Source organism: Muscardinus avellanarius, assembly GCF_963383645.1.
Source record: "Muscardinus avellanarius genome assembly, chromosome: 3".
NCBI lineage: Eukaryota > Metazoa > Chordata > Mammalia > Rodentia > Gliridae > Muscardinus > Muscardinus avellanarius.
This window is the reverse complement of record NC_137788.1, coordinates 90,186,509-90,258,597: the sequence shown is the minus strand read 5'-3', so window position 1 is coordinate 90,258,597 and position 72,089 is coordinate 90,186,509. Positions and strand designations below refer to the sequence as shown.

The 72,089-nt window shown below is 42.8% G+C and overlaps 1 protein-coding gene across 3 annotated transcripts; it reads right to left on the bottom strand.

Moving 5' to 3' along the window:
- Positions 1 to 21,503: 21,503 nt before the first annotated feature.
- On the bottom strand, positions 21,504 to 51,852 carry VCAM1 (vascular cell adhesion molecule 1; the record flags this gene model as incomplete). Of its 3 annotated transcripts, none has more annotated exons than XM_080690630.1 (9): positions 21,504 to 21,664; positions 25,836 to 26,102; positions 28,176 to 28,442; positions 29,186 to 29,506; positions 31,719 to 31,994; positions 45,834 to 46,100; positions 47,774 to 48,094; positions 50,954 to 51,229; positions 51,789 to 51,852. In XM_080690630.1, 9 exons carry the CDS (start codon positions 51,850 to 51,852, stop codon positions 21,504 to 21,506), a joined length of 2,220 nt encoding a protein of 739 aa, XP_080546756.1. The 3 variants fall into 3 exon arrangements, with proteins under 3 accessions (XP_080546756.1, XP_080546757.1, XP_080546758.1); XM_080690631.1 differs by having other exon boundaries at positions 51,140 to 51,229; XM_080690632.1 differs by lacking the exon at positions 31,719 to 31,994.
- Between the last annotated feature and the right edge of the window lie 20,237 nt (positions 51,853 to 72,089).

The window sequence follows — 72,089 nt, the reverse complement described above, 5'->3', positions numbered from 1 at the left end:
GATGGTAGGATGGAGTACCAACCATCGTAAAATGGAAGCTCAGTTTATTTTCCCTGGCATATCCCTTATCAAACACTTGAGTGCATGGACATATTTAAATCCTCAGTGCAGAAGTTCAAAGTAATGGAATATTCCTGGCATGCTTTGAAGGTTATATACAGAGACAGACACTTGTGTACACTTAGATTCTAGACAGACCACTAGACACACAGGCACAGAGCATGTATGACCAAATGCAAAAGACCAGAGTTCTTTCTTGGCAATACTGTGAGGTAGGAAAAGCTTGTGTTCAGCCCTAATTTCTCTTCTTCAGTATACTCATCACCCTGCAGACCCCAACCTGAGGTGGCCAGGGCCCCCCACCCCGCTGCCACAGATCGGTCTATACTCTGACATTTTATCTGGGGATTTATTCATTGGACAGCATGTAGACTTCAGAGATTTCTTATCTTCTTTTCTAAACATATTTATTCTGATCACCAACTCCATGAGCCTTGTTTTTCAAAAGGCAACAACCAGCTAACACACACAATCCACCTCTATTGTTTTGTTCATGCTGTGATTCCAAAGTATTATGCAAGTGCTGTTTTATTTATTGGTTTGATCCTTTATAGCCTTTCTTTTCCATAAAATATTTGAAGCAACTTTTAGAAATATGTGTAATATAAGCATAAGGAAAGACCCACTTGATCCAGAAAAAAAAAAATTCAGGCATGTATGAAGATGGAACCAAGGAGTAAATAGTACTAAAACAAAATAAGCCATGAAATACCACACAGATGCTAGAGCTAAGCAGAAAATCTGGCTAACAACCTTCTGTTGATCGGTGCAATTCAGAAGGGAGTAGTATGTTTACAAAGAACTGGAAGAAAAAACAGCTGTCAACTTAGAATTTTATGCCAATAAAAGTATCTTTCAAAATTAGACACACAAAAAGACTTTTTCAGACATAAAAACTGAAAGAAGCCAGACGCAGTGGTACATGGCATGCCTGCAATCCTGATACTTTGGAGGCTAAGACAGGAGGATCACAGGTTTGAGGCCAGCCCTGGCAACACAGTGAGACCCTGATTCAAAATAAAAAATAAAAAGGGCTGGGAATGTAGCTCAGAGGTAGAAGGCCCTGGATTCAGTCCCCAGTAGCGCATGTGTAACACACACACACACACACACACACACACACACACACCCCTAATGACAAGTAAATATGTACTATGAGAAATAATAAACGATCTTTAAAAGCAAAAGAATCTAAATCTACAGAAAATCTAAATGCTGAATCTATAGATACATGCTAAGATGGTAAATTTTTTGCTAAATATAAATTGTTTCCTTTTTTTTTTTCTGTACTGGGGTTGGAACCCAGGGGCATTCTACCTCCAAGCTACACCCCCAGCCCTTTTTTTTTTTTTTTTTTTTAGTCTTTTTATTTTTTGAAACAAGGTCTCACTGAGCTGTGAAGGGTCTTGCTAAGTAGCTGAGGCTGTCCAAGAACCGCAATCCTCCAGTCTCAGCCTCCCAAATGCTGGAATTACAAGCGTGCGCCACCATGCTTGGTCATAAATTGTTTCTTTATTTTAAAATATCTCAAGAAATAATTGATTGTAGCCAAAAGTGGTAGTGCATGCTTGTAATTCCAGTACTTGGGCAGCTGAGACAGGATGACTGCAAGTTCGAGATCAGCCCTGGCAACTTAGTGAGACCCTGTTTCAACATAAAAAAAAATAATGATGATGATAAAATTAGACTGAGGGTATATCTCAGAGTTAGAATATCCCTGGATTCAATCCCCGGCACCACATACACAAAAAAGAAAAGATACAATTGACCATTTAAAGTAAAAATAATGACAAAATGAACGTAGTATATTTTTAGAATCAAAATATTCTATTCCACAAAGATCAAAAGGAGCAAAGGAAAATATCTGTTGTAAAGTTCTTCTGTTAAGTGGTACACTGTTACTTGAGAGTACACTGTGATAAATAAATACGTATGCTGTAAATGCTAAGGCAATTATCTAAAACAGAAATACAGAACAACTATGAAGAAAAACAAGAAGATAAGATGAAAATATAAAGAATATTGAGTCTGTCCAAAAGAAGGCATAGAAAGAAAATATGGAGTAAATAACAGATGGAGCTTATTATCCACGTTATACACAAAAGTCAACTGAAGATGGATTAAAAACTTACATGTAAGACTTGAAGCTGTGAAACTCCAGTGACAAATTATACGATACGTGTCCTTCAGTCAGCTAAAGCACCAGCCTGCTCTCATCAGAAAAGCACACTGTGAGAACCAATGGGAAGAAGCCGGAGCTGCTGGAACCTGTTCCCTATGAACTCATGGCATAACAGGCATTGAAAAGAAGATAAAGACCCCTGGGCTGTAAAAGAAAAGTATGTATATTTAAAATATACCCCGGAGTCGGGTGTGGTGGCACACACCTGTAATCCCAGTACTTGAGAGGCTGAGAAACGAGGATCACAGATCCAATTCCAGTCTCAGCAATGTAGTGAGGCTCTCAGTAACTTAGTGTGATCTGTTTCCAAATAAAAGTTAAAAAAATAGGGCTGGAGTATAACTTGGAGGTAGAATGCCCCTGGATTTCATCCCCAGCAAAACACACACACACACACACACACACACACACACACACACACAGAAGGGGGGGAGAAAGATAGCTGGAGTGGCTATTTTCATATAAGGTAAATTAAATTTCAGAACTACAGTAATATATGCATACCCATGTTCATAGCAGCACAATTCACAATAGCAAAACTATGGAACCAAACCGGGTGTTCATAAACAGATGAATGGATTCCAAAATCATGGGAAATATACACAATGGAATTCTACTCAGCAATAAAGAACAAAATCATGTCATTTGTAAGAAGATGGAAAGACCTGGAGAACATTATGTTAAGTGAGATTAGCCAAGCACAGAAAGAGAAGGGACATGTGCTTTCTCTAATATGCTCGAGCTAGGGAGTATTTGGGATTCCAGAAGGACTCCAGATAATAGAGGAGATCTTGGGGATCTGGGCGGGGGTCGCGGGCTGGGCACGCCAGATGGGGTCCGGGTCGCGGGACTCTGGGCCCCAGGCCGAACTGCGAGTAGCACGCCAGACCCCTGGAGAAACCAGTCCCAGTAAGACGCTGGGTTCTGGGCGGGGGCCGGAGCACAGGGCACGCCAGCAGGGGCCCGGGTCGCGGGACTCTGGGTCCCGGCCGAACTGCGCGTAGCACGCCAGACCCCTGGAGAAACCGGACCCAGTAAGACGCTGGGATCTGGGCGGGGGTCGCGGGCTGGGCACGCCAGATGGGGTCCGGGTCACGGGACTCTGGGCCCCAGGCCGAACTGCGAGTAGCACGCCAGACCCCTGGAGAAACCGGGCCCAGAACAGAAAAAGATAAAGAAAAATGTCGGAGAGGTGGTAAGAAAGCCGTTATGGATGCCAGGACACTGGAGATGCAGACAAAACTTATCTAAATGCACTGGAACTTATGGAAAAATTCGCCGTGAAAGAGGACTGCTATTTCTCTATATTGGTAAGAATCTCAGACATCACATATAAGGAGAGAGTTTAGCGGAGACCAAGGAGAAATGCGGTGTTGAAAGAGTTCTCTGCGATGGTGGTGGAGACTTGTATTCAGGAGAAGCAGAAACCGGATCTTACCAACTTTATTTTTTTGGAGAAATTACACCAAATGTCGAATGCTACCATCACGCATGCTTAGGAACACTGGACAACATTCAGAGTGGAAAAAGAGCCTGGGAAGGATTTGAAACGGTGGAGGCAGTGGCAATGCCAGTGGTCAATATTCGGGGGAGGCAGAGATCTGATACATTACAACTGGAACCTTTGAAATAATAACCACAGAGACAGTGATCGGAACCTGCTGAGGGGTCAGGCGGGCGCCGGGGCCAGTGGCCGACATCGGAGCTTGCTGTGAGGCAAGGCCACTACTGAGGCCTCCGTGGCCAGGATTGGAACCTGCAGAGGGGTTAGACCGATGCTGGGGCCAGCGAGGCCGGCATTGGAGCCTGCCATAATACAAGGCTTGTGCTAGGGCCTCCGAGGTCGGGTCCGGAACTTGCTGAGGGGTTAGGCCGGTGCTGGGGTCAGCGAGGCTGGCATCGGAGCCTGCCGTGAGGCAAGGCCAGTGTTGGGGCCCCCGAGGACGGGACCGGAGCCTGCTGAGGGGTTAGGCCGGTGCTGGGGCCAGCGAGGCCGGCATCAGAGCCTGCCATGAGGCAAGGCCGGTACTTGGGCCTCCGAGGCCAGGATAAGAGCCTGCCGAGGGGTTAGGCCGGTGCTGGGGCTGGTGAGGCCGGCATCGGAGCCTGCCTTGAGTCATGACCAGTGCTGGGGCCTCCGAGGCCGGGATCGGAGCCTGCCGAGGGCTTAGGCTAGTGCTGGGGCCAGTGAGGCCGGCATCGGAGCCTGCTGTGAGGCAAGGCCGGTACTGGGGCCTCCGAGGCCAGGATAAGAGCCTGCCGAGGGGTTAGGCCGGTGCTGGGGCCAGCGAGGCCGGCATCGGAGCCTGCCTTGAGGCATGACCAGTGCTGGGGCCTCGGAGGCCGGGATCGGAGCCTGCCGAGGGGTTAGGCCTGTGCTGGGGCCAGTGAGGCCGGCATCGGAGCCTGCCGTGAGGCAAGGCCGGTACTGGGGCCTCCGAGGCCAGAATAAGAGCCTGCCGAGGGGTTAGGCCGGTGCTGGGGCCAGCGAGGCCGGCATCGGAGCCTGCCGTGAGGCAAGGCCGGTACTGGGGCCTCCGAGGCCAGGATAAGAGCCTGCCGAGGGGTTAGGCCGGTGCTGGGGCCAACGAGGCCGGCATCGGAGCCTGCCTTGAGGCATGACCAGTGCTGGGGCCTCCGAGTCCGGAATTGGAGCCTGCCGAGGGGTTAGGCCGGTGCTGGGGCCAGCGAGGCCGGCATCGGAGCCTGCCGTGAGGCAAGGCCGGTATTGGGGCCTCTGAGGCCAGGACAAGAGCCTGCCGAGGGGTTAGGCCGGTGCTGGGGCCAGCGAGGCCGGCATCGGAGCCTGCCGTGAGGCAAGGCCGGTACTGGGGCCTCCGAGGCCAGGACAAGAGCCTGCCGAGGGGTTAGGCCGGTGCTGGGGCCAGCGAGGCCGGCATCGGAGCCTGCTGTGAGGCAAGGCCGGTACTGGGGCCTCCGAGGCCAGGATAAGAGCCTGCCGAGGGGTTAGGCCGCTGCTGGGGCCAGCGAGGCCTGCATCGGAGCCTGCCTTGAGGCAAGGCCGGTACTGGGGCCTCGAGGCCAGGATAAGAGCCTGCCGAGGGGTTAGGCCGGTGCTGGGGCCAGCAAGGCCGGCATCGGAGCCTGCCGTGAGACATGACCAGTGCTGAGGCCTCCAAGGCCAGGATCGGAGCCTGCCGAGGGCTTAGGCCGGTGCTGGGGCCAGCGAGGCCGGCATCGGAGCCTGCCGTGAGGCAAGGCCGGTACTGGGGCCTCCGAGGCCAGGATAACAGCCTGCTGAGGGGTTAGGCCGGTGCTGGGGCCAGCGAGGCCGGCATCGGAGCCTGCCTTGAGGCAAGGCTGGTACTGAGGCCTCTGAGGCCGGGATCGGAGCCTGCTGAGGGGTTAGGCCGCTGCTGGGGCCAGTGAGGCCGGCATCGGAGCCTGCCATGAGGCAAGGCCGGTACTGGGGCCTCTGAGGCCAGGATAAGAGCCTGCCGAGGGGTTAGGCCGGTGCTGGGGCCAGCGAGGCCGGCATCGGAGCCTGCCGTGAGGCATGACCAGTGCTGGGGCCTCCGAGGCCAGGATCGGAGCCTGCCGAGGGCTTAGGCCGGTGCTGGGGCCAGCGAGGCCGGCATCGGAGCCTGCCTTGAGGCAAGGCCGGTACTGGGGCCTCCGAGGCCAGGACAAGAGCCTGCCGAGGGGTTAGGCCGGTGCTGGGGCCAGCGAGGCTGGCATCGGAGCCTGCCTGAGGCAAGGCCGGTACTGGGGCCTCCGAGGCCAGGATAAGAGCCTGCTGAGGGGTTAGGCCGGTGCTGGGGCCAGCGAGGCCGGCATCGGAGCCTGCCTTGATGCATGACCAGTGCTGGGGCCTCCAAATCCGGGATCGGAGCCTGTCAAGGGGTTAGGCCGGTGCTGGGGCCAGTGAGGCTGGCATCGGAGCCTGCCTTGAGGCAAGGCCGGTACTGGGGCCTCTGAGGCCGGGATCGGAGCCTGCTGAGGGGTTAGGCCGCTGCTGGGGCCAGTGAGGCCGGCATCGGAGCCAGCCGTGAGGCAAGGCCAGTACTGGGGCCTCCGAGGCCAGGATAAGAGCCTGCCGAGGGGTTAGGCCGGGGCTGGGGCCAGCGAGGCCGGCATCGGAGCCTGCCATGAGGCAAGGCCGGTACTGGGGCCTCGAGGCCAGGATAAGAGCCTGCCGAGGGGTTAGGCCGGTGCTGGGGCCAGCGAGGCCAGCATCGGAGCCTGCCGTGAGGCAAGGCCGGTACTGGGGCCTCCGAGGCCAGGATAAGAGCCTGCCGAGGGGTTAGGCCGGTGCTGGGGCCAGCGAGGCCGGCATCGGAGCCTGCCTTGAGGCATGACCAGTGCTGGGGCCTCCGAGGCCGGGATCGGAGCATGCCGAGGGGTTAGGCTGGTGCTGGGGCCAGTTAGGCCGGCATCGGAGCCTGCCTTGAGGCAAGGCCGGTACTGGGGCCTCCAAATCCGTGATCGGAGCCTGCCAAGGGGTTAGGCCGGTGCTGGGGCCAGCGAGGCCGGCATCGGAGCCTGCCTTGAGGCATGACCAGTGCTGGGGCCTCTGAGGCCGGGATTGGAGCCTGCCGAGGGGTTAGGCTGGTGCTGGGGCCAACGAGGCCGGCATTGGAGCCTGCCATGAGGCTAGGCCGTTGCTGGGGCCTCCGAGGCCGGGATTGGAATCCTGCCAAGGGGTTAGACCGGTGCAGGGGCCAATGGCCAGCATCGGAGTCTGGCGTGAGGCAAGTTCACTCCTGCGGCCTCCAAGGTCGGGACCAAAGCCAGCTTAGGGGTTAGACCGGTTCAGGGGCCAGCGAGACCAGAACTGGGGCCTCCCATGAGGCAAGGCCACTGCTTGAGCCAGCGAGATCTGGATCAGTCCACTGAGTAGCCAGGCCACTACTGGGACCATCAAGAGTGGGATTGGTACTTGCAACGCAGCATGCACAGAGAAATATCGCAGAAAATATAAATCAGACTCTTCTCTTAATCAGCAATAACTAGGAGGAAAAGGGCAACAGGAAGAGGTTGAGCTATAGAAAGGGCCCTATAGTGAAGCAACTAATGTGACCAATCAGAGGGTATGTAATACTGGAGGACGGAGCCTCTTTAAAACGCAGGAGGTACATAAACAAATGTATCAAAGTAAATCACCAAAGAAGTGTGGGATGGAGGGAGGGGGAGGGAATGGGATGGGGGCTGGAGGAGGGCTAATTGGATGATGTGTGCTTGTATATCCTCTCAAGTCTTGTACTCCAATGTGATTGATATATGACTACAATGCACCAATTTAAAAAATAAATTAATTAAAAAAAAAAAGAATCAAAGACAACACATAGGCCAAACATGAGAAAGAAGGAGGGGAGAGGGCATGGGGTGTGAATTGGGGAAGGGCTAAATGAATGATGTGTGTATGTATGCCTCTCCATTTTGTATTCCATTAAGATGTATGATTAAAATGCACCAACAAAAATAAATAAATTAAAATAAAAAAAATAAAAAAAAATAGAGGAGATCTTTAGTGGAGGCAAGGAGAAAGGGTATGAGAGGAAGAAAGCTGGGGTTCATTAATGGAAATGTTACCTGTGACTATGTATATATATGTGAATATAACACTATTAACCTGGACACTTGGTATTGGGAGGGAGAAAAATGGGGAGGTGGGTGGCATTAAGTATTGTGTGAATGTACACCATTGTCAGCATGATCTACATTATGATGTGAGACTACAATGCAGTAAAAACAATACTTCTAAAATTATGAAAATATTGCCTTGGGATGCTCTTTATTGGCTATATATGCAGATTCACTCTCTTTTTCATGAGGAATTAATTTGTGCTTGGAATATTTTATGCCTTAGATGACTGGATTGTGAGCAAAGTTAATAGGACATAGATTTTTTTTGCTTAAGTAAAATTTATTAGAAAGGATTTATCTGACATCATTCAGATTCTATTTAAAGCTTGGAATAATTCATTTTGATATATCTTGCTTCATTAATAATAAAAATAAGAGTATACAACCGATTTAAAAATAAATTACAAGCAGAGCTATAGATATGATTCTAAAACTCATTCAAGTGTCAAGTCAAATTGATTTCAAATAACTTGATAAATAATCATACCTTAAACATATACTGTATGTATCAAAAAATTAAATTTTAGCTGGGCGTGGTGGCGCACGCTTGTAATCCCTGCACTTGGGAGGCGGAGACAGTAGGATAGCGCAGGTTCGAAGCCGGCCGTGCTGGCTTAAAAGACCCTGTTTCCAAATAAAAAATAGGTCTGGGAGTGTAGCCCGGAGGTAGAAGGGCTTCCAGGAACCCCAGTACCACCCCCCCAAAAAAAAAGAAAAAAAAGAAAAAAAAGAAATTAAATTTTAGAGCAAAATTTATTACCAGGAATAAAGGATTTTTTCTATAATGATTAAAAGGTCAACTTACCAAGAGGACATAATAATTCTAAACAGTCATGTACCTATTAAGAGAGCTTAAAAGTGCATAAGGCAAAACTGATAAAACTGTGAGGAGACAAATCTAAAATTATAGTTGGAGATTTCAATATTCTTCTCTCAATAATGGATATGAAAATGAGACAGATATATGAAGATCTGAACATCTGAACCACCAACTTCAAATGGAGTCGGCCAATGGCGGCAGCAGGAGTCCTGTGGTTCCCCAAGCCGTGGGCTAGTCCATTCTGGCCCCGCGGAGACCCTCATTCTGCTTCATTTGGTCTATGTAACTGATCTTGTCTAGTCTTTTTAGGCATCATGTTATTAGCTGCCAAGAACTGCAGACGCTGCCATTTTGTGGGGTCCTTAGGTCCTACACTTGTGGTCTCCTAATTTGAGGTCCAGGTACTGGCCCGCCCCTTTGCTCAGTCCGGTTTTGCTGGTGTTCTATTCTTTTCACACTGTCTCAAAAGACACTTGGCCCAAGTGTTCTCTGGGAAGCTCTCGCTGGTGGGGAAGGGGGATACCAGCCCTTATGCTTCTCTAGTTCTCCCAAACATATTTGAACGATTTTGCAGTCTTTCCCTCTCATAGGATACTTGACCCCAATGCAGAGAGTGGCAAGGATATTTGGGTTTAATGTCTACTACTCCTTCCCCCTCTGTGGCTCCTCTTTCCAGGGCTAGAATAGCTCTCTCCTCCTCTATGTGTTGGGGCCTTTTCTTAAGCCATTCATCTTCTCTGAACTTGAATTTCTTGTCTTAGATTTCTAAGCTTTTGTCATGTTAAGGAAAATTTTTGGAATGTAGAAAAGTGTTTTGTCTACGTAGTTGGCCTTCTAAAACCATTCTCCTTTTATGAATTCAGAAAGTCCAGCTTGAAATTTAAAGCTGAGTATTGGTTCTTTCTCACCTGGATTCTTTCTGTCTCTAAGAAACAAGGATGAGGGAATGGAGAAATTGTGGGGGAAACTGAAGATATGACTGGAAATAGAGATGACCAGAAATGAAAATATACTCATTTCATATTTCAAACTTATCCTCATTATGTCAGAGTATTATTGACTTTGGTAGAAATAGATTCAGAAACCAGGTATGTGTTTGTTGCATCATTGAGAGTTATCTACATGGCTATCCTTCTAGAGTTTTGCTGTGAAAAAAGAAAAGTAGGATAGGGTCATGACTAGAAGGGGATATGGGCTTGAGAATTTCGTGGTCTTTTACACACACACACACACACACACACATACATACACATGCCCACACATTCTCACATACATCTAATAAATATACTTAAATATAAAGCTAAATAATAGCTATTACATAAATTACATATATAGTACTAGAGAAGAGACTGGAGCCTTGAAAGTTCTGGTAGCCGGGCGTGGTGGCGCACGCTTGTAATCCCCGCGCTTGGGAGGCAGAGACAGGAGGATCGCGCAGGTTCGAAGCCAGCCGTGCTGGCGTAAGAGACCCTGTTTCAAAAATATAAAATAGGTCTGGGAGTGTAGCCCGGAGGAAGAAGGGCTTCCAGGAACCCCAGTACCACCAAAAAAAAAAAAAAAAGAAAGTTCTGGTAGTGATTGAAAGTTGAAGGCAGGAAAAAGTGAATGAGAAACCAAGTTTTCACAAAAGGATGTGGAGGGAAATACCAAAGAGCTGTGTGCATGTATGCTTTATCACATGAAACCTCACCGTGGTATATAATTGCAATGTACAAAAAAATATAAAAAGTCTAATTTAAAGAAAAGAAAAAATAGTTGAATAGATGAGAACTTTACAAAACTCATGGCATCTGAGGATAAACACATATTGAATAGTTACATACTTAGTTGTATTTGAACAATGTTTCCCAAATAAGTCATAAAGATCACCATGGATATTTATCAGAAATTTAGAATGCCAGGCCCACCTAAGAGATTGTACTGCTGTAGGCTTGGGATAGGACTCAGCACTGTATTGTGTGTGTGTGTGTGTGTGTGTGTGTGTGTGTGTGTGTGTGTGTTGCTGGGGATGGAACCCAGAGGCTTTCTACCTTTGGGCTACACTCCCAACCCTATTTTCTATTTTATTTGGAAACAGGGTCTCACTAAGTTGCTGAGAGCCTCACTAAGTAGCTGAGGCTGGCTTCGAACCTGGGCGATCCTCCTGTCTCAGCCTCCCAAGCGCAGGGATTACAAGCATGCACCATCATGCCCGGCTCAGCACTGTATTTTTAATGAGTACCCTGTGAAACTCTCACAATGCAGAGAGCTGGGGAACACTGCCAGCTCACTGCTCAATGACTACAGAATATGCAAGCATGTAAGATTAAGAGTCAGCTGGAAAATGATTAGACCACTCAAATAAGAGGAACCCAAATAAGGAGAAGCAGAGCCTTATGAGATTGTCACGAGGCAAAACGAACTCATTTGCTCATTTTCCTGCCCGGCAGTGCGAAGTTATTTTCACAGTGATGTAGAAGTTCCCACAAACCTTCCTTGGCAAGATAACAACAGAAACTCCAATGAAAAGCATCTCCTGGAGTCTGCTTTTTTTTTTTTTTTAAGGGGCCTTCACATGAATTCAGTCGTGCACCGCATGGTGATGTTCAGTCAGTGATGAAACACATAGAGGACGGTGGTCCCAGGAGAAAACAAAGACGCTGAAAAGAACTGTCATCGCTGTTGTAAGTGGGCGCACAGAGCATTACCCACGTGTTGGTGGTGGTGACGCTGGTATAAACAAACCTACTGTGCTGCCCGTTCTATAAAGTAATAATATGTAAACCATGTACATAATTCTTGATAATGATTATAAATGACTCTGTTACTAGTTTACATACTTATGGTACTACCTTTTAACCTTATTTATTTTAGAGTATATATAAAATTTTTGTTTGTTTGTTTGTTTTGCTTTTTTAGCTGTAATACAGCTTCAGGCAGGCCCTTCAGGATAGATTCCGGGACAAGGCATGATTATCCAAGGAGATGACAGCTCTACCCCTGCATTGCCCCAAGGACCTCTGGGAGACATGATGCAGAGTCAAGGACAGTGATATTGGTGATCCTGACTTCGTGGAGGCCGAGGCTAGTGTGTGCATTTGTTTCTTAGGTTTTGTTTTGTTTTGTGTTTTTGTTTGTTTTTGTTTTTGGTGGTACTGGAGTTCCTGGAAGCCCTTTTACCTCCGGGCTACACTCCCAGACCCATTTTATATATTTTTTTTATTTGGAAACAGGGTCTCTTAAGCCAGCGTGGCTGGCTCCGAACCAGTGCAATCCTCCTGTCTCTGCTTCCCAAGCATGGGGATTACAAGCGTGCGCCACCACGCCTGGCTTGTTTCTTAGTTTTTAACAAAAACAGTTTAAAAAGTTTTTTAAAATTTATGTAGAAAAAAGCTTATAAATAATGACACAAACATATTTTTGTATGTCTGTGCAATGTATTTAAGAGTTATTAGAGGGTCAGAATGTACCTCAGTGGTAAAGCACCTGCTTTGCAGATGTGGCGCTCTGGGTTCGATACCCCCAAAAAAAGAGTTATTACAAAAAAGTTCAAAAAATAAAAAGTGAGCCAGGCATGGTGGCGCACGCTTGTAATCCCCGCACTTGGGAGGCTGAGAATGGAGGATCACACAGGTTCGAAGCCAGCCTCAGCTACTTAGTGAGGCTCTCAGCAACTTAGTGAGACCCTGTTCCAAAATAAAATATAAAATAGGTCTGGGAGTATAGCCCGGAGGTAGAAAAGCCCCTGGGTTCCACCCCAGTACCACACACACACACAAAAAAATGAATAAAGTAAGTAGGAATAGTATGCTAGATTAGCTTATTATTAAAGAAAGAAAAAGCGGTATGACTTTAGTGTGGCCTATGTGTAGAGGAGGGTGCAGCACTGGCCGAGGCCTTCCTATTCACCCATGATCACAGATACACCAGACCAACTTCCCGTCCTGCAAGCTCCATGCACAGGAAGTGCCCCACCCAGATATGCCATTTTTTATTTTATACCATATTTTTATGTATCTTTTTTGTTTTTAGATACATTTAGATGCACAGATACCACCCACAGTACAATGTGTAATCATATATACAATCAATATACAATATACAATATACACAGATACAATCACCCACAGTACAGTGTTGAGAACTAACATACTATACAGGGTTATAGCCAAGAACAACGGGCTATGCAACACTTCCTCCGTAGGCAATAGGCTATCTTATCTAGACTTGTACACTCTACAACATCTACATAATGATAAAATCATCTTGTGATGCATTTATTAAAACCACAAACCCTATTATCATTATCTTTAATTATTTTGGTAAAGGGATCCCAGGGGCATTCTACCTCTGAGCTATACCCTCAGTCCTTTTTATTTTAAAACAGAGTCTCACTGAGTTGCCAAGCCCGGACCATGTGCACCATGGCACAGCTCTATAACCCTATTTTTAAGCAGTGCATGACTATATTCCTAAATTTCTAAGTACCAAATATGACCTCAAGCCAAAGTAATAACGTTCATTTTTATCATGAATTCCAAGTTCTATATTTAATAGCACCTCTTGGATTCATAGCATTCAATGTCCTGGTAACTGAGTGATTTTTAATCGCATACAAGTTGGATTGAAGAAAAGTAGTCATACCAATCATCATTACAAATTCCTATTTAGAAAAATCATCAGGCACAGCCTGAAACTTTCCTTTGAGAAAGTTAGTTGAAGTTGTCCCCAATACAATTTAATTTAGGAGTGATTTGCAATGCCTCCTTCCCCGCCCAAAGTCATTTTATGTTCTTTTTCAAGTCTGAAACATTGCCTTTTCACGGAATAAACTTGTTTTACTGCTGCACGGTGCCCTCGGGAATCCCGCCAATGAAGAAATAACTCAAAACAGTAAGGTTCTCTCTCCCTGAACGTCGTCCTTCACCAAACATCCCAACCATTTGGTTTCATTCAATTGGTTACACTCTTCTCAATCAACCTTAGAGATGAGTTGCTTTAGAGAGAAACTGTACTCTTCTGTAGCAGCAAAGCCTGAAAAGCTGCTGCACACATATTTTTCGGAAGGGAAACTTACACAATCATGGGACTAAAACAAAAGCTATGTCAGAAGACATTATACATGCCCCTTTCCTCTCTGCAGGGGAGAGTGGCTGTTATAAACTCCAGCAGAAACTACTTGCTAGTGTTGGGATTCATTTAAATATTTTATTTCTCTTGTCTAGACTCTCTTAGAAAGTTGATTAAGCCGGGGATTAAAAAAAAAAAAAAGAAGAAGAAGAAGATCTCTAGGCATATGTTTGGCTAAACCAAAGGACAGATTTTCTAAAATAAAGAAGATAAAATACAAATGGCATATGTGTAAGTTTTCATTGAACCGTTGTGTTTGAAAATTGGAAACAATCTTAAAATTTAACTGGCTGAAAATCTTAATATTACATACATACAAGAAAACTGAAGTTGCTTAATACGTAAGATGAATATGCCTCGACTATCACTTTTCCCAGTAACCTTAGTCCTCACTTCAGTTGTTATTACCATTTCCCCCAAATCTGCAACTGCAGAGCAAAATGGGCATTTCTGGATATTCCATATGAGAAGCAGAAGAGAAAGCTTTCTGTGTTAGGCTGTTATTTGAACCTGCATTTCCTCGTGACATTTTTGTGGTCTTGTGCTCCATTTTTTTTACATTTATAAGCAATCTGGACTTTATTTCATATTTTTTCTTTATCATTCAACCAGAGCAGAGATGATGATGGTAATCATTACACCTCATGCAATCATTACCATCATCAAACTGCCCTATAGTTTTATTTTTATTTTTATTTTTTGCAATATTAGCGATGGAACCCAGAGGCATCTACCTCTGAGCTGCACCCCCAGCCCTATTTTTTCATTCTTTTTTTTTGAAATTGGGTTTCATTGAGTTGCAGAGGGCCTCACTAAGTAGCTGAGGCTGTCTGCAAACCGCGATCCTCCAGTCTCAGCCTCCCGAATGCTGGGATTACAAGTGAGCACCACCATGCCCGACTTGCTCTATAGTTTTTAAATCTGTTCATCTTGGTTTGATTATCACAGTATCAAAGTAGATGGCAAATTTTCCAGTCTCATAAGATCAGGTAATGTTATTATTGTCCAGAACCAATCCTACCAAACGTCTATAGCGAGATTTGAACCAAGCCAGGCGTGGTGGCGCACGCTTGTAATCCCAGTATTCAGGAGACTGAGACTGGAGGTTCACGGACAGCCTCAGCTACTTAGTGAGGCCCTCTGCAACTTAGTGAGACCTTGTTTCAAAATAAATAATTAAAAAAGAGGGCAGGAGGTGTAGCTCTGAGGTCAAATGTCCCTGGGTTCCATCCCAAGACCTGCAAACAACAACAGCAACAACAACAACAACAACAACAACAACAACAACAACAAGATTTGAACCCATTTCTAGGAAAACCAGATTATAAAATCTATTATGAGGACTGGGATATAACTGGATGCCCTGCAAGCGCAAGACCCTGGGGTTGATTCTCAATACCAGAAAATATAACCTACTGTGAGAGTTTGCTAATAAAGTGTTTTGGTATCTTCCCCAAACCAAGCATTTACCTTTTTGCCACCGGAGTATTGAGCAAATGAATAAAATGATTTCATGTGATGTTCAAAGTTGCGCAAGGAAGTATACACACAGATTTTGGTGAGTTTCTCTTCTCATCCCACCCCATTACTTATCCCTCCCTGTAGGTAATAGTAAGATTAGTAGTGATATAACTGAATTCTTCCTTTTATGCCCCAAAGGATGCAGGTTTTCCTCTTGTTGCATTCTTGTCTGTGAAGTTAAAAGTCAACAAACTATAAAGAGTGTGGATAGAGGGATATAAAGATTTATTTTAAGGCAAGGGAAGAGAGAAACCAAAAACAGCTCCCCCCACATATGGGGGGAGGGGACCCCAAAAGAAAGTAACCACTGAAGTTCTTGGGAGATGAGTTTTTATCCCTTCTTGTGGGTCCCCATCTGTTCTTTTGTGATTTCTCAGAATGGGGTCTTGGGGACCAGATGTCTTTTGCCCAGTTTCATCCTTAATTTGAATCTCTATCCCAAAGGTTCCATGGGCCCTTCGCACCTCCTGGTGTCACCCACCTGCTTTACCCTTTGATCACTCTTGGGTCTGAAGTTCTGTGTTAACCTGAACTGCTCTCCCTGTCTCTGATCTCTATCCGCCCAGCCTCTTTTAACCCTTTCTGTCCCCAGGTCCTCTGCTCTGCCTCAGTGAAACCTTCGCACATGGGCCTAGCATAATTTGAACTGTCTCTTTCATCTGTTCTTCCTTTACCCTCCTCCTCTGCCTCCCCATTTCCTTCTACGATTCTGCCATCACTCTCCTCAGTTATGTACAGTCCCTTTTTCCAGACTGTTTTTGCACTCAGTATTCTTTTTGTGAGGTTCATCGATATTGTTGAATGTAGTCATAGTTCAAGAAATGACCTTTGAAGCTAAAAGAAACTTCATTAGCTGTTCTTTCTATTAGCATCTTTAATTCCAAAGTCACTTTTCAATGATGTGGAAAATTATGATAAAAAGTAAAAGGATTGAAAGACTCAAAGAAAAAAATTAACATTTCAAGGGTATTTTTATCTAAATGGTGCAATTGAAAAAACCATTATTTAATATACATTATATGTACTTTTGTTCTAGGTATTGAATGTGCATATATGCTATCATGTAGGTTAGTTCTAAATTTTTATACCTTTATATAGATATGACTGACATACAATAAACAAAACTTCTTAAAGCTTATACTGTGTGTGTGTGTGTGTGTGTGTGTGTGTGTGTGTGTGTGTGTGTCTAGGGACTGAACCCTGGGACATTCTACCTCTGAGTTACACCCCCAACCATATTTTATTTTTTATTTTGAAACAGGATCTTTACAGGTTGCTGAGGTTGGCCTCGAACCAGCGATCCTCCTATCTCAGCCTCTCAAATACTGAGATTACAGGCATGTGTCACCACACCCAGCTTAAAAGTTATAATTTGACAAGTCTGACCCACGTAGAATCCATTAAACTATCACAACAATTAATATTATAAATATTCATCATTCCATAAACTTTCTTCGCGCTTCTTTGAAATCCATACCCCTCCCTAACTTCTATCCTGTCCCAAGGCGATCACTCTAATTGTTCTGCCTAATCTCCTGATTGCTAGGCCCTTTCTAAGAGGTCTTTGTTTTCCCCTGGGCTCAGTAGGAGGAACAAACTCTCAATTCTAAATGAAGGTGTCATAGCTGCTCACTCAGTGATTGATTGGAGACATATGATAAGAATAAATCCCATTAGAAAAGACTTGAAAAACACTGGAGGGTGCATTTAACCTAATAACATTTATAGAGTCCTCTACACAAAAGAGAATACACATTGTTTACATGTGCATATAGAACATTTGCTCCAATAGGCCATGTTCTGAACAGTAATGCAAATCTCAATACATTTCTTATGATTGAAATTATGAAAAATTATGTTCCCTGACCAAAATGAAATCAAACTAAGAATAAATAACAAATATAGCTGGATGGGAAGTTCCAAACAAATAGGGGACACTTCTAAATAATCCATTTTCTGAAGAGAAATTACAAGAAGTTTAGAAAATCTTTTGAATTTTATGAGAATAAAATGTAACACATAAAAATTTGTGACATACATCTAATGCAATACTTACAGGGGAATTTATCTCTTTTGATACTTATGTTTAAAGAGGAAAGGCCTAAAATTATCAAATAAACTCTCTCATAATTAACCTAATACAATTATAACCAATTTTATTCAAATTAAGCAGAAAATGAAATAATGATATGTATAGAAATCAATGGCACAGTAAACCAAAAAACTAAGTAGACAAAAATCAAAGAATCCAAAAGCTACTTCTTTGCAAAGATCTACAAAATAGATAGCAGACTGACCAATGAAAAAGAAGACACAAATTACCAATATGAGGAGTAGAAGAGGGTATATAACTAATGGTCCTTTAGTTATTAAAATGATATTATATATGTTCTATATAACTATATAGTTATATATATAGTTATAGTTATATAGTCCTATATATAACTATATATAACTATATATATATAACTATATATATATATATATATATATATATATATATATATATATAGTGGTACTAGAGATTCAATCCAGGGGCATTCTACTATGATCCCTTTTTAAAAAAAATTTGTCATTTTAAAGCAAGATCTCACTAGGTTGCTAAGGGTCTCACTGAGGTGCTGAGGCTGGTCTCAAACTTGTGACCCTCCTGCCTCAGCCTCCCATGTGCTGGTATTATATGTACCCATGCCTGTCTATAATGTTATGTTATAACAGCTTAATGCCAATAAATTGAATTAAAATGAAATGAACAAATATCTTGAAAGACATCAACTACCAAAGGTTGCTCAAAAAGAAGTATGAAGCTGAAATAATCCACAATCGTGAAACAACTGAATTTATACTTTAATATCTTCCCATGAAGACTACTCCAGGAGCTAAGTGACAGCAGACAGACTTAAAAGACTGCATGCTGACTTACTGAGACCCTCTTATATAAAATATAAGATAGGTCTAGGAGTGTAACCCAGAGGTAGAAAGCTCCTGGGTTCCAGCCCCAGTTACACACACACACACACACACACATACACACACACACACACACACACACCACTGTATGCTGTACAGTTCTACTGATATATAATGCTAGAAGAGGCAAGATTATAGTGACAGAAAGCAAATCAGTTTATCAAAACCAAAAGTGGTGGTGGTGATGGGGGAGATTTCTTGTAATAGGGCTTGAAGAAAATTTTGAAATGATAAAAAATGTTTTACTTTTATTATCATGTTGATATGCCATGCATTTTATTGCATGGAGAGTATGCCTCCATAAGCAAAATATTTAGAATATAATGAATAAAGTTGGGCATGCACCTATAGTCCCAGTCCCTGGTAGACTTAAACAGGAAGAGCACAGTGTCAATGCCAACCCCAGGAACACAGCATGATCCTCAGCAACTTATGCCATTTCAAAATTAAACAAATAAATTAACTAAAAGGATTAGCGTATACCTCAGAGGTAGATTGCCCCCGGATTCAATTCCCAGTGCCCAAACAAATGCAATAAATAAATAAGTAAATAAATAAATACGTATATGTGATAAATAATAGTATAAAACATAAACGTTTTGAAATAAATTTAATAGCCAGGCATGGTGTGCACACTTGTAATCCCAGTACTTGGAAGGCTGAGACAGGAGGATCACAGTTCATAGCCAGCCTCAGCTACTTAGTGAGGCCCTTTGCAACTCAGTGAGATCCTATTTCAAAATAAAGAATAAAAAATAGGGCTGGAGGTGTAGCTCAGAAGCAGAATGATTTTGTGTTCTATCCCCAGTACCACACACACACACACACAGAAATAAACTTAATAAATTAGGCATAAAATTAAGGAAATAATAAAATGTTTCTGCAAGATATCAAAGATAACCTAAACATATTACAAACTATACATTGTTCATCAATTGGATGATTGAATACTTGGAAAATGTCATTTCTATCCAAAGTGATCTATAGATTCAAGTCAACATCTTCACAACATTTCTTTGTGACTTAACAAAATGACTTTAAATTTTGTATGAAAGTACAAACTACAATAACCAAGACACATTGTAGAAAAAGGAGTTGAGAGGATGTTCTATATTAAATATAAATCATCACAGATAGTATTGACACAAGAATATTTTAAGAAATATTTTAAGAAAATGATATAGAGAGCTAAGAAATAGGCTCGTGAGGACATTGAATGTGTGACAAAAGTAGTATTATAGATTTGTGGGAAGAAATAATGGGTTCTTCAATTAATGGTATAAGGACAATTGTTTTCTTATCTGAAAAAAGGTAAAATTGGGTCTTTATCACTCATTGTACATAAAAATCAATTTGAAGAGGGGAAAAACCCAAATTAAAGGAAAAACTACAAAACTTTTTGGAAGCTGGATGATAGGATTTCTACCTTGGATTAGAAAAGATTTTCATAATTATAATAGCAAGCACAAGCCAAATGGAAAGATTAATAAATTTTGCCTCATTAAAATTAAATTATTGTCACCAAAAGTCACCACAAAGGAAGTGAAAGCAGAGGTCACAAGCAGGATCATGAAGTACATAGGAAACAAACTGAGTACTGATGTTTGTAAAACATAAAACCAGTAACTGACCAGTATCCAGAGGTGTGTGTGTGTGTGTGTGTGTGTGTGTGTGTGTGTGTGTGACTACCAGCCTCTAGGAAACCAACAGAAGTAATGAGCAAACTCTTCACAGAAAAGAACCCTCAAAGAATCCTAAACACAAAAGGTCATTTACTACATGCAAATATGTGTAATTTCACTGGTAATCAGAAAAATGCAATTTTAAAACATTTTAAGCCGGGCGTGGTGGCGCACGCTTGTAATCCCCGCGCTTGGGAGGCGGAGACAGGAGGATCGCGCAGGTTCGAAGCCAGCCGCGCTGGCGTAAGAGACCCTGTTTCAAAAATATAAAATAGGTCTGGGAGTGTAGCCCGGAGGTAGAAGGGCTTCCAGGAACCCCAGTACCACCAAAAAAAAAAAAAAAAAAAAAAAAAACATTTTAAGAAAGAAAAAATTTTAAAAGTGACACAATATCATGTTTGCTGAGCTACTCATTAATGGGAACACTTGTTCATTGGGGGAGGAAGTGTAAATTATTTCAACTACTTTAGAAAACAGTTTGACTTTCCCTATAAACTTCTATGTACTTATTTTTATGTGCATTATATATTTTAATTTAAATATAATAAATTCAAAAAACCCAAAACCAGATATCTCTATTCACTAGGTTAGAATGGTGCCAAGAAATCTGAATTTTTATCTAGTTCCTATGGTGATTTTGAGAAAAGTAACATAAGGACCATATTTTCAGTATTTATATTATTTCCATAGTTTGAATTCTTCACCCTTGTAACTTGGCATTTCAAAAAGCGCCACAGCAGAATTGAAGGAGGCAGATTATAATAAAGGAACACACAACCTTTCCAATTCAGGAAATTATCGCTTTACTGTACAAAAAACTAGACATTTACAAAAGAAAATTGAAAGAAGTTGCATTTTTAAAACACATTAGTAAAATGACACAAGATCTCGATGAACAAGCATCATGAAACATCTCCGTACCATGCCAGTACCATACAGAGAAACCCAGTCAACCATTATAACCCAGGTTGAGGCGTGTAGTACCTGAATGTCAAACCAGTGCCCCCTTTTATCATTTGTCTATAAAAATATAAAACCCTGGCTTCTTTATAGAACATGAAGCTATTGTCAATAAACTTCATAGGAATAAAATTTTGTTAAAGAAAACAAACTACAAGAGAGATGACATAGGTCAGCTGCCAGTCACTAGTAATGTTAAATTTTCCTAAGATGCAGTAAGTTGTAAGAGTCAATCCAAGCAACATCATCTAATTATTTTCATGATCTGAATGTAGATTGCTGCTATTCCCAGCAACCTTGCTCTGGCATAATTTTATTTTACATATGTACAGATTAGGTTATTGAATAGACACATCAAGGAAACTCTTCCGGTCATTTCATCTCCGTGACGATGACTTTTCAGAAAGAAAGTTTTCCATTGGAATCTTGCTCACAGCATAGGCAACTATCCTTCTGTTTTCAGTACATCCTGAGAAGTCTGCACTCTCTGCTCCTTGTTTCTTGTTTGTTTGTTTTTTTTGTGTGGGACGATGAGCAATATTCATCATTGGACTTATAAATAGTGTTTCTGGTTGAACATTTCAAACCATAGCTACACTTTTGATTTCTGTGCTTCTACAAGACTGTAGGATCCTTTCATGTTGGCTTTTCTTGCAAAGTAAATGATCATCCCAATGGCAGGTATAATTAAAGAGGACGCACAATAGAGCACGAGAAGTTCAGGAGAAAAGTAGTCCTTGTTATTATCTCGTCCTGAAAAATGAACAATAGGGCGCAATCAATATCTAGTACAAACAGAAATTATTTGGTAATAATACAGATCTCGTAACAAACAGTACAACTAGTTCTCCAAAGAAGAGAATCAAAACAATGATAAGAAATAGGATGACCCCACAAACATATTTCTCTGAATTATCCAAATAGTTGCCTGGTGGTTGCTATGATCATGGCGGATCTAAAGATGATGGTTGCTGACTTCCACAAACTCAATTTTAAGAAGATTCAATTTTACGTGTAAAATGGAAGGGAAGATTCTTAACGAGAGGGATGTTTGGGAAGATGGAAATATCTACTGAAGTACCATGACTCAGGTTACCATGGATTGAAATGGCTAACCAGTTAGCCAATAAAAATTCATAGAACTCTGAAAATGTGACCATTCTAGTCAAAGGCTATGAGTCAGAAAGAGAAAGAATGATGTGGATGGCTTTTTCAGGTTTATGTGTATAACTTTCTGTTTTATATGTCTGAAGCTGGGGCATCTTAATATGTTATTATTCTCTTTCAGCATTTATATCATATCTTGGTTTTCTAAAGATCATTGGATAGTATCATGTTTCAGCTGAAATGTTACTTAGGCATTTTTAGATCTACACTTCTCCTAATCTAAACCAAGAACCCTAACATACACTAAAACCTCTCATACTTTACCTTCATAGCCCTATCACAGTTTGTAGTTAAACATTTTTCCATATAATTACCTGTTAAATTTGTTTTCCTTTTCTGACTGTAAACTACATAAAGACAGATATATTTATAGCCCATACTTAATTCACCATTTGGTATAGCTGATATCTCACCAAATTTATTTTTTTGAAGACTAATAATATTTTTTTTATTTTTTATTTTTCATTTTGTCAAACAAGATTTTATTTTTCCTCATTTTTATGCCAAAATATATCCCTGTAAAAATAGACAGTTTCTCTAGTAGATGGATTGAGTCTATTTTTGTTTTTTAAATCCTATCAGTTTGCCATTTCATTGTAAATGGAGTATTGGAATATGGAAGATATGCAATGTATACAAAAACTTTTAAATTAGTAGTCTTTCTAATTTGCTAAAAAACTCATCTAATATTTGCAATCCTACTTAACATCAGAACCTTACAAGACACATTTACTGAGGACTTGTTTCTGTTCATACTTTGATTTCACAGTATCGTATCGCCTCACCATTACGTTTCCCTGAGAGGCATATATGTCCTGGAAGGAATTTGTGATCTGACTTTGGCCATCACTGCATTACTTCTAGAGCTTTCTAAGCATGGACAGTCACCCAAGTAGAAAACAATCATTAGCATCAGATGGTGTGCAGTAAAATTCTGCAGATTATTGAACATGCTTCACCCTAAGCTTAATGCTAACTGCCTCACTTTTCTACTTTCCCTTGCTGGAGCTAAGCTGGTCAGATTATATGGGTACTATTTTAATAGGATATTCATCATCATAATTGTGGCTAGGCATTGATATTAATGACATGACTGGGCAATGGTATCTGTCCCCATTGCTTTGTTTCTAGCGTAATAAAAATTGTCTTTTACCTTTTGGTTTTTCCCTTGGGCATTTGCAAAAACGTTCAAATTTGCTGCTGAGTCAGTTGCCAGAGCAATCTTCTATTAGTCATATAAACAATGAAAATTTTAAAGACTCTCAAGCATTTTTTTTTTTTTTTTTTTGGTGGTACTGGGGATGGAACCCTTCTACCTCCGGGCTACACTCCCAGACCCATTTTATATTTTATTTGGAAACAGGGTCTCTGAAGCCAGAGAGGCTGGCTTTGAACCTGCAAAATCCTCCTGTCTCTGCCTCCCAAGCGCAGGGATTACAAGCGTGTGCCACCACGCCTGGCTGACTCTCAAGCATTTCTATCAATGGGATATATTCAAGCCAGACCAAAGAAAACAAAAACCAAGCTAAATCCGAAGGAAAACTATTTCAAAATATTAGGAAATTATCAATTTTTGGTCTTCATTCATATTCAGCTATTTTAATTTATTATTATCTTTTTTGTCAGTACTGGGGTTGGAACCTAGGGGCATTCTACCTCTGAGCTATGCCCCAGCCCTATTTTTTTATTCTTTTTTTTTTAATTAATTTTTTTTTTCAGGTCTGGAGATGGAACCCAGAGGCATTCAACCTTTGAGCTACACCTCCTGCCCTATTTTTTATTCTTTATTTTGAAACAGGGTCTCACTGAGTTGCAGAGGGCCTCACTAAGTAGCTGAGGCTGTCTGTGAACCGCGATCCTCCGGGTCTCAGCCTCCCGAATGCTTGGATTACAAGCGTGCGCCACCACGCCCGGCTTTATTCTTTATTTTGAAACAGGGTCTCACTGAGTTGCAAAGGGTCTCACTAAGTAGCTGAGGCTGTCCGTGAACCTGGATCTTTCTTTCTCAGCCACCTAAGTACTGGGATTAGAAGCATGCGTCACCATGCCTGGCTCGTATCCAGCTATTTTAAACCATATTCAGTTTGAAGGCATGAATTTCTAACCGAGTACCTAATAGTCTTTGTTCAATTAAATAGTGAGTAAAAAGTGGCAAATATATAAGTGGTTAATGTAATATGGCAATTTAAAAAGATGAATTTTAAAGTGTCTTTAAAAGAGAACAATTTATTGCAAACAAATGTAAGAAGTCCAGTTTTCTGGGGCCAGGCTAAATAAAAGGTGGCTAGAGATATCTCGGGTTAAAGAAAGTGAGAATGAATGAGTCTCACACTAGTCATAACTGAGATCTCAATCCATCCAGAATCATCCCCAGCCTCATTGGAGACACTGATTACATGCACCTCGGCGTCATTTTGAGTGACATGTTACAAGGTAAATGCTCCATTCTTTGAACACATAGTAGCTTCACTGGCCAAATCAACGCTTTTCAGGATAATCACCGCAGGTGGATGACTCAAAGTTTTATGTGTGATTGTGACAGTTTGCCTCCTTTAACATTTCTACATGGATGGATTGATAGGGTTGTGTTTTGAGGAGATACTATGATGAAAAGAAATACATAGTAAGGTTTGTAATCTTGAGAAATTTGACCAGATTAGTGTATTTGTCTTTATTTGTGTTTCTGACTTATGTTCAAATTTCCTCCATGTTGACCGGTGACTGCTGAGAGCCAAGTGTCAGACCTTGTAAGATCTGGCGTTTGTTTTCATGCCATCGATCAAGTGTGGCTTCCCCTATACAATAGGGGCTCATTAGTGTGCAAGGAGTGTGAGACTGATTAGTCAAGGCTGACACATGCTGCTTACACCAATAAGATCAATGGACCCTACCTACTGTGCCCAGTGTGTGTGTGTGGGTATTACTAAGAGGGATAGGAAAGTGTGGGGCCCTAAGGCTTCTCTGAGACACTATTTTAGCCCCTCTCTCCAATGGAATGGGGTAGGAAGGCCAGGGGAAGGGGTCTTAAGGAGTCTGTTCAGTAGTCTAGAGATTTTTTTCATGTTGTTCAGTATCAAGATTGCTACTCCATGGTTCCGAAAATAGCATCCCTGTGGTAAGAAGGAAGAGGATCGCAATAAAATTCTTTTTCTGCTGTACCAGTCCTAATTCTCTACTTTCCTTCTAACCTCCAGGGGAAAGTTGTAAAAATATTGTTAACCACTTTCAAATGTAAAACCTAGGAGACCAATGAAGAATTAATAGTCAACTTAGAAAAAAGCGAATGGGAATTCCACCTTCATCAATGATTCATGTCAACTTCCTGGCTAAACTCTATAGGCAGAACAGCTGTGCTTGATTATTTCAAGAAACTTTAAGAAATCACCATACTCAAAACAGAATTCAGCCTTATTTTACCAACATATTCATCTATTCATCTAGATTTTCCTTCTTTCTTTCTTTCTTTCTTTCTTTCTTTCTTTCTTTGGTACTAGGGATGAAACCTCGGGGCATTCTAATTATGAGCTATACCTCCAGCCTTATTTCTTATTCTTTATTTTGAAGCAAGGTCTCACTAAGTTGTGGGGGCCTCACTAAGTAGCTGAGGCTGGCTGCAAACCTGCAATTCTCTCGTCTCAGCCTCCCAAGTACTGGGATTACAAACGTGTGCCACAACTCCCGGCTTAGACATTTCTTACCATCCACAAAATCTCTGAGCAACTACAAAAATAAGGAAAATAAAACTCCAAACACCAACCTTTGACATCAAGAGTTAAATTTCTTAATTGTGAGCCAACTTCATTTTTAGATTCACATTCATAGACTCCAGCATCCTCCAGCTGGGCCTTGCGAATGGTGTAAGCGCCATCTATAGATTTCAGCACAGTGTCTCCCGTTTCCGCTTTCTTCTTCAGGATTATCCAGGTTTCTGGGACATTTCCACATGTACAGGAGATAATGACAGTATCTCCTTCCTTGACACTCTTAGAAGGAAAAGCTGTAAGCTGTATGTCTTTTGGAGCAACTGAAAAGAAAATTTGCAAGGTAACTATGATTCAGTAAAGTGCAAACCAATTTCATATTCAATTAATGACATAAACAGTACCTGCCTAGGAGCTATGTGTGTTTGCAGAAAATTTTAAGAAAGGCATGGAAAGAAGTCCAGAAATTACTGGGTGGTTGTAAATGGTCATGTTTTAGACTTTTGATATGCCTATTCTTCTTTCATGTCCCTTGATGTAATTCTTTACCCAGCCTAGCACAAATAATAGGTACTTAATACCTAGCTATAGAATTCAAATGTGAAATTTTAAAAAGTTGTTTTATCACATTGTTTAGAAAAATATTTCCTAGATCCTCCCAAGTTAAAAATATTAGGCTGTACAGAGATGGCTTCTTTACTATCCTTAACTACCAAGTTCTGGGCTTTGGGCTAAGCACCTGCATGCAACATTTCTACTAATGCACAACACTGGAGGGAAGTGTCCTATCATCATCCTCTTATAAGTGACAGTCCTGGTAAGGTCATTATTTTGTGATTTCCTTGTGACTACTTTTCCCCATCCAAGGTCACAATGCCATGACATTTCTCCTAAAGTCTTCCTATAAGATTGTGCACTTCCCTGCCAAGGTTCTTCCTTGAAAATAAAAATCTCATTGAGATGAAGTAACAAGGAATCCCTAGTCAGGCATGGTGGCGCACGCTTGTAATCCCAGCATTCAGGAGGCTGAGATAGGAGGATCGCGGTTCGCGGACAGCCTCAGCTACTTAGTGAGGCCCTTTGAAATTCAATGAGACCCGGTTTCAAAATAAAGAATAAAAAATAGGGCAGGGGGTGTAGCTTGGAGGTCGAATGCCCCTGGATTCCATCCCCAGACCCACAAAAATAAATAAAAGAAAGAAAGAAAGAAAGAAAGAAAGAAAGAAAGAAAGAAAGAAAGAAAGAAATCCCTAGCTTCCCAGGGAGGAAGAAGACTAATGAGTATAAGAAGAAATGACAGCTGGTGAAGGACATTGCTGATGCCCAATGGGGAAGGTATACGGAGATGGCCCAGACTGATTACTTTCAAAATGCTCTTAACTGCCTATATGGCTTCAGTGTGCCCAGTAGAAATTGTTCTGTTCTCAGTCTTGGGTGTCGATCCCAGAAAAGGCCCATCCTTGATGACTTGATTCACTCTAGTGTTTCTGTAACACCAGACTGATGAAGCAGAGGACATGGTCACTACTATTGTTTGTATGTATGTGTATTGGGTTGAGGGAGGCAGGGGTTGAATCCTGTGGTGTTCTTCTTCTGAGCTACACCCCCAGCCCTATTTTATTTTTATTTTTAAACAGGGTCTCATTAAGTTGCTGAAAACCTTGCTTAGTTGTTGAGGATAATCTCCAATATATAATCCTCTTAATCTCAGCCTCTCAAGTACTAGGATTTACAGGCAAATATCAGAATGTACAGAAGGTACCTTTTAAGATTCTAGGCAAATACTAGCAGGCGTCTTGTGAGATGGCCCCTAAGGGTCCAATTCAGCCAGGTATAGTGACTTAATCTTATACAGTTTCCAAATGCATATGGCCCTTTCTATCCTATTTCAGCACTATAATCACTGTCTAATAAGTGCCACTGGAAGCTCTGACAACAGCTCTGGAACTCCCATTTTCACTTGATGCTAAAATAATTTGAGGGTAAGTGACCTGGAATGTTTCATGGGAAAACACCATTCCCACAGATTTCCATGCACTCTTTAGAATCTCCCAATATATTTCTTTAAAAATTCTATTTTCAGCTGGGCGTGGTGGCACACGCTTGTAATCCCCATGCTTGGGAGGCAGAGACAGGAGGATCGTGCAGGTTCGAAGCCAGCTGCGCGCGCTGGCTTAGGAGACCCTGTTTCCAAATTTTAAAAAAGTATAAAAAAATGAGTCTGGGAGTGTAGTCTGGAGGTAGAAGGGCTTTCAGGAACCCCAGTACCACCACCAAAAAAAAAAAAAAAAAAAATCCTATTTTCAAAGAGAATTTTGTTCATACTCAAAAACCTAACCCCCCCCCCAAAAAAAATACCAGCAATAGCAACTCAAAATCACACTCTGCTTACCTACCTTGGATAATTAATTCAACATTTTTTCTGCTTGTTCCAGCCTGGTTAATTCCTTCACATACATAAACTCCAGAATCTTTCATTGTTGTGGAAATTAAGTTGAGAGTTGTATTCTCAGAAAGAGGTTCTAGGTCCCCATTGTCTAGCTGTCTGCTCCACAAAATTTGGGGGGCTGGGAGGCCATCGCTAAAGCATGTCATATTCACAGAACTGCCTTCCTCCAGGATGGAGGAGGGGTTGACCAAGATGGTGGTATCCTTGGGAGCAACTGAAAATGTAGAGACACTCATTAGCTTAACACTTTTATGCCCTGGCTTCCAAAGAGTTTCTATAACAATGCAAAACTGGGCTAGGAGCTTTGTGGATTCAAAACTAGCAGAGAAGGGTCTGTCCCATATAATTTAGCAGATACAGAATGAAAGAGAACATCATCAAAACATAGATGTTTCCTAGTGGAAATAAATTCCATAGAGAATCTAGCTACCAAAGCACAGATGGGCAATTGGGCAATGATGGTGTGTATTGCCATTGGTGGTACATTACGTGGGACCATGACTGACTTGAATCTGTTTCTCCTACTTGAAGTAGATTCCCTTTTTCTACCCCTTGAATCTGGGCTGACCTTGTGACTCACTTTGACCAATGGACAAATGAACAGGGTAGGTGTCCCAACACCAGGCCTTTCAGAGGCTGTTTTCATCACCCTCTTCTTGAAACTTTGTGCTATGGCAAGTGAACCTAAGCTACCTTCCCTTAGGATGATACCACAGAACAATGGCCCTGCTGGCCCATTCCCTAAGGCCAATGTGTAGAATCACAAACTAATAAAAAATTATTATTTTACATGTAAGGGATAGGTTTGTTACAATCATCCTTATTTTGAATTTTCTCTTCAGCTACACCCCCCCCCCATAAGCAGGGCTTTAACTATTAACTTTATGTTAACTATGCCTTGGAAAACACGACAAAGAAACCCATATTTGGTAATGGACACATCATAGATGAACTTACCGTTGACATAAAGGGTCTGTGTACTCTGCCTTTGTTTGGGTTCAGATTCCATTTCGCCAACATGTAACTCAGCCTGGCAAACAAGAACTTTTCCAGTATCTTCAGTGGTGGGAATGAAGGTCATTTCCAAACTTTTGGTCTCCAGGGACTTCCTATCCATTTCTTCCAAAAAGTATTTACTCATAAGAATAGTCTCCCCCTTAAGTAGTTCAATCTTCAAGTGGTCTAAAGGGTACACATTAGGAACTGTGCAGCTCACAGTGACGGGGTCCTCGTTCACTAGTAGACCACTCATCTCAATTTCTGGATCTCTAGGGAATGCTGCAAACATCAAGCAAAAGTGGTTGTTTACACATGATGTTCAAGGGAAAATTGAGTAAAAGTTTATTAGATGCAAAGGTCTCAAAATGACAGCTTTACTCAACTGGGTTAGAATGATCAATGCATAAGCAATGATATTCAGCATAAATACATAATCATAATGTTAATCATAAGTGATATCAGATACAAAACCTACTTAATATATTAAGTCATCAAGTGACAAATACTTTTATTTCTTTTTTTTCTTTTACGCATGTCATCTCGCTAAGCGCATGGTCAGATCTTTTCCATGTGCTTGGCACACATCCGCTTGTTCCATCTTATTAACTGTATGTTTTAGATCTTTTAAATATTTGTCGTGATGCATTCAATATTTAGTGTGAAATAGTTCCTCGACATTCATTATCTCAGTCTTTGAAGCAGCCTAGTGAAATAAGTATTATTTAACTTTTAGCTAGAAAGTGGAAACATATAAAAGCTAAGAGACTTTTTATTACACAGCATACCAAGTAAGTCATTAAGCTGAACCCCAAATTCCTGTTTCTCTGACCTTGGAATCCAGGTTTGATTTCACAGAGCTGTGCAGATTCTGAAGACAGACCCACAGGGAGATTCTCAATTTAGACAATAACTAACAACTAGGCCAAGTATGGTGGTACATGCCTGTTATGCCAGTACTTGGGAAGCTAAGACGAGAGTATTGCATGTTTGAGGTCAGACTCAGCAACTTAGAAAGACCCTCATTAACTTAGCAAAACCCTACTTCAAAATAAAAAAATGAAAAGGGCTAGAGGTATAGTTCAAAGTAGAAGGCCCTTGGGTTCAATCCCTAGTAGCAAAACCAAAACAAATCAAAACCCAAACCAATAACTAAGGACTAAATTGAGGCAGTAAGTTTTAAGTATTTCTCAGATAATACTTGTACATAAAAAAGAACTGTATTACCTGTATTATTTAGAATCTGTTCTACATAATAACTCATCATGTGCAAATCAGTAAAAATGAGACTAAAATACCAAGAATTTTTTTTCTTTAAGCAGAATGTTACTAAAGTGAAACATTTTCAAGTATTTCAATAGGGCAATAAGACTCCACTCTGGTTCTCATTTCTGTTGGGAATATGTCTGTGTCAGCAGACAGTAGACTCTGGATAATACAATAAAGCAATAAATTACCCTTCTTTTTGAGAGATTTAAATCCCTTTAGAGTTATACTCTCATACTGAACAAAATCCTGAAGGGTAACATAAGTTTCATCAAGGTTTTGGTGGAAAACTCAAACAAAAAAACAAATGGAAACTTTACAATCTATTTTCTTGGGTTTGCTGAATGAACCAAAACAGAAAAAATAAGCTCGTAGCCACTTTGTATATTTTGTTCCTCACTTACTACAACCTGAGAAATTCCAGCAATGTCAAATGCATAGAGACTAGAGGTCATAAAGGCTGTTTTGTTAAGACAGCAAGAGCAAGAAAAAGAGTAGAGTAAGTGCATGTATGTCATTATCACTGTGATTTACATTATAATGTGACTCCAAAAAGGCTACACACACACACACACACACACACACACACACACACACACCAAAAAAGTTATATATGTAAAAAAATTAAAAGAGTAGAAGGTGCTCGCAGTGTTCATTGGTATTAAGATCTGGTATTGCCACCTGATTCTGCTTGAGCAGAAACCTGAATCTCTGCCATGGACCATCCCTGTCTCCAACTTACTCCCCATCTTTAGTTTTGGCTCTGCTGCTTCCCCTTTCCTCATTATTTTTTCCATCCTGAGGATCAGTTTGCCAACTACACCCTTACAATAGTGGGCTCAGGCTTCACCCTCAGCTTGAATAGCTGTTTTGCAGCCCTTCCTCCCATTACCTGCATGGGCACTGCCCCACGCTCTGGTTCTCACCACCTACACATGCCCCATGTGTACATCAAAGGATGGGAGGTAGGAGCCCTGAATGTGATCAAGTGCACAATAAGAAAGTCCCCTCCAGACCCAAATTAAGGATGTACAGGTGCTGTGCACATATGTAAAATATATTCAAGATGAAGGCCAATTGTGGTATATCAAACCATTTTGTACCAGATATTTAGGAACCATTGATGCTAAATTCCCTTTCTAAACAAGTGGATGTCATTGCATAGCACAGATTCATATTCTTTTTCTTGCAATAGAAATTTTAAAAAGCAATGCTGAAAAGCACTTACAGTAGAGCTCTACTTGGACTCCTTTCTCCAGCTTCCTATGTCCGCAGGTCACTCTGCACAGGTAAGAGTGCTCATTCTCAAAGCTCACAGGGCTCAGGGTCAGAGTGGACTCAGTCCCCTCGCTCCTCACTCTCCCGCTCAGAGGGCTGTCTATCTGGGTTCTCCAAGAGAAAGCTGGGGACTCACAGCCTGTGACACCACAGGTCAGCACAACCGAATCCCCAATCTGAGCAGTAACCCGGGGTCCAGGGGAGATGTCAACAGTAAATGGTTTCTCTGCAGGGAAGAAAAGAACAAGACAAATAGCAGATAAAATTCTTGTCTTCTTTTACCATATGCCCATGCATGATCTTTATTTTCCTGGTCTCCTTCCAGCTACCATCTGTACCAAGAAGAAATTGTTCCTTTCTACCTTGGAACTATCAGGAATAAGAGCACTTTCTCTAAGAACGGATTCATGATAAACATGGGTATGCATGTATCACTATATCGTCACTATGCAATTCACAATAGTCAAATGATGGAGCCAAACTTGGTGTCTGTCAACAGATGAATGTATAAAGGCAATGTGGTAAATACGCAGAATGGAATTTCACTTAGCCATAAAGAAGAATTATGTCATTTCAGGAAAATGAATGGAGCTAGCAAGTATGATAAGTGAGATCAGTCGGTCTCGGAAAGTAAAGGGTCATGTGTTTTCTCTCGTATGTGGAAGCTAGAGAGAAAATAGGAAACAAAAAGGATTTCAGTCAAATGGGGAGAGAGACCATGAAATAGTGGGAGGGGATTGGGGAGGGACATAGAGAGGGGAAAAATGAGGCTTAGGAAGGAAATAGTTCAAATGACCCTATGTTATATGAAAGGTATCGCTACCAACCTCACTAACAGGCACGGGGAGGAAGACAGGAGAGCGGTAAAGGGGGATATGGAAGGAAACAGATCAAGTGATGTGTGCATGTGTTCATGTATCACTGTGAACCTCATTGTGATGTGTACTTACAATGCACCAATAAAAGTATAAAAACAGAAAGAATGAATCCATGGTAGTCTATGGAATAAGACTATTTGAATAAATGTAAATATAAACTAGTCAAGAGAGAAGTTGGCATCTTTTCATGGCAAAATCCAATCTCTGCTCAGAGGTTTATCAGATCACAGCAATAATTAAAACAGGTCAAATCGTTTCAGTGGCTCCTGCGTGTCAAGCATTGTATACACCACTTTACACATATTATCTCAGTTAACCATCACACTTGATGAGCTGGTACTATAATTTCTTCTCTGCCTACTCATTCTTCTTTTGTCTCTACTATTCCTCCTCTTCCTTTTCTCCTCTCCTCTGGAGAAAATTGAGGCTCAGAAACGCTAACTAACCTCACCCAGCTTGCAAGTGACTGCATGGGGACTTGACGCAGGGTGAGTCTGATTCGAGATTCCAGCTTTTCTGCTGCTGGAACCACTAGATCAAGTCTTCATGTCAAAATAAAACAAGATCTGAGAGGTACTGGGAAGACTACCCTCAAAGGTCCTCTAATTAGATTCAACAGCCATAATGGATATTGAAGCTTCTTTTCCAACAATATAAAGTCCTACCTTTGAGAGTCACATAGAATCATGTTGAAAACAAAGTAAAAATTTAAGCAATCAAGCAATAACATGAGTCATCTCTAAAATCTGTTTGATGCAATATAAAAAAAAATTCTTTGCAATGAATTCAGGGACTGAAAGCTGAGAGGTGAAGGCAAAATTCTGAGCCTCAAATGTTCAGGAAAGCTCTTTAGCTGCCAGTTTTGTCCCTGCCAGGCACCCAGGCTTTGATGAGATGATGGCTATTTTGGTAGAAAAAGAATTCCAAGGCTGGGCATGGTGGCGCATGCTTGTAATCCCCCCAAGCTTGGGAAGCAGAGACAGGAGGATCGCTCAGGTTCGAAGCCAGCTGCCTGGCTTAAGAGACCCTGTTTCCAAATAAAAATTATAAAATAGGTCTGGGAGTGTAGCCTGGAGGTAGAAGGGCTTCCAGGAACCCCAGTACCACCAAAAAAAAAAAAAAAAAAAAAAAAGAATTCCAAATCTTGGTTGTTCACCTGAAGAAAAAGGGAGTGACTGGTCAATTCTAAAGGTGACAGATGAGATTCCACAGAAAATCACTAAAATCTTCCCTTTAAATAGCAGGCAAGAGAGGGAAAAAGCAAATTTCAACACATCGAAAATCCAGCTACACTACATTTTCCATGGTTCTTTGTGTCAGAAGTTATTTCTTTCAATTCAGTTGGTGTAATTGTGACATCTTAGTATTTTCCAAAAAAGGATCTCCTCAAACTACCTCAATAAATTAATATGCTATTCAATTTTAAAAGAGATCATTCCGAACAAAAACCAGAGTTTCTGAATTCTTTATATGCTAGTGTGAGAATCTGAGACTTTAAAAGCGACCTGCTTTCTTCCTGTGAATAGCTCTGGCCACATATATTACCGTGTGAACTTGTAGCTCTTGAGGAGATAACTCTTCTAGATAGCTGAATGCCCTTTGAAGGTTCAATTCTGTCTTTAGTACTTAGGTAGTTAGTATCCCACATGATCTAAAACAACCCTTCCCAACCCCAGAACACATTTCCTTCCCACATGGGAATACAAGACAGCTTATTATGGGAGTGAACTGTTCCAGGATGGATGATTAACTTTGCCTGGTTTTATTAGTATAATGTATTTTCTGGTCACTTGACAATGCTAACCCTACACTCAACGGAGTTAATCCACTGATGGTGAATTTGAATTTTTATTTTTACTTATCCAAGCTTAAACTTCACATTTTTATTTTTAAGAATTTGTGTTGTCCACATTTATAATTTATTCATTCATTTGACAAACATTTGCTTTGCCTATGTACTTATTATGTATCAAGTCACAGGCCAGGCATCCAAACTTAAACACAGACACACACACATACACACACAGCGAGTTCCTGACTTTAGGAGCTTACATTTCTGGACAGACTCATTTAAATAGATCCGTTACTTTGGCTCTCACTAAAACATGTCTGTTTTTCCTTCCTAGTTTGCAAACTCCCACAGCACAGTGGCCTCCATCTCTCCCTTCCCCCAGCACCAAGCAGATACTTGGATTCCTGAACAAAGGCTCTTAATTAGTATGTGTTGGACTGGGCTGAAGTGTATGTGTGACTCTAAGAAGTATTCAGTTTACAGGAAGGGAGGAAGGAGTAGCTTTGCCTGACAATCTGGAACTGGCAGGCTCACTCAAGCTTTCTTTTGAAGGATGGCTAGGACTTTGCTGGGGGGAGGTGGGAGAAAGGCACTTCAGGCAAGAGAATGGTGGGAACAGAAGTGTCAAGATACCAACAAGCCATGAAGGTAGTTCCTGATGAGACAGTGCAGAGTTAAATGCAACTGCTTTAAGAAATGTTGTTGAAGTCATGTATAATGAGTGCTTTTTGTTTAAGCTAATTAAATTTGGTAGCCATGCATAGGATTAATTATAATGGGAAAAGAAAAATAGAAGGAAGACTACTTAAAGACAATTAACATGTAAGATTATAGTGCACCAATAAAAGTATATTTAAAAAGACAATTAGCTATAAAACACAATGGGATACTTTCTGCTTTAATAAAAATGATACCATGAACTGAGGATACATCTCAATAGTAGAGCACTTGCCAAGGCTGTGTAGGCCTTGAGTTCTATTACAGTACTAAAAACATAAAAATAAAACCTCTATCTATCATCTATCTATCTATCTATCTGTCTATCTATCTTGTCACATAAGACAACATGAATGGGGTCGCGGGCTGGGCACGCCAGATGGGGCCCGGGTCGCGGGACTCTGGGCCCCAGACCGAACTGCGCATAGCACGCCAGACCCCTGGAGAAACCAGACCCAGTAAGACGCTGGGTTCTGGGCGGGGGTCGCGGGCTGGGCACGCCAGATGGGGCCCGGGTCGCGGGACTCTGGGCCCCAGACCGAACTGCGCATAGCACGCCAGACCCCTGGAGAAACCAGGCCAAGTAAGACGCTGGGTTCTGGGCTGGGGTCGCGGGCTGGGCACGCCAGATGGGGCCCGGGTCGCGGGACTCTGGGCCCCAGGCAGAACTGCGAGTAGCACGCCAGATCCCTGGAGAAACCAGGCCCAGTAAGACGCTGGGTTCTGGGCAGGGGTCGCGCGCGGCGCACAAAAGCCGGGGCCTGGGTCGCGGGACCCTGGGCCCCGGGCCGAACTGCGCGTAGCACGCCAGACCCCTGGAGAAACCAGGCCCAGTAAGAAGCTGGGTTCTGGGCGGGGGTCGCGGGCGGGGCACGCCTAATGGGGCCCGGGTCGCGGGACTCTGGGCCCCTGCCGAACTGCGCGTAGCACGCCAGACCCCTGGAGAAACCGGACCCAGTAAGACGCTGGGTTCTGGGCGGGGGTCGCGGGCTGGGCACGCCAGATGGGGCCCGGGTCGCGGGACTCTGGGCCCCTGCCGAACTGCGCGTAGCACGCCAGACCCCTGGAGAAACCAGACCCAGCAAGACGCTGGGTTCTGGGCGGGGGTCGCGGGCTGGGCACGCCAGATGGGGCCCGGGTCGCGGGACTCTGGGCCCCAGACCGAACTGCGCATAGCACGCCAGACCCCTGGAGAAACCAGGCCAAGTAAGACGCTGGGTTCTGGGCTGGGGTCGCGGGCTGGGCACGCCAGATGGGGCCCGGGTCGCGGGACTCTGGGCCCCAGGCAGAACTGCGAGTAGCACGCCAGATCCCTGGAGAAACCAGGCCCAGTAAGACGCTGGGTTCTGGGCAGGGGTCGCGCGCGGCGCACAAAAGCCGGGGCCTGGGTCGCGGGACCCTGGGCCCCGGGCCGAACTGCGCGTAGCATGCCAGACCCCTGGAGAAACCAGACCCAGTAAGACGCTGGGTTCTGGGCAGGGGTCGCGGGCTGGGCACGCCAGATGGGGCCCGGGTCGCGGGACTCTGGGTCCCAGGCCGAACTGCGCGTAGCACGCCAGACCCCTGGAGAAACAAGGCCCAGTAAGACGCTGGGTTCTGGGCGGGGGTCGAGTACAGGGCACGCCAGCTGGGGCCTGGATCACGGGACTCTGGGTCCCGGCGGAACTGCGAGTAGCACGCCAGACCCCTGGAGAAACCGGGCCCAGAACAGAAAAAGATAAAGAAAAATATCGGAGAGGTGGTAAGAAAGCCGTTATGGATGCCAGGACACTGGAGATGCAGACAAAACTTATCTAAATGCACTGGAACTTATGGAAAAATTCGCCGTGAAAGAGGACTGCTATTTCTCTATATTGTTAAGAATCTCAGACATCACATATAAGGAGAGAGTTTAGCGGAGACCAAGGAGAAATGCGGTGTTGAAAGAGTTCTTCGCGATGGTGGTAGAGACTTGTATTCAGGAGAAGCAGAAACCGGATCTTACCAACTTTATTTTTTTGGAGAAATTACACCAAATGTCGAATGCTACCATCACGCATGCTTAGGAACACTGGACAACATTCAGAGTGGAAAAAGAGCCTGGGAAGGATTTGAAACGGTGGAGGCAGTGGCAATGCCAGTGGCCAATATTTGGGGGAGGCAGAGATCTGATACATTACAACTGGAACCTTTGAAATACTAACCACAGAGACAGTGATCGGAACCTGCTGAGGGGTTAGGCGGGCGCCGGGGCCAGTGGCCGACATCGGAGCTTGCTGTGAGGCAGGGCCACTACTGAGGCCTCCGTGGCCGGGATTGGAACCTGCAGAGGGGTTAGACCGATGCTGGGGCCAGCGAGGCCGGCATTGGAGCCTGCCATGATGCAAGGCTTGTGCTAGGGCCTCCGAGGTCGGGTCCGGAACTCGCTGAGGGGTTAGGCCGGTGCTGGGGTCAGCGAGGCCGGCATCGGAGCCTGCCGTGAGGCAAGGCCAGTGTTGGGGCCCCCGAGGATGGGACCGGAGCCTGCTGAGGGGTTAGGCCGGTGCTGGGGCCAGCGAGGCTGGCATCAGAGCCTGCCATGAGGCAAGGCCGGTACTTGGGCCTCCGAGGCCAGGATAAGAGCCTGCCGAGGGGTTAGGCCGGTGCTGGGGCCTCCGAGGCCAGGATAAGAGCCTGCTGAGGGGTTAGGCCGGTGCTGGGGCCAGCGAGGCCGGCATCGGAGCCTGCCTTGAGGCAAGGCCGGTACTGGGGCCTCCGAGGCCAGGACAAGAGCCTGCCGAGGGGTTAGGCCGGTGCTGGGGCCAGCGAGGCCGGCATCGGAGCCTGCCTTGAGGCATGACCAGTGCTGGGGCCTCCGAGGCCGGGATCGGAGCCTGCCGAGGGGTTAGGCCGCTGCTGGGGCCAGCGAGGCCGGCATCAGAGCCTGCCTTGAGGCAAGGCCGGTACTGGGGCCTCTGAGGCCGGGATCGGAGCCTGCCGAGGGTTTAGGCCGCTGCTGGGGCCAGTGAGGCCGGCATCGGAGCCTGCCGTGAGGCAAGGCCGGTACTGGGGCCTCCGAGGCCAGGATAAGAGCGTGCTGAGGGGTTAGGCCGGTGCTGGGGCCAGCGAGGCCGGCATCGGAGCCTGCCTTGAGGCAAGGCCGGTACTGGGGCCTCGAGGCCAGGATATGAGCCTGCCGAGGGGTTAGGCCGGTGCTGGGGCCAGCAAGGCCGGCATCGGAGCCTGCCGTGAGGCAAGGCCGGTACTGGGGCCTCCGAGGCCAGGATAAGAGCTTGCCGAGGGGTTAGGCCGGTGCTGGGGCCAACGAGGCCGGCAGCAGAGCCTGCCGTGAGGCATGACCAGTGCTGGGGCCTCCGAGGCCGGGATCGGAGCCTGCTGAGGGGTTAGGCCGGTGCTGGGGCCAGCGAGGCCGGCATCGGAGCCTGCCGTGAGGCAAGGCCGGTACTGGGGCCTCCGAGGCCAGGATAAGAGCCTGCCAAGGGGCTAGGCCGGTGCTAGGGCCAGCGAGGCCGGCATCGGAGCCTGCCTCGAGGCATGACCAGTGCTGGGGCCTCCGAGGCTGGGATCGGAGCCTGCCGAGGGGTTAGGCCGCTGCTGGGGCCAGCGAGGCCGGCATCGGAGCCTGCCGTGAGGCAAGGCTGGTACTGGGGCCTCCGAGGCCAGGATAAGAGCCTGCCGAGGGGTTAGGCCAGTGCTGGGGCCAGTGAGGCCGGCATCGGAGCCTGCCTTGAGGCAAGGCCGGTACTGGGGCCTCTAGGCCTGGATAAGAGCCTGCCGAGGGGTTAGGCCGGTGCTGGGGCCAGTGAGGCCGGCATCGGAGCCTGCCGTGAGGCAAGGCCAGTACTGGGGCCTCCGAGGCCAGGATAAGAGCTTGCCGAGGGGTTAGGCCGGTGCTGGGGCCAGCGAGGCCGGCATCGGAGCCTGCCGTGAGGCAAGGCCGGTACTGGGGCCTCCGAGGCCAGGATAAGAGCTTGCCGAGGGGTTAGGCCGGTGCTGGAGCCAACGAGGCCGGCAGCGGAGCCTCCCGTGAGGCATGACCAGTGCTGGGGCCTCCGAGGCCGGGATCGGAGCATGCCGAGGGGTTAGGCCGGTGCTGGGGCCAGCGAGGCCGGCATCGGAGCCTGCCGTGAGGCAAGGCCAGTACTGGGGCCTCCGAGGCCAGGATAAGAGCCTGCCAAGGGGTTAGGCCGGTGCTGGGGCCAGCGAGGCCGGCATCGGAGCCTGCCTTGAGGCATGACCAGTGCTGGGGCCTCCGAGGCCGGGATCGGAGCCTGCCGAGGGGTTAGGCCGCTGCTGGGGCCAGCGAGGCCGGCATCGGAGCCTGCCGTGAGGCAAGGCCGGTACTGGGGCCTCCGAGGCCAGGACAAGAGCCTGCCGAGGGTTTAGGCCGGTGCTGGGGCCAGCGAGGCCGGCATCGGAGCCTGCCGTGAGGCAAGGCCGGTACTGGTGCCTCCGAGGCCAGGATAAGAGCCTGCTGAGGGGTTAGGCCGGTGCTGGGGCCAGCGAGGCCGGCATCGGAGCCTGCCTTGAGGCAAGGCCGGTACTGGGGCCTCCGAGGCCAGGATAAGAGCTTGCCGAGAGGTTAGGCCGGTGCTGGGGCCAACGAGGCCGGCAGCGGAGCCTGCCGTGAGGCATGACCAGTCCTGGGGCCTCCGTGGCCGGGATCGGAGCATGCCGAGGGGTTAGGCCGGTGCTGGGGCCAGCGAGGCCGGCATCGGAGCCTGCCGTGAGGCAAGGCCGGTACTGGGGCCTCCGAGGCCAGGATAAGAGCCTGCCGTGAGGCAAGGCCGGTACTGGGGCCTCCGAGGCCAGGATAAGAGCCTGCTGAGGGGTTAGGCCGGTGCTGGGGCCAGTGAGGCCGGCATCGGAGCCTGCCATGAGGCAAGGCCGGTACTGGGGCCTCTGAGGCCAGGATAAGAGCCTGTCAAGGGGTTAGGCCGGTGCTGGGGCCAGTGAGGCCGGCATCGGAGCCTGCCTTGAGGCATTACCAGTGCTGGGGCCTCCGAGACCGGGATTGGAATCCTGCCAAGGGGTTAGACCGGTGCAGGGGCCAATGGCCAGCATCGGAGCCTGGCGTTAGGCAAGTTCACTCCTGCGGCCTCCAAGGTCGGGACCAAAGCCAGCTTAGGGGTTTGACCGGTTCAGGGGCCAGCGAGACCAGAACTGGGTCCTCCCATGAGGCAAGGCCGCTGCGTGAGCCAGCGAGGTCTGGATCAGTCCACTGAGTAGCCAGGCCACTACTGGGACCATCAAGAGTGGGATTGGTACTTGCAACGCAGCATGCACAGAGAAATATCGCAGAAAATATAAATCAGACGCTTCTCTTAATCAGCAATAACTAGGAGGAAAAGGGCAACAGGAAGAGGTTGAGCTATAGAAAGGGCCCTATAGTGAAGCAACTAATGTGATCAATCAGAGGGTATGTAATACTGGAGGACGGAGCCTCTTTAAAATACAGGAGGTACATAAACAAATGTATCAAAGTAAATCACCAAAGAAGTGTGGGATGGAGGGAGGGGGAGGGAATGGGACGGGGGCTGGAGGAGGGCTAATTGGATGATGTGTGCTTGTATATCCTCTCAAGTCTTGTACTCCAATGTGATTGATATATGACTACAATGCACCAATTTAAAAAATAAATTAATTAAAAAAAATAAATATATAAATATATGATAGTTTCACCTAAAAAATAGAAAAAATAGATTCTCTGGTAAGAAAGAAAGCAAAAAAAAATATTGAAATGTTATCTTTAAGTCATCAAAAGCTTGGTATCAGAGAAATGAAACTGTTATGTGAGATTATCATTTTTAATTTTGGATAAATTGCTATAATACTAGATGTCAATCACTAAGCCAAGCATGGGAGGGAGGGATAGGGAGAGAATGGGGTGGGGATCGGGTGGGGGCTGACTGGGCAATGTGTGCATGTATGTCTACAAAAGTATGTATCCCACTATGATGTATGAATACAGTGCACCAATTAAAAATAAAAAAAAGAAAAAAAAAAGAAAAAAAAAAAAAGGTTGAAGTTTGTTGTAAAATCAAAACATAAAAATGGCACTAATTTTTATTTTGAGGATTTTTGTTAAAATGATGGTTTAAGCTACTGACTATTAAGATGGATAAATTAGATATAAAAAACAAATGTTTCTAAAATATAGACTGTGAACATATATCTGAGAACTAAATGTGTTATGTATCTAGATTCATCTAAATGTGTCAAAAGAGTTTATAAGTTAAAGGTGTATGGGTTTTATATTTGTATGTGAGCTGACTAATAAGATTTTTTTTTGTCATTTTTATTCAAAGATTCAGCATTAAGACCTGGTTTACATCTGTTTGTCCTGACTGAGTAAATGTCTTATTCTTGCATAAGAAAAATATAATCATCTATCAGGAAACAAGTTTATTTTTATTATTAATGCTGTTCTCTAAAATTATAAAATTCTAGAGCTATATGATTCTTGTCAATGCTGTTAGCTTACATAGACTTATAGATACCAGTGCAGCCCAATGTAAAAATGGGTCAATGGACTATCAGAGCTAAGCCAGTGTAAAAGATTGGGTCAATTTTCAGAAAACTCTGATGGATATATTAATGAATTTCAAAACCTGACTATTATGTTTGGTCTAACAAAAATGAGATGCATACCCCGTTGTGTCTCTGAAACTTAGACTCCCATTAATCAGCTTTTAAGTTTTGGCCTTTGGGGTTTCTCAACAATAGAGAGAGGTAGAAATAATCACCAGAGGAGACAAATGCAGACACAGGGACAAGTCCATTTAACAGCCCTAGCATTGGGTAATAAGTCCTTGCCTCCTCAAAGATAGAAAGAGGGAAAGAAGCTAGAGGCCTGGCACCTGCCATTATTTCAAAGCGCCTGAGCATTGTGTCCTGAGCAGAGTCCATCTGCACCTGGGCTGCACCACCTCTGTAAAGAGGAAACATTGGGAAGCATGTTGCCCTTATCCCTGAAGGGAAGTGAGGCCATCTGCTCCCACCATGGCTGCCCTCAAAGACTGAGGATGCCCAAAGCAAGGTGCCCTCTGATCAGCCATGAAACCATCTGGATATTGCAATAAAGAAGCCTGGGTGATTCTTGAGGTGACAGGTGAAATATTGATTTTTTTTTTTTTTTTTTTTTTTTTTTTTAGATACAGGGCTTAGTTCTCTGCTTGTTTTGTTTCTCCAAGAGTATTTTTCTAAAGAGCTTTATATTGTACCTGGGGTTAAAAGCACCCCAAGGCCAAATAAGTTTGTAATGTCTTAAACCTGTAAAAAAAAAAAATGTTGAGTCTACTCTTGTATCCTATCGGGTCTGATCCTGATGACCAGCCTCTAACTAACTCTGATGTGAAATGCGTTGTTGATGAGAGTAGCTTCATAACTCAAGAAACTCAGAAATCAGGCTATGCAGTAGTGAGCCTTCAGGAGGTAATGATAATAAAAAAGAGGCTAGCTCCTCCAAACACTTTGGGAACCTGGTTAAGCATATTCACCATTAACCTATGTGGCAAAAGTACAACCAAATAATTGTCTTACTCAAAACCTAAAATAGGATTCTCCCTTGAATCAGCTTCTCCCAAAATGAAAGAGTCCTTTTGACATTCTTAGTACTTCTGCAGTTTTTTTTTTTTTAATCACAGGGACACAGTTCCTGGATTCATATGTCTAAAATTAAAACTGTCCCTCTTGGAGACTTTGCAGGAACAAGGCCCTAAATTCAGGAATAAGCCTCCAGATGCTGACAAGCCCTGTGAACACTATTCCTGTGAGCCTTTAAAGGATTTGAAGGTATTATTCAGGATAAGTTTAAAAGTGCCTGTTAAATTTGTGCACTAGTATCCACCTCCAGTTCATCTGAATTATCTTGGTGGCTGTCCCCCTTTGCAAAAATGATAGGTTAACATCTTGATGGGATAAAAATTTATATTCTTGGCCAGTATACTTTACATCAGTATAATGGTATGTCGTTTAACTGTTGTCTAAGGCTAAGAAATATTCCATGTGATAAAGATGGTTATATTTAAAAACTATTCAAAAAGTTTGCAGTGAGGTCCTATTAAGATAATTTCCTGTGTTTTCTACTATCTCTGTTTTCTATGATTATCTAAATTTCACTTCAAAAGTAAAAATTAACTCTTGTAAAAAAAAAAAAAAAAAAAAAAAAGACAACATGAATGAATCTATAGGATGCTGGGCTGAATGAAATAAGCTATACACTGGAAGACAAATGTCACACAATCTCACATGTAAAACCTAAAAGAGAGCCAGGAGTGGTGGCGCACGCTTGTAATCCCCGCACTTGGGAGGCTGAGACAGGAGGATTGCACAAATTCAAAGCCAGCCTCAGCTACTTAGTGAGGCTCTCAGCAACTTAGTGAGACCCTGTTTCCAAGTAAAATATAAAATAGGTCTGGGAGTATAGCCCGGAGGTAGAAAAGCCCCTGGGTTCCACCCCCAGTACCATAAAAATAAATAAATAAATCCTAAAAGAGTAAAACTCATAAAAGCAGAGAGTAGACTGGTGGTTACCAGAGGCTAGGGTGAGGGGATAGGAAGGAAGTGGGGAGATTTTGGTCAAATGGCATAAAGTTTCAGTGCGGAGGAATTTGCTTTTGAGATCTACTGAACAGCAAGGTTACTATAATTAATGTTCTATATATTTAAAAATGGTAAAGCTGGGCATGGTGTCAGACACTTGTAATCCCAGCATTTGGGAGTCTGAGAGAGCAAGGATAGTGGTTCAGGGACAGCCTCAGCTACTTAGTGAGGCCCTTTGCTATTCAGTGAGACCCTATTTCAAAATAAAGAAAAAAAAATAGGGCTCAGAGGTAGAATGCCCCTGGGTTCCATCCCCAGACCCGCAAAAACAACAACAAAAAAGGTAAAGAGTAAATTTCAAAAGTCTCACCACAAACAAGTAAGTGAGATGATAGATATATTAGCTTAATCTAATTATTTCACACCAAATAAATAAATCGAGTCATCACATTGTACCATATATATATATATATATATATATATATATATACAGTTATGATTTGACAATTAAAACAAATAATACAGACAATTAAGTACAAATGAAAAGTCATGGTTTGGGGTGAAAATGAGCCTGTAACTACAACCAAAGAGCGACTTAACCCCGGGCAAATTATGAACGATATGGAGTCTGAGTTTTTATCTACCTCAGAGTTATGGTGAAGGTTGAAGTAAAATATATAAAGTAAACTGTAGAACTCCTGACAAATATTATGTGTATAATCAATTGATGGCATTATTATTAATCTTTGTTAGGCTCCATTCTCTTATCTGTAAAATGGATATAAAATGCCCTTAGTTGTTTCTTAGAGATTATAGGAAGTTTATATAAAAAGCCAAAAACAAACTGGTGTTCACCCAGTGCTGTTAGCAATCAGGGAAATGCAAATCAAAACAAGACTGAGTTTCCAGCTGACTCCAGTTTGAATGGCAGTCATCAAGAATACAGGCAATGACAAATGCGGGCTAGGATACAGAGAAGTAGGTAGGAACGTTTACACACTGCCGGTGGGATTGCAAATCAATGCAGCTACTATGGAGGTCAGTATGAAGGTTCCTTAGAAGAATGGGAACGGAACCATCATTTGACTCAGCCATACCAGTCCTGAGTATCTTTCCAAAGGAATTGAAGTCAGAATACTATAGTGACACAGGCATGCCCATGTTTCTAGCAGCGCAAGTCACAAGAGCCAAATGATGGAAGCGGACTAGGTGTCCATCTATAGATGAATGGACAAAGAAGGACATGCTCACTCAGCCGCAAAGAGAAAACAAAATGACATCGTCTGCGGGAAAAGAGATGCAACTCAAGAATATTATGCTAAAGGAGATCAGCCAGGGTCAGAAAGTGAAGGGTTAAATGTGTTCTCTCGTTTGTGGAAGCTGGAGAGAAACTGGGAAATATACCAGTAGAATAGTGGAAGGGGGTTGCAGAGGGGAAAAGGGAGGGGAACAAAGGAGGGGAACAATGAAGGAAAGAGTTAAAATAATGTTATGTACATATATGAAATTACCAGCACCAATTTCAGTAATATGTATGGGAAGGTCAGGGTCAGGTAGTGAGGTGGGACTGGAGGGATACTTCCCAAGTGCTGCGTGCATGTCTGTTCCCGTCACTGTGAACCTCCCCATGGTGTAGAGTTACGGTAAAAGCATATATATTTAAAAAGAACATTTGCAAAAGTCCAAGTGAGAGATGATAAGGTAAGGCGAAGGAAAGAGGGCCGAGGAAGAGGCCGGACTTCCGGGACAGCATGAGGTAGAACTGATGGGACTTGGTGACACAGACTGGGAACATGAATTTGGAAATAACTAGTATACATAATATAGTCCAGTTCTTGGAAAACTAGAGTGAGAAAACCGGGTGTGGTAACTTGAAAATACTGATAGCCAGGAGGCCGGAGGAAGAGAGAAAACCAAAGAATGAGGGAGTGAAGAAATGATGGGAGTAGAAAAGAATCAGAGGTAGAGCCCCAGGAACTCTGGGAGGAGACTGATGACAAGTACGGGCGTGGTCAGTACACATTCGCGCTAAACTACAGGGCAATCCGGGACATCAGTGACACGCAGGGAAGGAGTTTCAGCATTGAAGTTGTGTTGGAGTTGCACAGTTCCCAATGCCAGCACCCTTATCCGTCCTTTTCCAGATCCTACTCACCTTGAACAATTAATTCTACCTCTGTTCTGTCACTCCCAACCGGATTGACTCCTTCGCACACATAAATTCCAGAGTCTTCCATCCTCATAGCAATTAAGGTGAGAGTCTCGTTCCCAGAAAGGAGCTGTAGGTTGCCATCATCTAATTTCTTGCTCCAGAAAATCTCTGGAGTGGGCAGACCCTCGCTGGAACACGTTGTGGTTACAGAGTCCCCTTCCTGCAGCCTTGTGGAGGGATGCACAGAGATAACGGTGTTCTTGGGTGAGACTGAAAAGATAGGGATGCATTAGCAGTGGCTGAGCATCGTCTCCCCAACAGGGGTATGAGCTTCTTTCCCCGTCCATTCCCACATGCTTCCACAGATTTGAAAAGCTTTCTCTGCCAAGTAAAATACTGAGTCATTAAACAATAGTCGGTCTAATTTCAGACTAACTTGATTACTTTTTTTTTTTTTTCAGTACTGGGGATTGAACCCAGGGGCATTCTACCTCCAAGTTACACTCCAGCCCCATTTTTTATTCTTTATTTTTGAAACAGGATCTCACTGAGTTACAAAGAGCCTAAGTAGCCAAGGCTGTCCTCAAACCCGGATCCTCCCTTCTCAGCCTCCCAAATGTGGGGATTACAAGCATGCACCACCACACCCAGCTAACTTGATTACTTTTTTTATGTTTGGTGTTTTCAAATGGTCATTGATATTCAGAAATTAAGAAAGGCCGTTAGAGTCCTATGGCTCAATCTTATAAATAAGGGTAGGAGTCTCATCCTTACCACATCCAAGTCAGCTTCATCTTTTATTTTTTAATTATTAAACCCAGTGGCATTCTACCACTGAGCTACAACATTCCTTTTAGAACTCATTTCTACTTCTACATTTTGAAGCAGAGTCTCACTAAGCTGCCGAGGTTCTCACTATGTTGCTGAGGCTGGCCCTGAACCTGAATCCTCGTGTCTCAGCCTCCCAAGTACTGAGATTATAGTCATATAGCACCACACCTCGCCAGCTTCAATATTTACTGAGAAAGGCAACCCACTGTCTTACAGAACAGTCAGTTTGATTTTGGAACATCTTTAACTAGAAAACCTTCTCCTTTTGAGCTGAAATCTTTCTCTTTGTAAATAGCTTTTATACAATGATCATAGTTCAGCCAGCCCTCTGAGGTTACAGAAGTTAATCCTTCTTTCACACAAAACAGTTAAAGCTCTCCTGTCTGCCCTTTGCATTCTCTGGGGGAAATATCTCCTGTGTTGACAGTCCTTCTCCAAACACTGTCAGAACCCTCTCGTCTCATTCTCTTTAGGCTACATCTGTTATAGCAGGAAATGGTTCTTTTAAACGTAGTTCCCAAAGTGGAATATGGTGTTTTAGTATAAAACAGAGCACACGAAGGACTCACGCTCATACACAATTTTAGGACAATAAGACTGTCTCAAATCTCCTATCAGTCTCAGAAAGAGGGGAAGCAATCAAACCCCATTGCCTTGGCCCACCTGATGAGCATGTGTACGTGTGAGGATGTGTGTATGCATATGAGGACACTCACACAGAATAAGCACGCACTTTGTCAACTTTCTAAACATATGAAACTAATATTCCAAAGCACATTATACAAGTCTGCAAAACATGATTAAAAACATTTGAGTCGATTTCGTACTCTCCAAGTAGTATTACGATTCTCCTTTGATAGGCAAGGAAATAGAAAAACGAAGGAACCCTGGGACATGCAATTAACAGCCAGAAATTAAGCTCACATACTTTCAATCCAAATCCGATGTTCATTTTGCTAAATTACACTGTTGAAAAATATTCTTCTCTCAATAAATAAAAATGCGGTAAGAACTGCAAACAAGTTTCTTGTTAACCTAGTTGCTAAGTTTATAGCTACACGTGTCCAAGACTAAGTTCCCATAAAGACTAGACCATTGTCAAAAGCACTTACTGTAGACTTGCAGTTCTTTAGTGATCTCCCTTTCTCTGGTCACAAAATCACTTTCATCAATGTGTAATTTAGCTCGGCAAACAAGAGCTTTTCCAATATCCTCCACCATAGGCATAAAGGTTACTTCCAAACTCTTGGTTTCCAGGGACTTCCTGTCCATATCTTCTAGAAAGTCCTGATTCCTCATGACATGATGGCCCTTCAGTAACTCTATCTCCAGCCGGTCAAAGGGGTACACTTCCGGAACCAGACACTGGGCCGTGACCTGCTTCCCGACCTCCAGTGGACCACTCAAATGAATCTCCGGATCCTTAGGGAAAGCTGCAAAGGCAAAGGAATACACGCATGGGTTTTCCGATCTCTAACTGCATTTGCACAATGCAGGTCAAATCTAATGTTTTTGTTAATACCGTCCTTTGTTGGGGGAATATACTGGAGATTGACAGGGATATTCTACCCCTGAGCTTCAACCCCAGTCCTATTTTACTTATTTATTTTTTGTTTTGTTTTGATACAAGGTCTCACTTAGTAAACACTCTGGCCTCAAACCCATGATCCTCCTTTTTCAGCCTCCCATGTACTGAAATTACAGGTGTGCACCACCATGCCCAACTGTTAATACAATCTTAATGCAGCAGAACTGATGTTTAAATTGCTTTTCATGGTTTTAAGCGGGCTCAAGAAGCAAGAATCACAATCAACCACCGATTAGAAGATTCTCCAGTTTTGATTCTTGTATATATTAAAGCATGTATGTTATTAAAGAAAGGGGAAAAACTCTAATGTTAATTAAAAATGTATGTGTCTGCCATTGCTCTATAGATTAACAAATAATTTTGGTTTATCCTCACAATAAGCCTCAGAGATAGAGACCACATTGCACAGATACAAAACCTAGGACTTAGTACCTTTGCATAACTTATATAAGGTCACAGAGCAAGTAAACAGTTAAATTGAAACTTGCACTTGGAATTTCTATTCCTTTGTAATGCCACTACAGGTAAACATTATATCACATTCTCTTATTTTAGTGAGGGTAGACGGAGCTCCACTTTACAGATAAGGAATCGAAAGCTCAGAATGTCCTGGCAAAGAGCAGTGCTTGTGCAAGATGGGCTAAGAAATGACAAGAGTGGCAGCTTTAAACAGTTGGTTGACTTCTGCAAACAGTGTCTCTGGCAAGAATTCAGACACCAGAAAGGTACACCTGGGTGAGCTTTCAATTCTGCACTGGCTTCCTGAAGCGCCTAACTCAGTGACCCAACCCGGGCTCCACTGAAGCTTACAGGGCGAAGGAGCACACCGCACGTTCCGCCTCTGCCAGCCTTAGCTTGTCATTACATTCTCTCTCGAGGTAACATGTTGGTGGATTCGAGACCGTGCAACAAGAAGAACACAAAGGTCCCAGCTCCAAAGAACATTGCAATCAAATGTGGCATGGAGACAGAACTGTTGAGCATAATGAGAAACAGCCACAGAGGAAAAGCTCAAGCGAGATAATTAAAGCCAGAAGGGTCCTCATCCCCCCTTTTTCAGTCTTCAGCTATTTGGTACTTGGGGGCAAAAGACAGAGGAACTGGCAGTGCTTTGCCATGTGAACACATGGTGTTTTTAATTTTTCCACCAATTATTTCTGTCCCTTACATTCTGTGAGAAATGTGCCCATAATCCATTTCGTTTTATGACAGGTAATATAAGAACTTGCTACTTTGCCCGTATTTACATAACGGGACCTCTGAAGGCACTCAGAAGGCTGCACAGACATAAACTATGTGCTCACAACTAGCATAATTGAAAGCAGCCGCCAGGCGCAGTTTCTTGGGGCGCTTTACCAACACATGGGGCTTGTTGAAATTTCAGCGAAGGTTACTGGGCAAGGCTGAGCTCCAGTTTAGTAGAAAGGAACCAGTGTAACTCATGAAGATAATCAAATGAGGTGTTCGTGAAGAAACGACCATGTGTGAGTACAGGGTTTTAGAAAGAGAGGTCCTTAGTAACCAAAGATAAGCCGACCATGGTGGCGCAGGCTTGTAATCCCAGCATTTGGGAGAGTGAGACTGGAGGATTGCAGTTTGCAGCCAGCCTCAGTCAGCTACTTAGTGAGGCCCTTTGCAACTCAGTGAGACCCTGTTTCAAAATAAATAATAAAAAAATAGGGCTGGGAGTGTAGCTCGGAGGTAGATGCCCCTGGGTTCCATCCCCAGTACTTGGAAAAAAAAAAAAAGTAACCAAAGACAAACTACTGGCATGAGGTTAGTTTTTACTTGTCTTGATAACTTTATTTGCTAAACTGAGAATGGAGTAGAATGTATTCTTGGCAGGCTGTTAAACCGGGAAAGCTCCTTCACATTCAAGAGGCAAACCTTTCACTATATGAATACCTGGGAGGTTGGTACTTTATGGTTAACAACAACAAAAGGTCTTGAATTTATCAACACCAACACTAAATCAATGAAATGTTTGTATGTATATATTACTATGTCTAAAGGGAATTTTTATTCTGAAGCCTATTACTGAATTAGTCTGTAAACTGACATTAGGTACCAAATTGCATAAGGATAAACGAATGGAAAATCTCTGTAGCATAAAATTCATAAATCATTTAGATGCATGAGCAAGTAAATATATACGGTATAATCAAATGGAAGTTTTCAGAAATGAAGAACAAAAGAACCTTAGAGATTTTCAAGGTGAAGGAAATCAGCCCCAAGTAGGCCGAGTCTTATGCCTGCCCTCACGGTGGCGAAGATAGAACCAAGAAGTCAAGATGTGTGTTCTGGTCTAATGCTAAGCCTCAGCTGTCCCTAGCTTTCTATATGTCATATGTTGTCTATCCAGAGACCTGGACACGGATATATTATTTTTAAATTTTTAAAAATACATCCTTTAAAGCCAGGCGTGGTGGCGCATGCTTGTAATCCCCGCGCTTGGGAGGCTGAGACAGGAGGATTGAGCAGGTTCGAAGCCAGCCTTAGCTGGCTTAAGAGAGAGAGACCCTGTTTCCAAATAAAATATAAAATAGGTCTGAAGAGTGTAGCCTGGAGGTAGAAGGCCCCTGGGTTCCTTCCCCAGTACCACCAAAAAAATAAAAATAAATAAATAAATAAAAATAAAAATACATCCTTTAAAGACTATTTGAAGCAAAACTGAAAGAAACCCAAGATTCTTGAAAGCACTCACAGTAGATCTCCACCTGGATTCCTTTTTCCAGCTTTGAAGATCCGCAGGTTGCTGTGCACAAATAAGAGTGTTCATTCTCAAAGCTAACAGGATCCATGGTCAGGGTGGACTCGGTCCCCTCGTTCCTCACTTTTGCATTTAACGGACTGTCTATCTGGGTTCTCCAAGAGAAAGATGGAGACTTGCAGCCCGTGGTGCTGCAGGTCAGTGACACCGTGTCACCAATCTGAGCGAGGACCTTGGATTCGGGGGATGTCTCGATTTTAAAAGCTTGAGCTGCAAAAGCAAAATAACAGAAAAGCACACTTACCACAAGTTGCTCTAGTATTCTACCGCCTCGCCTCTGTTCTACTAAAAATGTTCAAAATCCCGTCTGGCTCATCTCTTTCCTTAACTGCTTCAAATAAACAAACTGCAAGGCAGCCAAAGAACAGTGAAATCGCCGCTGAGGAAGGTGCTGGAGTCATCCTCACTCAGGAGAATGCTCAGCTCGACCTCAATGCCCATTTATCAAGGTTGTTTTCTTATTTTTGCTAAGTTCAACCTCATTATCAAGTACAGGAAGCTCAAGCGAGAGACCTCCTACAGATAGAATCCACACTACTCATTTGATTTTGGGGAAAGGATATCAAAACACATCCAAGGGCAGCTCTCACTACAACAGTACACTGGCATCTAGCAAAAGTCAATAGCACATTCTAAGTTATGTTCAATTAACTGTCCCCATTGTTTAAGATTCTGGTGCCTGTCTCCACGACCACAGCAAAACAAAGTGCAGCTCAAACCAGGGCGAACAGGGAATGCTAACATTTGAAACAGACCCAGAAGAACTTACAAGCTGCAAATACTATCCAAAGTATATTGGAAGCTCCAAAGATCACGAACATCTTCCCGGCCATTCTAAGCTGCTACTGTGAGGAGAAGGTAATGGTTCCGGAAGCCTCGTTTCCCACCTGAAAGTGCCTGGGAACTCTTCAGCTCCCAAAGCCAGAGAGGCTCAGTGTGAGGGAAATTGAAAGTCTGCTCTTTATAAAGGGTCTTGCTGCAGAGGCGGAGGGAAATCCCTTTAAGGGGAAACCCGGGCCAGAGCCAGGGGAAAAATTTAACTGACACCCAGCCAAGTCCCAGTATTAACCCCTTCAGCGGCTGGCAGTGTTGAAATTGCTCTGTCCTGGGAAGATAAGACACTTTCAAGGCTTAAAAATGCAGGATGTCTTTGCTGCAAGATAAAAGACAATGCTTATTGCAGAATGAAGCGATCTGGGTCCAATGGGGTGGGAGATACTCTATTTTTTGAACTAAATAAGTAACCACTGTTATATAAATTGATTTTCTCTACTATAAAACATATTTGTAACTCTAAAGTAGAGATCACATTTTCTCTTACAAGAAAAAGTTTTTTTCCTTTGATGAGTCTTTTTTTATCAAGTAGAGGCAGCATAACTTCTTAATTTTATACTTTTTATTCATAAAAAGATTTCTCTTGATAAAATACATCAGCTCTCAGAAATAACTTTCTTGAGTGGAAAATAAAGGACTATAGCTGAACATTGATGCCAAAAATAAGAAAAATAAATTTTCTCCTTTGTTTCAGGAAAGTTACCAATCTTTGCTTCAATTGCTGGGTAACTGGATTTAAATAGAAATGATTTATCCATCTGATAAATCTTGTGTGGTAAATTTCATTGCCTGTCTGATTTAGCCACACACCCACTTTTAAAACATAAAAAGGACTTGTTTTTGTTATAGGAGAGAGAATGATAACCAATTTCATATTCTTCTTTTCTCCCAGTGAAATGACTTTTGTAAAGTCTCAAGTAGCTGGCTGCTTTAGCCTTGCACACACAGAACCCCAGTCCTTGCAAAATGCTTGCCCATCAAAAAGAAACCGGAATAGCCACTTCCTTGTATTATTACCCATGTAGGTCTATGTCCCCAATTAGATTATCAGTTCCTTTTGTAGACAGGACCAGTTCTTGTTCATTACTGTATCTACTTCTGCCATATCTAATTCATAATTTTGTACTTGGTAATCTAAAAAAAAGTACAATAGTGAATATTGCAGATTTGGAAAAGATATTTCCAAAATGCTACTAATAATATGTGTTACATGAAAAAACTTAGAAATGCTACAAGAAAATTCCAAAGTATCATAAGTATGTGTAAAATAAACAGCACTGTATTTATTATATGACAAAGGCTGTAACTGAGGGTTTGGAATCTATAATGACCCCTACAGAAGACATCTGGACCTCCTCTTTTTAGTGATGTGGCTCCCATCAAGAGACAAGGCTAGCCGGGCGTGGTGGCGCACGCTTGTAATCCCCGCGCTTGGGAGGCGGAGACAGGAGGATCGCGCAGGTTCGAAGCCAGCCGCGCTGGCGTAGGAGACCCTGTTTCAAAAATATAAAATAGGTCTGGGAGTGTAGCCCAGAGGAAGAAGGGCTTCCAGGAACCCCAGTATCACCAAAAAAAAAAAAAAGAGAGAGAGAGACAAGACTAAAGCCGGGCGTGGTGGTGCATGCTTGTAATCCCAGCATTTGGGAGGCTGAAACAGGAGGATCTCGGTTTTTGGACAAACTCAGCTACTTAGTGAGGCCCTTTGCAACTTAGTGAGACCCTGTTTCGAAATAAAAATAGGCCTGGGGCTGTAGCTTGGAGGTAGAAGGCCCCTAAGTTCCATCCCCAGTACTGAGAGAGAGAGAGAGAGAGAGAGAGAGAGAGAGAGAGAGAGAGGGAGGGAGGGAGGGAGGGAGAGGGCTTTAATGGTTTTAGTTGGGGGATCTATTCAAGGACTATGGTGATACGGAAATGCAACTTCACCTACAAAGTGTCTAGGCGTCAGAAAAGTGGATTCAGGCAAAATTAGATGGTAAACAAGTAACCTAGTGGTGCTTTACCATCTTTGTGTCATCGGAGAAGATTATGAGCATTATGTAAGTTCACTGCTCAACTTTAGTGATAGATTACAAGGGGGTAGGAGAGTTTTAATATACTTCACTTTTCTGAAACTCAAAGATAAATGACTAATAGGATCCGATATAGGATCATAATGACCAACACATGATATTTTATTTCAGAGTTTAGATATGATTTCAAGCTTGGAACTATGCAAACGTGCCTAATCTACTTATCTCACCTCTACTGGCATCAGCAAATATTTCATTGAGTACTTTATTAGATCTTTGTATAAGATGCCATCTGAGGTCCTACCTGCTTCTTTGAAGTTGCCAACCGCTCCCTCTTCTGTAGCCTCATTACTGCTAGTACATGCTAGCACATGCTGGCAAAGCACCTGCCACACTGCGGTACCTGCTAACACACCTATCTTTCCTAACTTTTTTAACTCATATGGTCTCACTTTTTTTTTTTTTTGGTGGTGATACTGGGGGTGGAACCCAGGGGCTTTCACCTCCAGGCTATACTCCCAGACCTATTTTATACTTTATTTGGAAACAGGGTCTCACTAAGTTGCTGAGAGCCTCACTAAGTGTCTGAGGCTGGCTTCAAACCTGTACGATCATCCTGTCTCAGCCTCCCAAGTGCGGGGATTACAAGCGTGCGCCACCACGCCCGGCATGGTCTCACTTTTTCATCTCAGCCTCTAGCCCAGAATTAGGCATTCATTACAATTTGTTGATTAAATAATAGAATAGTGTTGCAGCATAAGACTGAGAGCGTAGGACTAACCTGGCTTAGTAAAGCATCACTGGGCTTTGTCTCCGGGCTTGTTCAGTTTAACATGTTCACCAGTCACATGGGGCACACACTCATCTGAGTTGTTCAGTACACAAGACTGGGAAGGAGAGTTCACCTTAGAGATAACAGAACTGAGATAAGGAAGACTTAAAGGAATATGATTATAGTCCAGATGATAAAGTAAAATGTAATAGGAATGTATTAAAGTCCAGCATCTAAATGTAAACTATCAAGTTCTGAGTACAGAATAGGGGAGATTTGAGTTAATCATAGTTGATAGGAAGGTGCTTTGGGATTTCATTTAACCACAAAATGAACGAGAGCCAACATTGCCATAGAAACCAAACTAGTGGCAATTTCGAATTGTGTTCATAATAACTCTCCCTTCCAATCACTTGAGGCCCCGTTCTCTGAGCACCAGAGTGCTCATCGGGGGATCAGGGTGTCTGGCTTGGGGTGCCATTCTTTAAGAAAGACACTGGCCAAAAAAAAAAAAAAAAACTCCTCGGTTTTGATGAGGATTGTAGATGGTGTCAAAATCTCTATCAAATAGGAGCTGTTGAAAGAACAGGAGTGTTTTCCTGGAGAAGAGGCGCTGATGAAGCAATGGATAACTGAATAATTAGAAGAAGGGAATTTGCTTCATGCTTTGTTATACCAGAAGATGAAAGGAGGACTCCTAGGCAGGCAGTTACCTGGTTTTTTGCTTTCAGAGGGCTAGGAATAGGCTTTTCTGTTCACCACCAGAGATTCAGCACCTAGCATAGTGATGAGTAGGTAGTAGAGCCTCAGTAAACCACTTTGAATGAATAAATAATAATGACTTGAAAGACAGAGTGTGACTCAGAGCCAAAAATCCAGGTTTGCAAATGCTGGGATGGGGATAATAGCAACATTTCAAGAATTTGCATGATCTTATGACTATCTAATCAAAACCGATCATGTGATCTCCTTAAAAGCGTTAGATAAAGGTTATGTAGTAATAAGATACAACGACATTAAGTTCATGGTAAACATGAACTTCCCAATCATTAAATCTTTTCACCAGTGCAATGGATTGACTTATGAATTGAGTGGCTGCTATTCCTAGAAATATTGAAGCAAAGGTTGGATGACATCTCTGAACAGTGAGGTAGAGGTCGTTTGCCTTATATAAAATAGCCTAGAAATGGAACCACCATATGACTCAGCTGTACCACTTCTGGGTATCTGCTCTAAACAACTAAAGTCAGAATATTATAGTAATACATGCATATCCATTTTTAAGACAGCATAATTCACAATAGCCAAATTATGGAATCAACCCAGGTGTCCATCAACCGATGAATGGATAAAGAAAATGTGGTATATACACATAATGGAATTTTACTTAGCCATAAGGAATAAAATTAGACCATTTGCAGGAAATTGGATAGAACTGAAGAATATTATGCTAAGTGAGATTAGTCTCAAAAAGTAAAGGGTGTTTTTTTTTCTTCTCATTTGTGAAAGCAGATGAGAAAACAGGAAACAAAAGGGACTTTAATGCAAGGATAGATCAGTAGCGTAGTTAAAGAGGTCAGGGGTGAGAGTTAGAGAGGAAAGAGGAAGGAGTAGGGAAGGAAATAGTTCAAATAATACTGTAATACTGTGGCAATATGTGGATGTATTATGGCCAATCTCACTAACTGGTGTGAGGAGGAAGGAAGGGGGCACAGGGAGGGATGTGGAGGGAAATACTCAAAGAGCAGTGTGCATGTATGTTTTTAACACATGGAAGCTCACTATGGTGTATAATTGCAATGCACCAATAATTTATAAAAAAAAAGTTATAGAACTAGATGGCTGCCAAGGTAGCTTACAGCGCTAAGATTCTCTTGTCACAGCCTATCGGCACCAATCCCGTCATCCTTACTGAAATTGTAAAGCATCATTTGATGCTGCCATAACTGGACCCTGGGCTACTTCAGGACTGCGTCCCTCAGGCTCTTCAGTACCTCCTGAATTCATAGCAAGTTCAGCTCTTTTAGAATTCAAGTCAATTTCTTGGGGGCCTTGGAGCAGAAGCTTCTATCCTTTTTTTTTCCCCTTGAATGGCCTAACACATCTGAGCACAGCAACATCCCCAGCAATTACTGTGACTCATTATCATAGCAGTTCTCACCCAGGTGAAAGCAATTCCCCCTTTTTTTTTTTTTTTTTTTTTTTTTTTTTTACAGGTCATACCAAGTGTGAAAGAGAAAGGAAAAGGCTATTTTGGGTAGATTTGACAATGTCAAGTCCTTCCCTTTTTGAGAATCACTACTCTAGGTAGATATAAGTGGCCTATGTCTCCAACCCCATTCTGCTGTGTAACAGGGTCTTTCCCAGTAGCTTTATTAAGTAGGCCCGAGAGTCTTCAGCTCAAGTCTGGATCAGTTATTTGAAGGAAACGATGAAGACTGAGATGGACTGCATCCTGGTTCTTACCTGCGCCTAGCCCCCTGGATGCTCTGGCATCTAGCATCATCTGTACTTCAGGCAGGAGAGCAACAGAAACATGAAGGCAGGAAGTAGGAGCCAGTAGAGTTTGTTCCGTTCTTACCAAGAAGTCTCCATCAGTGACTTCCACTAACATCACATTGAAAAGAACGCGATTAAGTATTTTAACTGAAGACATTGTTGTCCCCCAAATAAATCAGGATTCTCTGCATCAAAAAAGGAAGAAATGAAAGAGAAATAGGTGGGAATTAGCAGCGTCTGTCGCAATTTCCTAATCAGTTCAATTCATAGGCAGTTCACTGAGAAATAGCTATGCAGTACTATGCTCGCACTGGGGATCTATAACTGAAGATGTGGACACAGTTTGTAAACCACAGAGAAGTCCTGTGGGATGTCAGTAAAGAACTTTCACGTCGTTAACTTGTGACTCAGAAGAGGGACCATTTATCTCTCTGCAATTAGAAAATAAAATGTAATTTAGCGAGCCGATAGAAGTTTGAAACTTTTCTGCAAAGCAAATTACAGGAAGGATAATTGTATGGTTAAAAAAATAAAAAACCCTACCTTACCATGAGTCTATTGTGCCTTTTTGGGATTGTGAGAAAATGTTGCTTGTCATTAAACGTTTAAAAAATCTATTTAATAAAACATGCACACATGATATAAGTGGTGTATTGAATTTTATTATAACACTAAATTATTACATAGAATAATAATAAAAAGGCTGGCAAAATAAAAATTGTTTCTCCTTTCCCTTTACAAAATTGATTTAAGGGAATTCAGAATTTAATCATTTCTACCTTGACTCTCTCATGTGTTTAAGTGCACTTTTGTAAATTTCAGTTCTTCTCTTTGGTATGAACTTTTGTTCTCGCTTCTAATCCCCAGGCCTAAACTTCCTTAAAAGAAATATTGCCTTAAAATTGTTCTGTTACTTAAGTCCACCATATGCTTTACTTTCCCGATGGATTTTACCTCTTTAGGTACAGAAGTCTGATTCATTTTTGCTTGTTATCTGATCTGATGTATGGCAATCCCAAATGCTTATGAATAAAGTTACATGATATAAGGAAGTTATGTCTACTTATTTGTTAGTTTTACTGGGCATTGAACCCAGGAGCATTCTACTTCCAAGATACACCCCCAGCCCTTTTCATTTATTATTATTTTTTATTTTTGAAACAGGGTCTCTCTAAATTGCTGAGAACTAAGTTGTTGAGGCTCGCCTCAAACCTGCATCCTCCCATCTCAGCCTCCCAAGGACTGGGATTACTGGCTTGTGCCACCATGCCCCGCGGTGGACACTTTTTAAGGCAATAGCTCAGGACAATTCTTTCACTTATTAATAACCCTTCATATTTGTGTAACTCTTACAGAGCCATCCAAGCTGAGCGTGGTGGTGCACACTTGTAACCCCAGGATTTGGGAGACTGACACAGAAGTATCGTGATTCTCAGATAGCCTCATCTATTACTTAGTGAGGCCCTTTGCAACTCAGTGAGACCCTGTTTCAAAATAATAAATAGAAATATAGGGCTTGGGGTATAGCTTGGAGGTAGAATACGCCTGGGTTCCATCCCCAGTACTGCAAAACAAAAAAACAACAACAAAAAAAAAACTAAAATACAAAACAAAAAAACAACCAAAGTGAGTCAGTCCCACAGCACCCGATGAGGGAAGTAAGTTGTATGTTTATGTCTCCTTGATGTTGATTAGAAAACAGGGCAATTGATTACTTGAGCGAGATCACACAGAGTGGGTAGCAGGAATGGGGTGTTCAGCCCAGCTTCTCTCGCTCCCAGCTCTCTCATTGCTTCAGCACGTGCTAGAAAGATGCACCTTCCCTTCAAGCAGCATGTCACCTAAGGGACCCATAAGCCCATGAGATCTAATTGATGTAACAGCTGACCCAAGAGACAGCACCCACTTCCCATTGATGACTGTACGTTTCTTAATACCACTTTGGGGGCCAATTTTGAATTCTGAGCACCATAACAACTTCTGCTGAGCATTCAGAATCTACTGCAGGACTCCGGTGAGGAAAGGGGAAAGCAGCTATTATGAGAACTCCTCCTCTGCACTCACTCTAGGGGCCTAAGCTAGGAAATCCCAAAAAGGAATTCCTTTGTTGGAGCTTAAAAGGAAAATTAATGGAGCCTGCACTCCAAAACGCATCTCCTCTCTCTGTACATGGAGCTGCCTCTACTCGGTTCAGGTGGGATTTCCTTTGAAGACAGCCATGGACCCCATCCCACCACGCTTCCTGACCCCAAATGAACCCAGCACCATTACTTATTTGGACATAAGAAACACTAAGGGGTTGAGGAGGGAGATGAAAATGTTCAGGTCTCCTCCCATTTTAAAACGATTGCAAAATATCTGTTTATATTAGTGGGAGGAGATCCACTAATTTTATAAGCTTGCAGTAGACAGGGAGAAGTAAATACTGAAAAAGAAAAAAAAAGAACAAATGCCAGTAGAGAAAATCATTCTAAATTGACTGTGTTATATCTACTTACAAATGGCTCATTTGAGAATGATCTTAGTACATGATTGTGATCAGAGTTCAGAACTGAAACAAGAAAAGAAATTTTTTTCTCCCATTTGATTATAGCATAGACATTGTCCCAGAAGTATAACACCTTTAGAAACTCCCTTTAAAATGTAATTATTTAGCTGGGCGTGGTGGCGCACGCTTGTAATCCCAGCATTCGGGAGGCTGAGACAGGAGGATCGAGGTTCTTGGACAGACTCAGCTACTTAGGGAGGCCCTCTGCAACTCAGTGAGACCCTTTATTCAAAATAAAGAATACAAAATAGGGCTGGGGATGTTGCTTATAGGTAGAGTGCCCCTGGGTTCCACCCCAGTACTACAAAAAAAATTGTAATTATTTTTATTTACACAATAAAGTTCCGATTTTAATAAGCAATACATAAGATTCTCTTTTGGAACACAGAGGCATTTCAAAAACTGTAGCTTAGTTGAAGAGAGTCTGACTTTTGTAGGATACCATGAAGAAGAAAAAAAAGTAGCCAAAAGTAAGAAAACCTGGATTCTTACCGCTATGGAATGAATGAAAGAGTAAGCTAAACTAAGACTCTTGACTCCAGGTCTAACTTTTCTTATCTGCAAAGCAGAAGAGACAGGATAGCTGGTCTCTAAAGTCCTTCTCTTTTATCATTATGGTTGCTGAGCTAATAGTAAGTCACTGAAGAGCCATAGCCAAGCTGGGCATGGTGGTAGATGCCTATAATACCAGTACTGGGGAGGCTAAGACAGGATTGCAAGTTCAAGGCCAGCCTCGGGGACTTAGCAAGGTCCTCAGCAGTTATTTAATGACACCTTGTTTCAAAATAAAAATATAAAATAGGGCTGGGGCTATAGCTAGGAGATAGAATGACTCTTGGTTCAATCCCTAGAAACACACACACACACACACACACACACACACACACACATACACACACACAAGGACCCATAGCCAGGAATTATGACTCCAGGAAACTAACACAGGGTCTTTTACAAAGCATAGATTCTTTGTAGAAACTTCATAAAAATAGTATTTCATATACTATTTTATATCTTTAGTTCAATGCTTCCTTTTTTGCTTTAGATGGGCGTTCAGCTGTTGGCTGCAGACTCAGGGCTCTTGCGTTTACTCTGTATGTTCCAATGTTTCTATCTGAGTCCCTGGATATGGACATGTCTATTTTTCTCCTACGCTAGTGTTGGTGACAAAATGAACATTTGTTAAGCACTTCTGCTGTGCCAGCTGCTGTGTGAGGTGTCCAGGAAGGCAGTGGTAACTAAGCAAACAATCCCTGAGCTTTTGTGGAGTTGTAGGGGAACTGAACAAGAAAACATGAAGAGCAAATGAACAAGCAGAGACACAACTAGGGAGAGGACAGGAAAGCAAAGCAAACGCCAGGCTAAAGTACTGAGTGCCAGAACAAGAGGTGGTGAGCTGGCAAGTCTCTTTCTCCAGGAGCTGCCCCTCCAATCTATTTTTTTAAAAAAAGGCAGGGTGACATGTTCATAGCAGCACAATTTACAATAGCCAAATTACGGAACCAGCCTAGGTCTCCATCAACAGATGAATGGATTACAAAATTATGGGAAATACACATAGTGGAATCTACTCATCAATAAAGAAGAACAAAATGACATCATTTGCAAGAAGACAGAAGGACCTGGAGAACATTATGTTAAGTGATATTAGCTAGTCACAGAAAGTTATATGTTTTCTCTAATATGCTCAAGCTAGGGAGTAATTGGGATATCAGAGGGACTCCAGATAATGGAGGAGAAACCTCAGTGGAGCCAGGAGGGTAGTATAAGGGAAGGGGACGGGGGAAGACTGAGGTTCATTAATGGAAATAGTACCATAGACTATGTGCACATATGTGAATATACCAACTTCAATCCCAGTCCTCTGTATTGGGAGGAAGGGGAAATGGGAGGGGTCACCAAGTTCTGTGTGCATGTATGTTGCTGTCAACATGATTTCCATTACAATGTGAGACTATAATGTACCAGTAAAAGTATAATAAAAAAGCTGGGCATGGTGGTATAATCTCAGTACTTGAGTGGCTGAGACAAGAGGATTGCAGGTTCAAGGCCAGCCTCAGCAACTTAGTGAAACCCTGTTTCAAAATAAGTAAATAAGCTGGGCGTGGTGGCTCATGCTTGTAGTCCCCGCGCTTGGGAGGCAGAGACAGGAGGACCATGCAGGTTCAAAGCCAGCCGCGCTGGCTTAAGAGACCCTGTTTCCAAAAAGAAAAAAGTATGAAATAGGTCTGGGAGTGTATCCCGGAGTTAGAAGGGCTTCCAGGAATCCCAGTACTGCCCAAAATAAATAAATACATTTTTTTTAAAGTGAATAAAATAGGGCTCAGGGTTTATCTCAGAGGTAGAATACCCCTTGGTTCAATCCCCGGTACTATGACAAAATAAAAAGGGTGGGGTGGTGGGAGTGGCATGAAATATAGAGCAAGGATGATGTTCAGTGTCTTAAGAAGTCCCACAGTGGAATGACTTGCTGGCTTTTCTCCAGTCAGTTCTAACTTCCATGGTACAGGTTCAGCATGGGGGAAATGTTGGATTAGCCAAAGTCAGAGGTTTACCAGAAGGGAATGGTAAAAGAGCCCAAGAGATGAAAGCAAGTCTGCAATAGACATAAGGACAATAAATGATATATATGAATATATATGTATACACACATATATGTATGTGTGTGTGTGTGTGTGTATATATATATATATATATATATATATATATGTACAATAAGATGGAGTCAAAGAATCATTAAATTGGAATTGTAGTATAGGAAGTAAATTGGGAGAAAAATAAGGAGGCGATGGTCAGAAACAGGAATCTTGATATCACAATTTCAATTGGGGATATTATGGGTAATGACAAGTTTTAGAGAGTGGCCCTGGGAGGAAGGACTAAGATTGGCAGATGCAGTTGCAAGGAGTTGGGGCAGTTAGAGACCAGGTGCATGAGGGCATTTGGTCACTAAGATAAAGATAGGCTTGATGGGGAGGATGAAATTGAACCAGGTACCAAACTCATTAAAGAATGAAATAGGACCACTCAAAGATCTCAGGAGATTAGATGTTTTGATTTGTTTTTGTTTTTGTTTTTGCTGTACTGGGATGGAACCTAGGGGCATTCTACCTTTGAACTAAAACCCCAGCCTTATTTTTTATTTTGAAACAGAGTCTCACTGAGTTGCAGAGGGCCTAAGTAGCTGAGGCTGTCCACAAACTGAGATCCTCCTGTCTCAGCCTTCCCAATGCTGGGATTACAAGTGTGTGCCACCATGCCCAGCTGACATGATGTTTTAGAAGTAACAGTAAGAAGGAGTAGGATCTCCAGGATCTGTGGCATGTGAGATCACCATGTGAAAGGGCTCTGGTGGAGAGTTGTCAAACTAAGCCAGGCTTCCATGAGAATAAAAAGATGACAGAAAGGCAGGGTGCAGGTAGACAACACCAGAAACTTTGCAGAGGAGCTATCTGTGTCTGGTATTTCACACTTGTCATCCTAGTACTTGGATGGCTGAGATAGGAGGATCACATGTTCAAAACCAGCCTCAGCAACTTACTGAGGCCCTCACAATTTAGTGAGATGCTGTTTCAAAATAAAGAATAAAAAATAGGCCTGAGGGTGTATTCTACCTATTGGAGGTAGAAGACCCCTGGGTCCAATCCCAGTAGAGCAAAACTAAATAAATAAACAGATAAAAAATCTAGAGTGTACAGTGGAAGTCTTCGGAGACCTAGCACTGTTTCAGAACAATAAGTATACAGAGACATGTTGATAACAAGCACAGATGTTTGGGTTTCTTCAGAGAGATGCAAAGAAAGGTGGGATTAGTCCTGAGAATCTTTCATAAGAAAACATGAAGCCAGACCTAATTATCACCATCTTCTGGGTCTAGCTTCATAGGCAATTTGTAATAGTAACACAGACAGGTCAAGAGTGATCATTCCAGAAGCTCACTGAACTGTGGAAGGAGAAAAGAATGGAGGAGAAGGGTCTTAACAGGAGCAGTAGGAACTCAGTAAGTTTTCTTACATTTCTACATTTCTTACATTTCTATAGCAGAACCATTAATGTTGATGACCAAAGATATAGTCAGATGGATTTATGAGAGAGAGAGAGAGAGAGAGAGAGAGAGAGAGAGAGAGTGAGAGGGAGTTAGTTACTGGGGATTGAACCCAAGGACATTCTTCCTCCAAGATGTATCCCAGCCCTATTTTATTTTTGAAATAGCGTCTTGCTTAGTTGTTGATAGTTTTGTTATGTTGCTGAGGCTGGCCTTGAACCTGTGATCTTCCTGTCTCAGCTTCGATACAAACACCATGTCCTGTCAAGTAAAAACGTCCCAAGTAGGCTTGACAGCCTCTACAATTTAAACACTGAATGTTCAAAGAGTAACTGAATTGTAGAAAGATACTATAAAGATATCTCAAATCTGTAATATGGTTAATAATTTTAAAAGTTATTTGAGTGATTCCATTTAGTTTGGTTTTTTTTTATCATATGTGGGCCTCCTAACAAGCCTTCCTCCAAGGAAGTATGCAAGGTAAATATGTTTTTTTTTTTAAATCTTCATTACAAAGAGGAAACTGAGGGCCAGAAAGGTTAACTGACCTGCTCAAAGACACATAGCTAGGTAATAGGAAAACCAGGACTGAAAGTTAAGCCTCCTGATTGTGCCTTGATTACTCTTTCCTCTCCAGTACAGTGCCTACTTTCAGAACAGAACAGTCTCAATTCAGCTCCACCCCTCCAGACCTTTTTTGATCTTCCTGTACCGGTAGATGTCCAGGAAAGCCTTGCAGATAATTAAGGTATCACCCTTTCCTAGGATGTGGTCTCATCAGATACGAACTATTTTTTTTTTACCACTTTTTCCCTCTGAGTTCACAAAAAACAACTTTCCGTTTCCAAATCATTCTTAAAATTCATTGCCTTGTTAAGCAAGTATATCTGCAAGAGTATAATATTGTGAAGTCAGTTGACAGAATTAAAAAATTCCCAGCTTTCCATCTCTGTATATTTTTGTTGGCTCAGAACCTAAGCTGTGGAAATTCCAAGATACCATACAAAAACTTGTAAAAGCTGGCTTACGATTTGCCACATTATAGCTAAAATCGGACTTAAGGAGAATATCCTGTTTTGGAAGCCTTTGTGCCAGGATAAATAGGATAAATAATAAGAGATTAAAATGTTTAAAAAGGAAACTGTAACATAAATATTGCATTGTCCTTATGGATATTACAAATATTTTCTTCAAAAAAATTCCCCAGTCAGGTTTTTAAAAAACCCAAAATAAGTGAATGGAGAGAAAAGAATGAAAGTGGACAATTTAACATAAAAATCCTTGGAGGGATTCCAGCACCGAGGAATCAGTGGTCTCTGTGGGCTCCTCCACGCTGGCTGAGGCTGTCTACTCCCAAGGACAATGATCTTCCCACTCCAGGAGGCAGTGTGCCAACATCTCCCGTTCCTCCTTTTTCAGGGAAACTTTTCAGGGAAAAACTGATAGAGTAGAGCACTTCTGTTCTCTTCACGAGGCCAAGTGGTTTGGTTTGCTTTTGTCATCTTCATTGTTGATTTTTTTGGTTTTTGGTTTCTTTTTTAAAGGAATGGCTGCGACACCCTTTTTTTTTTTCAGATTAACACAACTGAGAATTGTGTAATACAGCTCATTTTCAAAGCAGTGAATTCAGAAAGAATATCATGATGCTCCACTGGATAAAAGTCCAAGACCATTTATGAAATGTTGGTGAAAAGGAATCTGAAAATCACCTACTTCTGTGGCTTTTGACCACAGAGTCATGATCAGTGTCAGTGGTCTCACCAGTAATTTTATGGTTAATAAGAACATACTGCTGTGTGGAAATGTTTTCTTTTCAACACATAAATTTGATTGGATTCCACATAATTTTCATGACAATGGCATCATTATTGCTTGCATCCTGAAGTGCTTTTTCAACTGGGGTAAAGAGGCAGAGTTAGAGCCAGCTGATAACCTTCTGTCTATCTTATCTATAACACAGTGCACAAAGTAACTGACATTCTATTCATGATTATAATTGTTGCAGTTAGAAAAAAAAAGTCTGTAGTCATATTTTTTGCACCGTTACAAAATATTTATGAGTTCACCTCAGTCTGTATTTGCAAATATGAAAATCATCCATCTTATACACTGTGTTGGAGAAAAATTTGTACACCTCTGATGAAGCCCAGCAAGCAAGGCCTGCCTGGACCACAGTGAGCTACAAAGCTAAAGATGGAGCTCAAGGCCCAGGAGATGTAATTTTCTTACCATTTATTTCTGGGGACACCAGGACATCTGCCTAAAAAGTTATATGTTAAAATTAAAATAAGTTTGAGTTGTGCTTCAAATGTCATCAGTAGAAAGGAATACATGATCCTTTTGTGGAAAAGAATGCCCCCCAAATTGTTAAGGAACAGAAATGCAAAGAGAATGAAACAGATAATAACAAATGTGTAGAAGATAGCATTTGATTTGTTGTAAAAAAAAAAAAGAAAAAAAAAAGGAGAGCAGCAGCTAAGATGTTCCAGAGTAATATCCTGTAGCCACAACACATCTTTTCTCTGTGGCATTCATTAATTCTATTATTTATTTCCACCTTATCCCTGAGAGATGAACACATTTTGCAGAATGTAACCAGTAAAGATGACATTTGATGGTTTTGCAATATCATATAGCTGGAGGCAGTTTAGTGTTGTCAATTCTAGTCCCACTACTTCTTTTTGAGAACAACCTCAGGCAAATTACTCAGCCTAAGTTTTGGTTTCTCTGTCTATAAGACAGGGATAAAAATAACACCCATCTGACCAGAGTCTCAAGGCTATATGTAAAGATAGCAGCACATTTCATGGGGAACAGAATGCTCCTTAACTATCAGCTACTCCTGAGAAAGAGGGAGAGGCGCTATCTGAACTTAGGTTTACATTTTGTATTGATTGCATTCTGCTGAAAATTGATGGTGTACTATATACAAAGTACGTCAATCTTCTTATTATTTTAGGCTGATTGTGTGAACTGGACTGTCTATGATTTTGAGTCATGATGGGAAGAAGAATAGAAGAATTGAGGACTGTGTGGGAGTTCACTCTAGTCCACATTTTCTGGGTTGATGTTTTTCTCTTTTGTGTGGCAATTATTACCAGAAAGCAGAATCTTCTGGAAGCAGAACAAAAGGTCGTGACAATCATCTCAAAAGCTGCCCATATCAGGCTGTGAGCTGGGGAACCAGGTTGACTTGGAATCACAGCCTCAGTGGTAAGCAAATGGTGTTCTGCAAGAGTGGCTCTCCAAGCCTGATGTCCAGCATCACCTGAGGACTTATTAGAAACACGGAATCCCAAGTCTACTGGGTCAGCAGCTCTTGGAAAGGGTCCCAGCAATCTGTGTGATTCTAATATTGCTAAAGTACAAAATCACTGCTCTCTGAAGAGCCAAGAGGATCCCCTTTTCTTCCTAGGTTAACCATCAAAGGGCAGCAGAAACAAATTCCTAATGGTTCCCCTGCCTCTTTGAACAAAGCATCCACATGTGTAAGTGGTTCTGCTACAAATGAATAAATGATAGAAAATGTCAAGACAAAATAGTATTTTATGTTTTTGATCCAAAATATTAGAACATGCAGGCAATAGGAAAATGGTACCCCATAGTGCTGTGCTTTTATTTCTAGATTTAATGGCCTAGTGATTTTTAGGGTTTTTGTTTTTGTTTTTTGTTTTTGGTGGTACTGGGGTTCCTGGAAGCCCTTCTACCTCCGGGCTACACTCCCAGACCTATTTTTACATTTTTATTTGGAAACAGGGTCTCCTAAGCTAGCGCGCGTGGCTGGCTTCCAACCTGCGCGATCCTCCTGTCTCTGCCTCCCAAGCGCGGGGATTACAAGCGTGCGCCACCACGCCCGGCCCTAGTGATTTTTAGAATTGGACTAGATCTTGATATTTTTTTAGTCCATCAAAATCCCAGAGGAACCAACCCATTCCCAGGGGTTCCTGGAAACCATTCTACCTCCAGGCTACACTCCCAGTCCCATTTTTTAAAATATTTTTATTTGGAAACAGGGTCTCTTAAACCAGCAAGGCTGGCTTCAAACCTGTATGATCCTTCTGTCTCCGCCTCCCAGTTGCGGGGATTACAAGGGTGCACCACCACGCCCGGCTTATTTTGCTACTCTTTTGAAAATAAAGATAACACAGTGATTGAAGAAATCAAAGAAAATTTTTCTTCTAATATTCTGTTCTGAGCCAGGCATTGTGGCATATGCCTGTAATCCCAGTACTTGGGAGGCTGAAACAGAAGGATTACAAATTCAAGACCAGTGGACAATAACTTAATGAGAACCTATTTCAAAATAAAAAATAAAACAGGGTTGGGTGTGTAGCTCAGAGGTAGAACATCCCTGGGTTCAATTCCCAATAATAATAACACACACACACACACACACACACACACACACACACACACACACACAATGGGTTCTGATCTATCACTCCACCTCTTTTCCTAATGCTTGTTTTATAGGCTCTGTAGAAGACATTGACTGATCATTCCATCCAGCTTAATAAAAGAGGTAATTAAAAGTACCTCTTTTATTAGCTCTGTTAAGACATTTGCTCGAGTAACTGGTGACACTGCCATTGTTCATGGGGCAGATTGCCCAAATAATCAGGGAGGAAATTATCCTAAAAGTTAGAGTGAGGTGGGATGCGAGTGGATGTTTTGAACACTTCTGGAAGAGGGTACTAGAATCCTCTATGTAAAGGTTTATAGTATAAACCAAACATACAGATCCACCTCCCAGGAGACTGAAGGGAACTCTTCCCAGGTTGAGATCGACCACCACTCTTGATGAAGTAAGTTTCCATGATGAATGATAACAGGATGCATTCTCCCTTGTGGGCAGACACTTGGATTCAGCATGAAAACTCGAAGCCTCTGGAAAGACAGAGATGTCCACATGAGAATGTCAGGAATGACCATATCAGGCGTTCCTGAGGACTGAGACTTCATGTTGATAAGAGAGGTGCTGCGGGCTGACCACTGGGGCTGCCGTGTGACGGTTCCAGAAGCTTTGTCTACAGTAACGCTAAAAACAAACCAGGCAATGCACGTAGAATAAGTGTAAGGATTTTAAAAGCGAGTCTAGAACTCGGATTCATTATGAAATATTTACAGGATGTTTGGAGGAATCAGTTATAATGTGGTTTTACTTCGTTTTCTTTTCCTAGCATATTTAAACCTAATCTCCCTCTATACAAGCCCATGATTATTTTTTTGCCAGGCTTTCTCTAAGTCCAACATGGAAGAGGTACCAGTTGAAGACTTTACTGCCTTTGCCTTGGACCTTCAGGAACCATTCATCTTAGAAATTCACCTCTAAGACCTATGCCAGCAAGTCATAGGTATTTGCTCGCCCTTAACTTTAATTTCATTCTTTTTTTTTTTTTTTTTTTTGTGGTACTAGGAGTGAAACCCGGAGCTTTTCTACCTCTGGGCTATACTCCCAGACCTATTTTATATTTTATTTGGAAACAGGGTCTCACTAAGTTGCTGAGAACCTCACTCAGTAGCTGAGGCTGGCTTCAAACCTGTGCAATCCTCCTATCTCAGCCTCCCGAGCGCTGGGATTACAAGCAAGCTCCAGGCCTTTACTTTAATAAAGAAGTAGTATTTCTAATTTACCAGGAAGCAGATGGATGACAAAACAACATGTATTTTGCAGGAACACGTGTGAACAAAAAAATAAAAATTTAACATATTTGAAGGGCTGTGGGAAGGCAGAATGGAAGTAATATGGGGAAAAAAATTTTATTTAATTTCAAAAAAAATTTTTTTAATTTAAAAATAAAAGGAGATCTTGATTTGACCAGTGATGATAATGTGATATGAACCAAGGGAATTATTAACTGAATCCTCTACATCTGCTCTCCAAAAAGGAATTAATATATATTAGCATCTATATATTAATAAATATGTATGATATTTATTAAGAAGAAATTTGTTGCCTCCCACCCCAAGCTCTTTCTTTTACAGATCCATTGAGGATTTTCCTTCCTCCAGTCCCTATTCAACTCTTGCATTTCTTCCATTAGAGAAACTGAAATGAATAACTCGTTTGCATGAAATTTTTGAGTCCCATTGTCTTATTCACTGTAATACTACTTTTTATTATTAGAAAGAAATGCTGAAAAGAAAGGGTTCTCCTCTTCCTGGTGGAATTTAAGGCAAGGCCAGTAGGGCACTGTTTGGGGGCTGGGATCATACTCCACTGTGGCCAGGTAAAGACATCCAGGGCCCTCAGAAATCAATCACTGCAGATTGACAATTCAGACAGGACTGTTCGGAGTGGCTGACTGGGTGCTCATCCCTTTAAAAAGTGCCTCCAATAAGATGTTTTCTGAGCCAGGCGTAGTGATGCATACCTGTAATCCTAGTACTAGGGAGACTGAGACAGGAGGATTGCAGGTTCAAGGCCAGCCTCAGCAACTTAGCAAGACCCTGCTTCAGAATAAAAAATAAAAAGGGCTGGAGGCACAACTCAATGGTAGAATACTATGATGCTCAATTTCCAGCACCAAGAAAGAGAGGTTTTGGGGTCGAGGTGATTCCCTGCCATCTTTCCATCACACACATGGCTTGCTCAGTGAATACGTCTAATCTATTAACTCCTTGAGATTTGTGAGCAGGGCCATAAAAGAAGAAATGCGGTAGAATTGAAAGAGTTGAATAACCAGGATTTGGGGGGGTAACAAGTAAAAGGTAAAATATAGTTTCTGGACGCATTGTCCACTAAGCCCTTCCCCACCGGGCCCGCTCACAGTGCATTCTGACCTCTGTCTGCCTTGGAAGCGAAGGGGTTACAGGGAGAGGCTCTTTCCTGCGTTAATAGAAGGGCAGGTGTTTGTAGGTGTGCTGCGTAGGAGGCTTCTGACGTTCCTGATCCCGCGGATTATGTTTAACTTGTCACCTTGTCATCATTCTTTTGTGCTTCTTCTATTCCCCCCCCCCCTTAACATTTTCACCTTGTTCTACTGGCTTCTTTGTTTCCAGAGATGTTAGGGTCACCAAACTCCCAGTCAAGACGCTGTCATTCTATCAGGAACATCAGTCACTGCTCTTGTTCCCTTCTGCCTGGTAACTTCTTTGGGAAGTTAAAGTGTTACAGACGCTCTTTCTTCACTCTCTATTCCTCAGTCTCCCAGACCTTGTAAGGCAACCAAGGAGTAGAGTATCCAGCCTACGGACAGGAGGTTTATCTTCCAAAAATAGTTTATAGTAAGAATACTAACATGTAAGAATGTTTCCATCTCCTGCCAGCTATACCTCCAGCCCTTTCTATTTTGAAACAGGGTCTCGCTAAGTTTCTGAGGCTGACCTTGAACCTGCTATCCTCCTGTACTGAGGTTACAGGTGTGTACCACTGCACTGGGCTCTGTTCTCTTCTCTTTTGTTTACTTGACCTAGGAGCATTTCTGTAGCTATTCTTCAGGCAGCATACTCAGTGGTTTCCCAGAAAGATCTAGGTATTAAACTGCCAGTTGCTGAAAAATAAGATAATGAATATGTTTAAGACATTGTTTTTTGGCTAGACTGAATTAAGTGGTTAAATTTCATTTTAGTCATTTGTGAGGGTCCAGCTTCTATTATCACACTGAAATAAGAATAAATCTCAGGCTACATTGTTTGCCTGTATCTCCTGCGGCTTAGCCTTGTAAGAAAGACCCTGGAAAATTCATCTCAGAGACACAGAAACGCGTTGGCCAGGCTGGATGCTACTGGTTGCTCTAACCAATCATGAGCAAGCATTAGAAATGAAAGGCACAGTAAGTATATATTCCCCTTTCGGTTTCTAAGGAAATACTGCCATAATTTATGGATCTGAAGGGAAGAATTTTATAGATGAATGACATTTGAAAATAAGAAAAGCAGCTGTTGGTCACAGTATCGTCTTCCTTTCTCATCTGCAGAAGCAGCTGAGGCAGCCAGACTTCCTTAAATGTAGTTCTCCCATGGTTCAGGGACCAAAAACATTCAACTCTTTAAACACCTCGGGCTCAAAGCATGATCTTAACTGGCCCTTTTCTCCTGAGATTGACGTGTGGGAGAACAATGCCAAACAAATCTCCAGAAAAGCTAAGCCACAGAACCTGCAGCCAGTCATTTCTTCTATAATTTTCTTTATACAACTTTAACAATTCTTTTTTGATACTGGGGTTTGAATCAAGGGGTATTCTACCTCCGAGCCACGCATTTAGCCCTTTTTGTATTTTTGATGTTGAAACAAGTTCTCGCTAAATTGCTGAGGCTGACCTCAAACCTGCAATCCTCCTGTCTCAGCCTATGTCCTGAGATTACAGGCATATGCCGCCACACTCAGCTACTTTAATATATATAATATGTAATAATATATT